General features: G+C 37.2%; 2 protein-coding genes across 3 annotated transcripts; one reads left to right on the top strand and one right to left on the bottom strand.

The window, feature by feature from the left end:
• The first annotated feature begins 41,153 nt into the window (after positions 1 to 41,153).
• On the top strand, positions 41,154 to 43,207 carry LOC133816354 (heavy metal-associated isoprenylated plant protein 8-like). 2 transcript variants are annotated; one of them, XM_062248896.1, is made up of 3 exons: positions 41,154 to 41,482; positions 41,563 to 41,638; positions 41,812 to 43,207. In XM_062248896.1, the coding sequence occupies exons 1-3, from the start codon at positions 41,450 to 41,452 to the stop codon at positions 42,336 to 42,338; spliced, it is 636 nt and encodes a 211-aa protein (XP_062104880.1). In that variant the 5' UTR covers positions 41,154 to 41,449; the 3' UTR covers positions 42,339 to 43,207. The 2 variants fall into 2 exon arrangements, with proteins under 2 accessions (XP_062104880.1, XP_062104879.1); XM_062248895.1 differs by having other exon boundaries at positions 41,154 to 41,638.
• A 709-nt stretch (positions 43,208 to 43,916) lies between these two features.
• On the bottom strand, positions 43,917 to 45,911 carry LOC133818614 (uncharacterized). The gene is made up of 3 exons (XM_062251603.1): positions 45,679 to 45,911; positions 45,525 to 45,574; positions 43,917 to 44,879 (listed from the first exon to the last, which is right to left on the bottom strand). The coding sequence occupies exons 1-3, from the start codon at positions 45,747 to 45,749 to the stop codon at positions 44,086 to 44,088; spliced, it is 915 nt and encodes a 304-aa protein (XP_062107587.1). The 5' UTR covers positions 45,750 to 45,911; the 3' UTR covers positions 43,917 to 44,085.
• Positions 45,912 to 72,089: the final 26,178 nt, after the last annotated feature.

Genomic DNA, 72,089 nt, shown 5'->3' with positions numbered 1-72,089 from the left:
TTTTAACTTATACCCTCTTTGATTTTTTCTTTTCTTCACTCTGAATGCTAACATGTAGAAGTTCTTTAGTTCCATACTATGTCTTGTCTGAAGCTTTTCTTATATTGTTCTTACTGTGTATGTGATTCTATATTTAACTTCATAAATGTATTTTTGTTCAGTTCTTGTTCTTTGCCTTAACTTAAGCGATAGGTTCATGTGCAAGATTCAGTTTGATCGCGTTTCTTGGTTTAGTTGGACTAAAAGATTTATGCAGTTGTGTATCCTTCTTCCCCATATAAGAGTAAAGAGTAGTTATTATCTAATGCTTTAATTATTTTATTACCTAATCATGTTATGTTCTATCTCATTTTTGTATTGGAATACAAAGGGTTCTGTATGTATCATACAGTAGGCTTTAATTAATCTAATTCCTATTACCTTACTGCAAACTTTATAGTATTGTAATTATGAAAAAAATATGTATGTATTTCTTACCTCACGTTTTCATTACTTTGGTATTGTAAAATTGGTTATAGAAAACATTCCAACTATGGTTCATAATCGTCCAGTGTGTTTAAATTTGACATTTATTATGTTTGAACCGTTAACTGCAAGAGTTTTTGGAGCAACCAATTATTTCTCCTTAACAATTGATAGTTTGTTGGGTTTATTATCTTGAGTGGGGCTGTTTGGATGGTGATGATAACTTCCAGAGGTTTGTGATTTTCTACAGAATTTTATAAAAAAAAATGCACCTAGCTTGAACTTTAATTTAAACACGTTAAAATATTATAATTTTAGTAGATGTTTTCCTTGAAAAGATACCCATATTACTCTTACACTGGAAAACCACTCGTAGTGGAGCAGATCAGCAACAGAAAAAACTCAAACGCTAAATGGGTTTTAGTGAGAAATGGACGATACTCTCTTTTATGTAGCCTTTAGTTAGACTTAAAAGTGGACCACATGTAGTTTTAAAATTTTAAGAGTGCAAGTAGCATTGTTGATTGGACTTTTATATCCTTTACATATGCTTTACAGACTACAATGATACACATATCTGATTGGCTTTCAGTAATTTCAATGGCTTCAGTTTTATGATTATGTTGATATATTTAATGGTCATAATTGTTAAATTAATGTACCAAGAAACTTTTGCTCATTTCTGCTTTTTCTATTCTTTGTATTTTGTATGCACAAACTTATGAATGCCTTGGTGTCTAATGTAGTTGGTTAATTGTGTGCTTTTGTTTGATCAATTAGAACTTTTGCATGATATTCACTCGAGTACTTTACAAATTTTAGTATTTTCCTTTTATTTTTTTAGTATCTATTCAGTTCTTCAAAAAATGTGTGCTTTAACCTTTGAGTTGTACCAAAGTTGATGGTCAGCATGATTTGATGGGGGGACGTACATCTCATTCATTTGCTTTGCATTTTGACAAACGTTTGTAATGTTCCTTGCTTATTCTCTCTTTGGTCTGTATAGTGATCTGTATATCAGTAATTTTTGTGTTTGTTTTTGGCTTTTCAGTATACTGATGAGGAGGTTGAACGTTGTTATGAAGAATTTTATGAGGATGTCCATACGGAGTTCTTGAAATTTGGGGAAATTGTGAATTTCAAGGTTTCAAACTGCTTTTTGTGCCTTTTGATTTATTAAAGTTTTTGCTAGCTTTTTTCATTTTATTTTCTCAATTAGAAAAAAAAATTAAGAGAGGAGAAATCACAGTGAAAAACAAAGGAGTTGCATTCCTCTAAAAGATGAAAGGAGACAAAGTATCTACATCCATGAAACTATGATAATTTTTATCCATCCCATCTGCTTCTGACATGAAGTTTTTCATTACGAGCTCTCTCCTATTTCTGACTAGATGTTTGATTCTGACATTATAGTAAGAGATAGAAAGATAATCTTGCTTTTAAGAAGTACAAACTGCACATGCAAATGAAAGGTTTGAAATGGATTTTTGTTACCTTTGAGGGGTTAAAAGATTTTCCATATGCATTGGTTTTCTAATTATCTTGAACAAGTGCAAGTTTTCTTATCTTTTCAATCTTTAAAACCAAATAAAGGGTACATGCAAGAGAGTGACAATGCAGACTGCCTGGATGCTGTCTGATGCTTTGTTTTACTGTTTCTCTTCAAGCATTGTTGTAACAAAAGTAACACCTGTGCCAGGTATGTAGAAATAGGTCATCTCATCTGTGAGGAAATGTGTATGTACACTTCAAATCATTGGATTCTGCTGTTCTGGCACATCATTTTGTTAATGGTCGCTACTTTGCTAGAAAACAGGTATCAGCATCGCACTAGAAACCAAATTCCTGTTTCATTAATTTTAACATGTCATCATGTTAACGTTTTTTTTCATTCTCATATTTTTACTTTTTTGATGTAGTGTTTATTTGATATATGGATGTCTTAGTTATTAATAATTGTAATCTTTACTTTGAAAAAGGATGTCTTGTCTGTATATTAACTTGTTAACTATGCTCATATTATGTTGTGACCTTTATCTTAAAGAACTTATCTTCATATTCATGTTTTCTTATTCCTTTTTTTTCCTTTATGTTTTTGCTCGTCTAACAAAAAGCTTGTCTCTTTGATTAGTATTTTGGATAATTGGTTCTTTTAATTTGTCGATGACTTAAAAATTTTCCATCAATTTGTGTGTGAACCATTAAATTTCATTTAGAAGTTGGTTGCTCCTTCTATGGTTAAGGTTTAAGTTGGATTGGGGCTCTAAACAAGTTAGTGTGGTATGTGTAAAGAAAGATAGCACATGTTTATTTATGGTGATTTTATACTGTCTATTTTTTTAATTGTTGGAAAAATTTAGGTAGGCATGGTCGCTGCCAAGAAATTCCTTTTATTTTGTGGCTCAAACTTTTATTGGGATCATGATACAATATCGTTAATTTTTTTTGGAATTGTGAGAGTGCTAGTTGTTTTGTGGGCTGTTTGGTTGGCTAGCATGATTTAACTTTCAATAATAGAGTTTTAGATTCGTTGTGTGAAAAGATGAAGTTTTGGGTTGTTGCGTGGGTTAGGAATAAGAAAGTATTCAGCCATTTTGTTTCTTTGATCTGTTGGTAGTTGTTTTTTGTTTTCAAAATAATAAATTAAGCTAGGTTTTGGGTGATATTTTGGGGTGAGAGTTATGACTTTATCTCCTTTTGGTGTGTATTTTAAGACTTCTTTATCACACATACCCTTATATATAGCCTGTTATATTAAAATGGAGCATGACTTTATAACAAATAAGTAAATGAGATGAATGTAGAATGCTGATACCCCATTGTGATTGCCTTTTCAGTTTCCCCATCATTCACTTATAATTTCAAACCACCTTCCGGTTGTTGGTTTATTGATTTAGTGATACTTCCTGCAGGTGGGATGTGAATTTGTTAACCTAACCAGATGGAAGGTTGCAATATGTGGGGAGTATATGAAGTCAAGGTTTAAGGTACAGCCTTCAGTTTGGCGTTGGTTGTTTTGATCATCATTCCTGTGCCATAGCTACACTTTTAACTTTGTATTGAGTAGTTAAAAAAGTTATTATTTGATATGCTCTTGCATTCGTTAGAAGGGAATAGAAGAATCTTTTAAGATATGGAAGGGGGACTTAGATTCAATTTGGCACAGGGTTATAGATTGGGTTTTTTTTATTATTGGATAATTCTGAAGACTTTATGGGTAGTTTGTTTTAAGACTTAGAAATTCCTTTTTCTTCTTGTAATTTCAGATTATCTCTTTTCATCTTTTTGTGTTTTTATATTAATAAAACAGCTTATGTTATATATATATATATATATGTAATTTATGCATATATTTATAGGTGTAAATAAATTGATTTTAGGTATGAGAAATTTCTATAAGTTATGGGTTTATCAATATTCTTGCAATTTTCACTCTTTAGTAGAATCATTCATTTTGTGTAAAACTTTAGGTGCTTTTTGATTGAGGCGTAGTGCCCTAGGTATTTATCCTAATGTTTTTTGTGTGAAGGAAATCAAATTTAGTTATCTAAGAGATATATTGCATAATTTATTTAAGAATGTATTTCTTTACCATGTTTTGGGTTAATGAGATCAAATTGTTGGAAGAATATTTAAAATTCAATGAGGATATTACTCTTAAATATGTTATGGGATATTATGTGAATCTACACAGATATTCTATGTGTAGAGTTCTAGCTTACTTTATGTTATTCTTTTCTCTCTCACTGATCTAAGAGAAATTAATTAAGGAGAGATTTAATCTGTCTACACTACTAATTAATATCTCTTATTAGCTAGTTGTGGCCTATATATGGTTATAGAAGTGGAAAACTTACGAGAGTAGTATAGAGTCAACTATGGTTAGGTATTAGTTTATTTTTGGAGCTTGTTTTTCTTGGTCAAAAATAAGATTTTATTTTAGCAAGAATGAAAAAGATAAAATATATTGTAGTTGTTGCATCACTTTATGTCTTAATCAATTGTTAGTAATTTGATCTTGGAGATTGGCAGTTTAGTTTGTTGGGCAGAATTTCATTGCATTAGAAAGCTTTAAGGAGTTTAATTGATACAAGAGGAATTGTACTTGCGAAGGCTTATTGGTTTTGGAGTAATTGCTCCATTAGAGTGGACTTACTCATTATTAATTTTCAGTTGCTAAGTCTTCACTAATGCAAGTTTCAACAGGTTAATGCTTCTGAAGTCTTGCTGCAATTTTGGACCAGGATTTTAGAGAGTTCAGTTTCTCTAATTTTTTTCCCAGCTCCATACTATACTTGCTTGAGTAGAAAGTATTCAAGAATTTTTTTTATTTTAAACATGCTTTAGTAAAACTCTTTGAAGAGGAAGATATATATATTCATATGATATTTACTCTGCTTTTTTTTGCTCAATTTGCATAGACTAATCTATGTTATCAATAAGGTATCAAGTTTGAGAAAATGACTCAACAAGTGTGAGCAAGGAGCATTGCAAAGTTAATTAACTTGATTATTAATTGCAAGAGGTACGGAAACATGTTCTCTTAACTCTTTTATTAATGTCATACAAATGTTAGAGGAGTTTGAATATCTTAAATATTCATTCGTAGAGAAGTAGGTTCTGAGATTAAAATTGTGTGCGGCGGTGATAACGGAAGGTTGAAAACTTGTGTGTCTTAGAGAAGTAGGTTCTGGAAAATTTGTTTGTGTGTTGTGGTGATATAAGGAAGAAAACTTATTGTGTGTTGTTTGAATTTTTTTTACTTGGTATTGATAGATGGTTAGGTAAGCTTTTATATGGGAAATGATGTCAGATTTTATCTAGAATTATGTATTATCTTCTTACAAATAAATTGTGTTTGCTTGAATTGGTTTGATTATATTGATAGATATTTTGCCTGAGGTGTGAATAAGGGTAGTTTTCACATCCCCAACCTTAGGGTTTGAATAATAAAACATTATACATATGAGTTGTAATTGGAAAAATGCATTATCTGATAATGCCTCCATGAGTTCTAAGTCAAATATAATTACCCAAAACAATAGCTTGGTTTCCCTCCCCTGTCATTTGAGTAAGCATATGCAACACATGAACAATTGTTCCTGCACAACAGCTCACAGCCATTTAGACCAATAGCAGTAGCCCTTCGAGTGGTTATTGAAGTCTACATTAGTCATTTTATCTCATAGAAATCATCACCATTTTCACAAACTAATGGAATGATCAAACAACCACTAGAATTCCTCTCTGCTATGCCATCACAAAGCGAATAGTTGACCATTGAAATCTTAACCATAGAGTTGTACAAATATATTGAATCAACAACAAGGCATTTTTGTTTGTACATTCCTTCCATATCTTAGGTGTAGGTGGTTAAAGGCTAAAAACCAGTCATTAGTGTTAAATGAATGAACCCAAGGTCATGCCAACCAAAATCCTTAGCTGGGCTTACTAGAATATATGATTCTAGTTTGATTTCACATAGAAAACCACACATAACATATCATTAACTAACAGAAAACTACAGAACCAAAAAAAAAAACATATCATAAAAGTGGTAACTCACTACACATATCATTCTGAGTAAAAGTGGTAACTTGTGAAGTTTGTACTTGCTGAGGTTTACTATCCCCACTAACCCAGGTCACTCTCATCTGTAAAGCAACCATATATATATACATCATTAGTTGATTCAATATCATTTAGCAGAACAGCAGCAGAACAACAACTTAGTTATAGATAATGAACATTTTATTATGCTTATTCTGAATGGAAACCATACCAAATCACATGTTATATTTAGTTCATATAGTGTTGTTCTCCAAACTATTTGGTAGCCCTAACATTAATTCTGAATAAAACAAAGTAGCAGAAGTGGAAATATACCACTGGTTGCATACGATTCTTTCCAATGGGATAGTTATAGTGATTTGGGTTTTCATGGAATAGGCAGTGAACCACAGTATAAAGCCAGACAAGAGATCCAATAGGGAATCCAAAGTTGAGGCAATCACAGCTAGTGATTTGCTCTCAATTGAAGCATAAACTTTCGCTGCAAAAAGAACTAAGTTAGCTATGTTTGATGCATTCACTGCCAACCTCTCACTCTTTGCTAACTGCTTCACTTCATCCTGAAACCAAGCATAAACAAATAAATAAAAGTGTTCAGTAACAATAACAGTTGTTAAAATAGGTTCACATTGTCACATTTAACACAATTTGAGGCTTAGGGTTATTATAATATTGGATTTTTAACATATATAAAAATATATGTTATTTTTAACATATATAATTTGTGGTAATCCAAAATCTGGACGCTTAATCGGACAAGGAAGGGGGGTAACAAGGTCAAAATTAACTGTAGTTAATATGTGTAAAGACAAGATGACATTGTTGGAGGAAGAGCAGCTAAATATGAAGATTCAAATTGTTGAAATGTTGAATCTACTTAAAGGACACTTGGTAACAATTCTTTCTCGTACTTACATAACTAAAAATTTGTATTTTTGAAATGAAATTTATCTTATTGTTTATATTTAGGGCGGTAGAGCAACAACAAGTGAGGGGCAGTCCCACAATATTCCACAATCCAACAATATTCCTTCTCCTAAGGTAAATCTTCAAATTGTTTTCTTTCTTTTTAAGGAAACAAATACAAAAATTAATATACTGTCTTCAAAATTAATTTTGCAGAGTGTTGGAGTTAAAAAGGGCCATAACTTTACAGAAGCAAGGAATGCTTGCTACTTGCTCGATTGGTCAGATGCAATTATGCTGAAGGCTGTTGGGATTCTAGTGATCCAAACTTAGAGGTGCACGGAATTCCTCTTGGACCAGATTTTATGCGTGTATGGGTTGATGTTGCTGTTGTGCTTGGTGCTTATTTATTTTGTCCTAACTATGCGATGCTTACTATATGAGAAGTTGTTGGTTCAACAGTTGCATGGCCTTCTCAAAAGGTTATTCCAAGAGGTATTTATTTGGTTATTTGATTATATAATGCGTGTTCAACATTAACCGATACGTAATCCAAGATTATGATAGCATTATTGACTATTTTAGATGAATGATATGATATTTCGTGACCTCATTACTTTTTCTTTTATATTTTATTTACCAGATTCAACAAGTCAAGTGCAAAATAAAATTTGATTTGGAAGGCTTTAATGTGCTGACATTTGCAAGATCATGAATTCCTACCATTACTTTTGAATATGCAACTGTTTAAGACTATTTTGTTGACTATTGTGAGAATGTTTTGTTTATGTTAATTAGGCAGTGTTGAATATCTTAAGACTTTTGGATTATTTTTTAGATAATCTTGAATGTATTTTGACACAGATATTTGGTTATATGTGTTATGAACCATATAATTGGTACTCAAAAATATATTTGTACAATGTTAAGGGTATCTTAAGTATATTAAATGAAGCGGGTTTGAATTAAAGAAATAAAAAATAATTATAATGTACAGGTTTATATAATAATAATTCAAGCTTATCCAAATATTAGAATAATACAAAAAATGTGTTATTGTATCTTTTACAATAACACTGGTTTATAAGCATAAAATTATGTTATGCAAACTATTTTCTATAATGCAGAAAGTGTGTTATTATAAAGTGTATCATAACACTACTTTATAAGTACAAAAAAGTGTTATATAATCTACTTATAAATAGCATAATGAAATACTTATCTAACTATTAAAATAACACAACAAAAGTGTTATCGTAGGCTATACCATAACACATGTCTATAACTATGGAAAAGTGTTGTGCAAAGTGCTCCGACCTACTATAACACCGCTTTCCTTAACACATCAAAAAAAATTATGGTATATATTTGATAATACTTTTTCGGTCTTATTGAAAGTATTTTTTCTTGTAGTGCTTACTTCTTTTTCTATTCTTTTTATCTAGGGTTTAATGTAGTCACTTGAATTTCTATTTAATGTTATTATGATGTTGTATTGATTCTTCTTTATTCTAATATATATAGTGTTTGCTTAATGCAAGTAAATACCTGATCAATATTTGCTTGATTTATGATTTTGATTCAAAATTCGAAAGATGAGAATTTAATATGCTATCGTTATATAGACATAGGTTACATATTAGACTAAAGTACTTGTATGGCTTGTGTAGTAATTAGGTTTCTATGCTTAATGCATGCTATATGTTTAAGTTTATCACAGAGATGTAGAAAACCTGCATATAGGTTGAGATCTTATATCTTGAAAAATAATAGGAATCGATTTATGTTAACCTGATATTAGAATAAAAAGAAAGAAATTTAGAACTAATTAATAAAATTAGTAGAACGAAAAGTTTATGAAGTTAATACCCTAGGTCTTTTTATTATTGATTTTCATCTTAATTAGTTTTTTTGTTCACAGTTATTTAAAATTTTATAATTTGATTTATTCATCTAAATTTTGTTTGCCAAATAGAAATTAAAGAACAATTATTGGTAATTGGTTAATAATATTTGTGGGAACGATACTCTATTTTCTATCTATATTACTTGAATCGATTGCGTGCACTTGCGTATCAAATTTTCATGATAAATTTGTAACCGGTCAATTGACCTTTGTTATCAGGGTAGTTTGGGGTCCAATTTCGATTGTTTTTTATGGGTAACCTTAGGGGATCTTAAGCTAAGGTTCCTAGGACATAATTGGACATGGTTAAGGTTTATTTAGGGCCTAGTAAGGTTTATGGAAAAGTAATAGTAGGTTTTGGTTTAGGGGAAAACTAAACCTACGCTTTATTGATTGTGACTTAGGGCTATTTAAGGACACTTGAAGGAGATCGCACTTGGGTCAAATAAATTGCTGGAATTAAAGTAACAAGAGTGGACAAGCTGTATGCAGAGGGTATACTTGGTATTCATTCTTGTATATGAACTATGCTAGGTCTATTATGATGTGATTCATACTATGATATGTATAAGTAATGATATGCTCTGGTTTTGGTATTGATACATGTTTGGATATATATATATATGTATGGATTTTAATGAGCATGATGGTGTTTATGTCTTTCTAATGTGATGATATATGTATGTATGGAATACATAAACATGCTTGTGGATGCATGTTGATTAACTTGAGTGTACGGACTCAAGGGGATGTCGCAAGGGCAGTATTGTTAAATTTTGATGTTACGCATAGGTTGTATTGCTATACATTAGAAATATGCATTATGATTTTGATGATGTAATCTATGACTATGATGTTGTGCATTTTGAATGTGTTGATATTCATGTGCTTTTTGATTGATTATGCTAAGGCTTTAGGGATGTGTCCTATATAGCTCTTCTTGCTGGGCCTTGGCTCACGGGTGCTCTGCATGCAGGTAAGGATAAAGGCAAGCAATGAGTTGGAGAGCTGCAGTGGCGTTAGTACATGTTAGGGAAAATGTGACTATGGGTCAAGCCACTAGATGTATTATGTTTTGGTTAATCAAGTATTTGGTTGTAAAATAACTTATGAGATTTTGGAGTCTTCATTTTCTTTTGAACAACAATCTTTTGAATAGTACTTTATTGTCTTTTAAATCAAATAAAGGTACCTTTTTGGTCTTTTGGTTTAAACTCAGTACTTTTATGCCACTTATAAAACTCCTCGGTATGTTGGGGTGTTACAAAAAAGGAGGAAAATGGCGAAATCAAGGTTGTCAAGTTCTTTCTCTACCCAAGATATTGAGAAAGTGTTTGAGAAATATAGTGCTAAAAAGTTAAATGTCAACCCACCACTACCCCTTATGCAACACTTCCAAGAACAACAAGTCCTCGATTCTCAACTTTGGAAGCCACTAGTCATGGAGCATACACATATGAAGATCCTTTTTGGCCACCACCTCCTCCACCATCAATAGCATCGTATCTTGGTGTCCACCACACTCATCATCAAAAGCAAGTCGAGTCAAGTACATGAGCCCTTCACCTCCACATCTCACCAAGCTTGAGGGCGTCCACATGAAGACCCATATGTGAGGGCTTATGCCTCTCTCTATAGGCGAAAGCCACTCTTTGATGAGCACTTTTCTACAAAGTCAAGCCAGAAACTTTATTTAAAGCATTTCTTGGGAGCCAACCCAAGTTTCTAAACTTTGTTTTAATTTTGCTTTATTAATCTAGTTAATTACATTTCATTTATTTTATTGGGTATTTTTATGTGTTTGTTGATGCCTTCCAGGTGTTTAAGAAAAAAAAGATGAGAAACACACACTCCTTGGAGGTGCTCAGAGTTTAGTTTAGCAAGCTAGTGTGTTGGTTCAATGCTTCAGAAATTTTTGAAAATTTGTTGCGAAAAAATGATGTAGCAATCTAGGCTAAGTGCACAACATGTTCAGGGCATTTTGGTGGTTTTGGGTAGATAGATATGCGATGTATCGCCACCTACTGGGCGACACATCGCCTGCAATTATACAAAAAAAATTAAAAAAAAATAAAGCAAAAGACTCAAACACCCAGCTCGTTATATTCCTTTTTCTTCTACTCCTATCCACCATAAGTAACTCTAGTCGCCTCCTCACCCTGACCCAACCACCTCACCCCCACTAGCACTGCCCTCACCACCATCCTCGCCATTTTCACCTTCGCCCAAGCATTGAGAGAACCCCAGGCGTGAAAGCCCTGAGCCCAACTCCATCTGAGAGCCCATGCGCCTGACCGAGCACTACCCACGTGCGATCTCCACCAACCACGAGAGCTCTGTCGCACACACTGCCTATCTTCGACCAGCTGCAACCTTGATGATTGCACCCCGTTTTTGGCTACCATCGCAGCCTGAGCCTCCATTTTTTCCCTTGCCCAGAAACCACGAACCTAGTCGCAACCCTCCGACCATCCTAGAAAACTTCATCCCCAACCCTTCTTAAGCTTGAAACTCAGCTCCCTCTGCTCTTCCATTTCCCGATTTGGCCAATTATTTGCACATCGCAGGGGCTCGACCATGTACATGTTTTGGGTGTTCATTCTGGGTCATGCAACTCTAACTTTCTTGCCACTTTGGTCAAATAAAATCATTCCCTTGGCTAAGGATTTGACACAACATCAAATGAGCATTCCCTAACTCAACTCTCTATTTTTATTTGTATTTTTTTTATTCTGAATTACTGCTCTTGTTGTGTTACTATTTATTATTGTTAATGTTGTTTGTGTTAGTGTTAATCTTTGATAGTGTGTTGTGTGTTATGTTTCATACTTGTTGTTTGAGTGATGATCAGGAAATGTATTTTTCTAGTTTGGGAAAATTTTGGGTGTGGTTGTTTTGTGATTGAGTAGGCTTTTGTTTAGTTGAGTGATTTTGTGTTGTGTTAACTATTTGGGTTGTGTTGTTATTGAGAATAGTGAGGATGTTCCCATATTGTAAGTTTGGGGTGTTGGTTTGAATTTCTTTTGTCTTGTGTTGGTTCTATGTTTGTAATTTTAGAGGAATCAACTGTTAGTCTTGGTATATTTTTGTTGTCTCGTATTTGTTTATGTGTTGTATGTCTTGAGAGGAAATTATTTTTCTTTAATTAGGGCTTAGCTTTAGGGCTCGATGATGAACCATATATATATATATAAATTAAATAGAATTCATCGCTTTGCCTATTGTTGTGTGATTGACTAATAGTACTTGATTGTTAATGGAGTTTGAAAAATCATGATGATAGTGTTGATCCCCATATTGTGTGCATAGTTTGACCAAATTTTATTTGAACCCTTATGGCTAGCTAGACTCTTCGGAGAGCCTAAGTTTCTAGAACTGCTAAGTGGTTCCTTTAAGGAAAAATCCTAGACATCACTAAATCGAGGACATGATTTAGGCCATCTTTGGACCGTTTGAGCCTTTCGAGCAAACCATGCTATACTTTTTATCCCTAGTCACCCCTTTGAGCTTAATTGATCTATTTCTTTCTTAGCCACATATTAGCCTAACTATATACACATCATTTCACCATACCCTTGAGCACCTTGGCCTTTCTAAATTATATTTTTATTGCTGCATAATAAGGGAGGGTGAGATGGGTGTAATTCTTGTTGAGTGACATCTTGGTGAGTGTTTACATTATTTTCCTTTCTTGTTTTCAACATTGGGGACAATGTTGATTTTTAAGTTTGGGGGGGGGGGGGGGGGGGGTGTGTCTTAACTTGTGTCTCTTGCCATTTTTATATTTTCATTTATATATTAAAAAAATTGAGAGAAAAAACAAGTGTATGTGCAAAGAAAATAGTGCACTCCCATGGAAAAAAAAAGTTTGACAAAAAAAAGTGTACAATTAAGTTTGCGGGTGTAGCATCTTATCTAAAAAAAAACACACCCATTTTTCTGGAAATTTTGGGGAAAAAAAAACAACAACACAAGTGAAGATGAAGGAGAAGGACTTACCCAATCTTGAAGAGCCCTTGGATTTGCTTGGAGAAAGCTTGAAGAAATGAGAGCTTCCCCTTGATGTTCTTGAATTTTCGGCCAAGAGAAGAAAAGCTTGTGGGTTTCGGCCAAAGAGAGGAAAAAGATAAGATGAGAGAAATTGCTTTTTTGCTCTCTTGTGTTTATGGAAGTGCGGGCATGTATGGGTCTATTTAAAGGAAAAAAGTGAAAATTGCCACTTAGTTTTGGACCCTTGGAATTCCTTGAATATTTTTTTCTCCCCACTACTATGAGCAGTTAATTGCAGTGACCGTGGTCTGCTATGGAGTCGTGGTTTGTTGCATGGGCGGGAAAATGAACAGTTGGATTTTTTTTTAATTATGCCGTCAGTTGTGGAGAAAAAAGTTTATTATGTGAGAGCATCATATAATAAACTTGGGGGGCAAATGTTATCCCCAAAATTTGAAAACAATGACGTGGCAATAGAAATGACAAATGGCAAGGAATGGTTTGGTAATCTGGCTTAGGAGTGACCCGGTAGACCAGTGAAGAATTTTGACTGGCCAGTCAAGTGTCATGGTCGACCAGTCATGACCTTGGCCGACCAATCACAGGATTGTCCGCCCAGGAATGACTTTGGTCGACCTGTCATGACCATGTTCGACCAGTCATGACCTTGGTCGACCAGTCATGACCATGTCCGACCAGTCAAGTGCATGCCTGCCCATTCAGGTGCATGTCGGCTCAGTCAGGTGCATGTCTGCCCAGTCAGTTGCATGTCTGCCCAGTAAGGTGTTTGTTCAAACAGTGAAGGTTTGGCCGACCAGCCTGAATGTGATATGGATCGATTAGACGGAGCAGGGCTATGTAAAAGATCCCAGAAACGGCTTCAACAAGAATCGGTCTTGGCTTGCGCGGGAATCTCTCAGATTATCCCATAAATATAGTGTATCGTTATATTTTGAATATTATTGTAAATTAAATATAGTGAGAATAACAAAATATCCCGATTATGGGGACATCATCTGTACGATCCTAAGCCTATAAATACAAGGTTCATGGCATCATAAAAGGATTCGAATTCTGATTTTCTAGGGAGAGTAACTGTATTTTGAGAGAACTCTTGTATTCTTGTAATCTGCACTGAAGAAACTCAGTTGACTCAGGTTCATCTGATCTTGAGTGTAGATCCATAATCATAACTCTAAGTTGATTAGGCTATTACCAACACATTGGGGCTGAACCACTATAAAAATCGTCTGTGTCATTTATTTCTCTTGAAGGTTTTTGTCGTTTTGACGTCTACGCGTCGTTGGACAAAAACACGGTCAACATTTTGGTGCTTTCATTGAGAGCCTGAAGAGAAAGACAGACGATCCCTGTAGCGTGATGGTGCCTAAGAACACCAATGCAGCCTCCAAGAAGACAGGTTCCTCTAAAGAGCCTGCCAGATCAGAAGGTCCTAGCCCTCAAGACCATGAGACTGAGCCTAGAGTCATGCTCAAGGACATGACTCCAGAGGTTGAACAACTCCAGGAGGCCATGGGGGCTTTCCAGGAGGAAATGGCACAATTCAACGCCAGACAGAAGGCGTTCGCTGAAGAAATGGCTAGGCAGAAGGATGCATTTGAGCAGCAAAGACGGGAGATGGACGCTACGAGTGAGGAGATTCGGCGACAGCAGGAGGAGGCCGATAGGAGACATCGCGAGGCTGCACTTGCTCTGGAGGCAACTACACAGCTGGCCCAGGCCAATGCCCAAGCTGCAGCACGAGGAGCAGCCACCCCAGGAGCAAGGACCACAGAAGCTGGTCGCAAAAACACTAATAGACCGAACTCTCGAGGGCTAAACAAGAGTGGTAGTAACCCACCTGGTAGGGAAGAAGATGGGGTCCGATCGTGCACTGCCTCAACCCAAAGGGGGAACTCCAGAACCCCCTCAAGGAGCCACCGATCAGAGACTTCTAGATCTGGAAGTCATAAATCAGGTAGTAAGAAAACTCCACCTGAGCAGGAGCAAAATAGAGCTCCTCGAGGTAAAGAAACTTCACACTTCAAAGATGGGCATGGTCGTGATGAAGTTGATAGTCATCACACTGACCAGTCGAAGGAGAAGAATGATAACAACCATCGAGGAGGAAAAGATCGCCCAGTGCAGACAGGAAGACCACCACTGCATCCCAACCAGCAGCGCAGTGGCAAGGAGCATGTCACACATGGTAAGCCTTGTGAAAAAACTCGGAGTACGGTGTTCGATCGGTTAGGGAGGCATACTACTCAGAAGGATCTAAGAGATGTCATTGCTGATAGAAGAAGGACCGTCCCGGTCGAAGGGCGAGATCCGAACCGACCTACCAGTCAAGTAGAAATACTTGATGATGGTGTGCCGGATAAGAGCGCCCGACCAGGCGGTCCCGAGAATGAGTCCCAAGCAGTGGCCGCAGGCATCCAAGCCCAGCTTGATGCTCTGACAGCAGCAGTTCAGAGTCTATCAAAACGACCCTTTGTGATCGATCCAGTAGACCACAGGAGTGGCAGCCCATTCTATGCTCGAACTAGAGCAGCCCAGCCACCAGCGAAGTACAAAGCACCGGTACTGCCAGTTTATACAGAAAAGGCAGATCTGATAAGGCATGTAGGGAAATTAGAAGACCATATGGAGCTGCTCGGAGTGAGTGATGACTATCGGTGCAGAGTCTTCCCCACTACATTGTCTGACACTGCCCAGGAGTGGTATTGGAAGTTTGAGCCAAACTCCATCACTTCTTGGGAAAGTTTCAGGAAGGAATTTTGCAGGCAGTTCAGTGCTGCCCGGACCCCTCCAGTTTACGCCAATCACTTGGCAGATATTAAACAAGGGAAGGACGAATCTCTCAAGAACTACATACAAAGGTTCATGAGAGAAGCTAACCGGGCTACTACAGTTGGAGATGAGGGGAAGATGGTGGCAATTTCTTCTGGCATAATCTATCGGAGTCCTTTGTGGGACAGTATTCATCGCAACCCAATTTCAACGTTACAACAATTTCTTGATCGGGTAGACAAGTATATGAAATTGGATGATGCAATTGAGAAGGGAGAGAAGGTCTTGAACAATCCGAGCGGATCGACTGATCCTCCCAAGAATGGTGGAAATGATCAAAGTGGTGGTAAGAAACGTGGGAATAACGGGTCTGACCGCCACAATGAAAAGAAGGCTAAGTCAGGATCAAACGACAAGCCAACTAAGTATGAACCTCAATTCACCAATTACACCACTCTTTCGGCGAGCCAAGTGAAGATATATCTCGCAAGTCATCAGGAGGTCCCCTATCGGAAACCCCCACCAATCAAGAAGAAGATGAGTAAGAGAGATATGAACAAGTTCTGTCGTTTCCATGGGGACTATGGTCACGACACGAATGAATGCAATCATCTCAAGGATGAGATAGAGTTTCTCCTCCGGTCAGGGAAATTGAAAAAGTGTCGAGCAGAAAAGACCCAAGGAGAGGGAAGTAACAATAATCCTGGGTTCAAGTGGCAACGATCCCCACCTTTGCAACCCAAGCCTGTGGATTTCACTCTAGACACCATATGGGAGGTCCACATCTGGCTGGGGATAGCAACAAGGCAAGGGAGAGGTATGTTTGTACCCTTCGTCATGAGTTGGATGCAGCATCAACCTCCGAAGTCATGGCTATAGAGGAGCGGCCTCCGAAGAACCCACGATACGAAAGTGAGTCCCTCACTTTCACTGAAGATGATGCTCGACATGTGAGATATCCTCATAATGACCCTCTCGTCGTGACAGTCCAAATAGCGAATATGAAAGTAAAGAGATGTTTCGTCAACACAGGGAGTTCTATGAACATTATTTATAAATCATCCTTTGAGAGGATGAAGCTATCTATCAATGACTTGAAGCCATGCTCTCAAGTCATTTATGGATTCACTGGAGAAGGATTGTCACCAGCTGGAACGATCAAGTTGCCAGTCACAACGGGGGATGCTCCCAAGCATGAGACAGTGATGACAGAATTTTTGATAGTTGACTGCCCGTCCGCCTATAATGTGGTTATTGGTCGACCACTACTCACAACCTTGCACACGGCAGTCTCTATATGGCACATTTCCATGAAGTTCCTGACCAGTGCAGGCATAGGCTGCGTCCGAGGAGACCAGAGAGAGGCTAGGGAATGTTATAATGCCTCAGTAGCTAAAGCAAGGAAGGGGGACAAGGAAAGCAACATGATTGTATGTGCTGAGAGAGAGGAGGTAGACGAGATGGATGTCGACCAAAGTTTCACAGTGGTAGTCGGTCAGGAAGAAATGTTAGAAGAGTTTGTCCAAGAAAGCACTCTTGGTTTAAGAGAACAAAAAGCCCCATCCGGTGATGAAGTTACCAAATAAGGTGTTGCCCAAAATGAGGGAAGGGACTTTGATCCTCGCTTTGGGGATTATGAAAGTGAGGTGGGACCGTCCGAGGAGGTAGAGGAGGTCCTAATAGATGAGAACGATCCGACCAGAGGAGTCAAGGTTGGAAAAAAGATGAAAGCAGAAGTAAAAGCACAGCTGATAGGATTTTTGCGAAGGAATCAAGATGTCTTCACCTGGTCTCACAAGGATATGGTGGGTATCTCACCAACTGTGATCAGCCACATGCTCAACGTGGATGAAAACTATCCAACAGTGCAGCAGAAGAGAAGATTGCTTAACAAAGATCGAGCAAAGGCTCTCAAGGAGGAGGTTGAGCGACTAAAGGAAAACGGGTTTATAAGGGAGGCATATTACCCTGTCTGGGTTTCAAACCCAGTGTTAGTGCCCAAGTCCAATGGAAAGTGGAGGACTTGTGTGGATTTTACCAACCTGAACAAAGCATGTCCAAAGGACTGTTTTCCTTTGCCAAGAATAGACCAGTTGGTGGAAGCGACCTCTGGTCATGAAACATTGTCCTTCGTGGATGCTTATTCGGGGTATAACCAGATTAGCATGCATCCTCCTGATGAAGAGCATACCAGTTTCCAAACGGACATAGGGTTGTACTGTTATAAGGTCATGCCATTTGGATTGAAGAACGCGGGAGCTACTTACCAGCGTTTGGTAAATGGTATGTTCCGTGACTTAATCAGCAAAAACATGGAGGAATGCTTTGTAGTACTGAGAAAGTACAGCATGAAGTTAAACCCCCTCAAATGCTCATTTGGAGTAAGTTCTGGAATATTTCTTGGGTTTATTGTGAACTCCCGAGGAATAGAGGCAAATCCAGAAAAGATAAGGGCGCTCGCAGAAATGAAGTCTCCGGCCAGAATTGAGGATGTGCAAAGCTTGACTGGGCGGATTGCAGCTTTAAGCAAGTTCATCTCTAAATCGACGGACAAGTGTGTCCCATTTTTTAATCTGCTTAGAGGGAGCAAGAAGTTTGAATGGATGGTCGAATGTGAGCAGGCATTCCAAGCCATAAAGGAACACTTGGCCCAACCTCCTGTTCTTTCGAAGACAGTTTATGGAGAAGACATCTTTATTTACCTAGCAGTCACAGAGCACGCTGTTAGTGATGCCCTAGTACAAGAAGAAGATAAAGTGCAACATCCGGTGTACTACGTTAGCAAGCGATTGATAGGAGCAGAATCCCGGTATCCTATGATCGAGAATTTGGCCTATTGCTTGGTACTTGCATCCCGTAAGTTGCGGCCGTACTTCCAGGCACACCCCATTTAAGTCCTTACCGACCAGCCCCTACGTCAAGTCTTGCCGAAGCCGGAGTCATCTAGTCGGCTACTTAAATGGGCGGTTGAATTGGCCAATTCGAAATCAAGTACCAACCGAGATATGCTATTAAGGGTTAGGCTTTGGCAGATTTCATTGCTGAATGTACTGGGATTGCTGATATTCTCGACCAGCAAGAATGTGTAACCGGGTAGAGAGAGGATCTTCCTACTTGGCAACTTTTTGTTGATGGGTCGTCGAACGAGCATCATTCAGGAGCTGGAGTTATATTGGTCACGCCAGAGAAGCACCGAATTCATTGTGCATTAAGATTCGGATTCAATGCTTCTAATAATGAGGCGGAGTATGAAGCCCTCTTAGCAGGCTTGCGCTTGGCTAGAGATGTTTGTGCCTGGTCGGTTAAAGTGAACAGTGATTCCCAATTGGTGGTCTACCAAATCTTAGGGGAATATCAAGCAAGGGGCCTATGCATGATGGCGTACTTAAATAAGACCAAGGATCTGTAGCACAATTCGAGGAGTATACCATTAAGTTAGTACCACGGGAGCAGAACTCTAACGTAGACGCTCTAGCAAAACTAGCTAGTGGAAAAGATGCTGAAACTCTGAATATAGTACCGATGGAATACTTGGCGGAGCCGAGCATTAATGAGAAAGAATCCATGCCCATCACAATAGTTGACACTTGGATGACACCCATCATTGCTTTCCTTGAGCAAGGAACCCTCCCAGATGATCGTAATGAAGCAAAGAAGATTATGAGGCAAGCTGCTAGGTACATTATGATGGATGGGGTGCTGTATAGAAGAGAGTACTCTCTGCCTCTACTCAGGTGCATAGCACCCGATCAGTCAAAAAACTTATTGGCTGAAGTGCACAAGGGGTTCTGTGGAGATCACGCTGGGGGGCAGAGTCTATCTAAAAAGATTTTGCGGCAAGGATTTTTCTGGCCTACAATGAATGAGGATTCTATGGAGTACGTAAAGAAGTGTGATAAATGCCAGAGATTTTCTAAAGTGCCTAGGGCGCCTCCGAATGTCTTGAAGCAAATGCAGAGCTCATGGCCTTTTGCAGTATGGGGCATTGATCTGATCAGGAAATTACCCAAAGGGAAAGGAGGAGTACAGTTTGCAGTGGTTGATGTGGATTATTTCACCAAGTGGACTGAAGCTGAACCACTAGCCACGATAGTGTTAGACTTTGTGGTTAAGAATATAATATGTCGCTATGGTCTGCCCAAGAAGATAGTATCTGACAATGGCACTTAGTTCGACAGTGACATATTTACCGATTTCTGCACTCGGCATGGCATCACAAAAAGTTTCTCCTCGGTAGCCCATCCACAAGCCAATGGGCAAGTTGAAGCCATAAATAAAACTTTGAAGGATACTTTAAAAAAGCGTCTAGAGCGAGCTAAGGGTGCTTGGGCGGAAGAATTACCAGAATTCCTTTGGTCATACAGGACTACTGCTCGGACAGCAACTGGTCATACCCCCTTTTCCTTGGCATATGGGTATGAGGCCATGTTACATGTGGAAGTAGACCCACCATCTCATCGAAGGACCATGTACGACCAAGAGGAGAATCACCAATTGCTAGATGAATCTTTAGATTTCCTCGAGGAGAGACGAGAAAAAGCAAGCTTGAGAGTTGCTGCTCATCAGCAACAGGTGGCCCGGTATTTTAATTCCAAAGTTAGAGATCGAAAGTTCCAGGTCGGAGATTTGGTCCTCAGAAAGGTGTTCATCATAGACCCGGCGGCTGGAGTACTAGGACCAAACTGGGAGGGAGCGTATCAAATTGAGCAAGTCTTGCCACCCGGCACTTACAAGCTTGCTCGGTTAAATGGAGAGTTGATCAAGAACTATTGGAATGGCGAGCACTTGAGGAAATATTATCAATGAATACTGCTTACAGAGTAGTAGCTTTGTATCAAGTGTTTAACTTGTTATTTAAGTTTGTTTGTGAACTGGCTCTTTGCTAACCAGTCATGTTATTTTGAACAATGTTATTTTGTTTGAGACTCGTAATTAGACACGTTTTGTCCTTTTTTTTATGAGTAATAAAAGAGATCACGCGCAGCGCGATCGAATCTTGCTACAAATTTTGCATATGTGTTGATTATTCTTGCTTTGGCAGTGTTCACCTGGTCGGTATCCATCAGATGAATGACTGACGTTTAAATAGTTGCATGTGTTTTGCAGTGGTTAACTGCTAAAATATCTTTTGTATATTCAATGTGTTTCACGAGTAATAACTGCTCAGACAAATTCGGTCAAGTAGCAAGTGATCAAGGATTTTTCAACCCTCAATCACTTAGGGGGCACATAGGGTATACTAGCATACACTTCAACACAGGCAATAAGAACACGAGCAAAGATATTTTTTTTCAAGCTGACTTGTAAGTTTTAGAAGTCGAAAAGGCCGTTAAGCTAACTTGTTTTACAAAGCTTAATTAACTTGGAATTTTTTCAAAATTTTAAGTTAGAAGCAGATATTCGTGTGACAATAAACATTATGCTCATAAAATGTTAGAGCAATAAGGGTGTGAGAAAGTATACTTAGTATGGACTTATGAAATGTCTATAATTTCTAAGTTAGAAAACTAAGTACTCACATAAAAATATAAGGCATCTATATAATAAAACTTTTAAATGATTAAGTCTATAAAAGTAAAATGTTCATAGCTCGGCCATACGAGCAAGAGTACATAGCAAAATGGAAAATAAAAGTCTACTAGTCAAACTGGTCGGATGGAGGCCTCTCTGGTCGAATGGGAGCTCACTAGTCAGCTATGGCAGGTTGATCAACCCCTTCCTTAGCATCAGCTGCTTCTTCCGGTCGAAATGACAGCGTGGGGGAAAAAGATGTAGTGCCAGCAGGATTAGCTGCTTCCTCGGCAGCCTTTTCCTCACATTTTGCAAGCTCTTCTGCCTTGGCCTCCTCTGTGAGAAAGTCGAGGTTGAGAGGCTTGTTCAGCTTCCACACCTGGTAAAAGCAATTGAAGCAGATTTCCTCGTAGCGAGCAAGATCGGCTTCTTTCTCTCTCCTTAGCTCCTCATTCTCACGAGTCAATTCCTCGTTCTCACGAGTCAGTTTCTCCAGCTGATCGGTCAGTGACTTATTGGTTTGAATTTGTTTTTGATTCTCATCAAACAGACTCCTAAGAGACTCATCCCGCTCAGCCACGGTCCTCTCTGCCTGCTCCAGCTTGGATTTGAGGTCCTTCTCCGAAGCAGTTAAAGTCTCCACTCTAGCTTGAGCATCCACTAGTTGATCATTTAGGATCTTGATCAACTCCTTGTAGTCAACTGCTCGGAGCTGAGCGTGACTGATGGTGACAAGCTACTGCATGGAAAACAGGAGGTTATTACAAGTAAAAATATTAATAACAAACTGTCTTAAGATAGAACACTTACATTCATCAACTGAGCGAGCCCTCTTCGTAGGACGACTTCAACGCTAAGCCGAGGAAAGGATTCAAAGCTTTGGAGCATTGAAGTATCATGGAGATTCTGGTCAAGCAGTTCCTTCCTGAGGCCACCAGCGATGCGAAGGACCTCACTCGAGCCAGTCAAGCGAGTAGGAGTTAGGCTCGCAGAGGGAGGAAGCGAGGAAGGAGTCAGCTGCGGGATTGCGGTTGTCTCCCTTGGCTGGGCGGAGTGGTCCTTGGGACTTTGCTCGGAGGGGTGGAGCCACTTCCTTCCCCGGATTTCCTCTTTGGGGCAAGAGGGGCGTTGAATTGCCTAAACATCTCTGAATCTACAAAAGAGAAAGCACAAGATTTGTTAGTAAAAAAATAAAGCAATATGTGGATAAGTACATTACTACTACTAGACAGCTCTATAAATCCCATATAACCAAGTTATCAAACATCTCACTATGACTACTAGACATGAGTTGAGGATTTGGTCGAGGAAGTCATCCTCGTCATCAGATGATGAGTTTAAGTCTCTCTCAAGCTGGATGGCCTTTCCCTTCCCAGGCTGTGTGGGAATAGCAGGTTTGCGCTGGTCCTCTGGCTGGGGCTCCCTAATGGTGAGATCACCTGGTCTGCGGGAGTGGGGAGACGGTCCAGGAGAGAACTGATCAGTCACTACCTCAGTATCGGCGTTGGACTAATCAGTTACATTAGCTTCCTCGGTAGTGCTCTCCACTGTGATGTTCTGGTTACTTGGTAGCAGGCCCACCATCTGAAGATTATCTACAGTAACCAACTCTTTCACATCCTTCTCCTCGATGCACATATTGGCCAACTCCTCTGCTCAGGCAAACATTTCTTTTGTAGGCAAGGGTTGGTGAAATGGACTCGCATGCGTAAAAGCCAGGTTGTTGGCTTTGATGTCCGAAGTGAGAAAATACTCTGTATAGTATTTCCCAGGATTCGACTTGTGAGCAATGCCATAAAGGTATTTAACCCCTTTATGCCTATGAAAGAGGTGGAAAAAACATGTGTTCTTGTGGCTCGGGTTGGCTCTGAAGTCGAATAGGTAATGTATTTCGTGAGGAGTAGGCGGATCCCAGCCTTGCAGGAAGTAAAGGATGAACAGGGCGGACAATGCCTGAATCCCATTAGGAGCGATTTGGAAGGGAGAGACGTTGAAATAATCCACTACTAACCGGAAGAAGAGGTGTAGCGGGATAGTAGCTCCTGCGTATACATGGTGCCTAGACCAGGCACAGTAAGGTCCTCCAGGCCTGTTAGCTCTCTTATGAGGGCGCGAACATATCACATTAAGCCCTCTCAAGCCCAAGGCTTGGATGTGTTTGTCAAACATTGTAGAGTCCAAGAACTTTACTTAGCTAAGATAGATAATAGTATGATAGTATTTATAGCATTATCTTTGTTACTATGGATTTTTGGTTCAGACCGGGAATTATTTGGACACTCATAGTAGTACTTATAGAATTTCTAAGTTTAACCTATAGTTTAAGAATATTAAGTATAACCTAAGGTTTGATTATATGACTGATATTAAGGATAATATTTGTTATATTATAAGGTTTAGATATCAACCAATAGGATTTTAAGCACATGTTATGAATGGTGATTAAGGATTAAGTATTTTTTAGGATTAAATTTAATATGGAGTAAAGTTTGAATGATATAGGGTCAGTCAGCAGCTTTGAATACGTTGAGGGCTTAGTCAAGGCTGTTTACCCCATTCAAACTTAGCTAAAATTGTGTAATTTCGTGTTTAAATATTCAGCGTATGCCGATATATCGCAGCTATAGGGGGTGATATATCGCAGCACGTAGATACGGAAAACACGAATCAATGCACGGTCGCCTCGGGAACAGTGGTCCAGGCGATATATCGCCTATAGGGGGCGATATATCGCCTCCACCAGCATGTTTTCAAATACTTTTGAATTCTTTTCCTTTCAGCCATTCAAACTCCTCCATAAGTCCAGCATCTTTTGAACGAGTCTTCAGCCTCTGCTGAACGATTATTCAAATGATTTTCATCTAAAAAGCCATTATTTTTATTCAAGTAAAATCAAGATACTTTCATTCCCAAACTCTATAAATAGGACCTAGTACCCAGCCATTATTCACCATTTGCTCTAAGTTCAGAAGCTGCTAGTGTTAAGTGAGTGAGAGAGTGGAAACACTTGGTTTGGGAAAAACTATAAGCTTAAACATCATAAGCTTATCAAACACTTTGGGAAGTGAGTTCTATAGTATTTCGGTGGAGGTTAGATTGATCTTGCAAATCTTTGAGGTAAACCCAAAACTCTATTTCACTTATTTTATGTTATTTCCTTTCTCAAAACCTTCTACTCAGTCCCCTAACCTCATTCTTATTTTGGTTAGGGAATCCAAGTTCTTAAGCATATAAGTCGGTAAGTATGTTTTTATGGTTTAGTCTTTCCATCTCTTCCATTTCATCTCCTTTCTTTAGACTCACTCTTTCTTATGGTTTTAGGAGTGTTCCAAAAGTCCCAACTCAGTCCATTATATTCCGGTAACTTTGGTAAGGAAAATAGGCTAGAATCTATATGTTTATGTTTATGTTATCTTATGTGTTATGTTATGATATGTTATGAATATGTTATGAATATGTATGTATGTATGTTTGTAGGCTTGGGCATATGACCCATATGGCTAACAAGACCCCAAATGGGTTATGGGCATATGACCTACTTAGCTAGTAGGACCCCACTAATTCCATGGGCATATGCTTGTTTAGTCTATGGGACCCCAAGTAATAATGGCCATTATAATAAGTGTATTATGTGTTATGATATGTCTTTATGTTTCTTATGAAATTATGTTTATGACTATGTGTTAGATTTTTCCTTGCTGGGCATTAGGCTCATTCCTTTCTGTTTATGTGCAGGAAATAAGCTTTAGAGGCGGTAAGATTCGTGACGCTTAGAGGATGTGTATCGATGGTGAATGGAGTCAAGGGGCCGAGCGTTATTCGATTCGAGGATGTAGTTACTGTTTTATGTCTTTTTATGGTTTTACATGTATTTTCCGCATTTCTTATGTAATGTCTTTTTATTAAATCATGTTTTGTTTTTAAAGACAATGGGATCCCATATCCTTCTTAGTATTTTATTTTGTAAGTAACTCTTATTTTTACAAGTTACTTAATAAAATTATGGTATTTTCGCAAATGTAAGTTCTATTTAGGATTTTATCTATACCTTGAGCTCGGTCCTCTTTATTTTATACCCCCGGACATCGCTTGTCCGGGGCGGGACCGGCCTTGGGCTCGGTCCTCTTTATATTTATAGCCCCGAACATCGCTCGTCTGGGGCGGGACCGGCCTTGAGCTCGGTCCTCTTTGTTTTATACCCCCAGACATCGCTCGTCCGGGGCGGGACCGACCTTGAGCTCAGTCCTCTTTATTTTATACCCCCGGACATCGCTCGTCTGGGGTGGGACCGGCCTTGGGCTCGGTCCTCTTTATTTTATACCCCCGGACATCGCTCGTTCGGGGTGGGACCGGCCTTGGGCTCGGTCCTCTTTATATTTATATCCCCGGACATCGCTCGTTCGGGGCGGGACCGGCCTTGGGCTCGGTCCTCTTATGAACCGGCGCTAGCTCGAGCTTGCGCCCCACCGGGTAATCGCTTATATCCAGGATACCCCCCACAAGTGAGCGGAGACTGATCTGGGGTAACTTGAGAAAGATTAACATTGTTTTACAATAGTCCTTTATGACGTTTTGTACACGCCATTTTCATTGTTTGAAAAAGGGTCGCCCTGAGGCGTACATTGTTTACAACGAAAATATTAAACTGGGAACCGCTCTCCCGACTACTGATAGTATTTACGGAGATGCTCCGCATTCCAGGCTCGCGGGACTTCCGAGCCATCGAGCCGCTTTAAGCAGTATGTCCCGGGGCACACCTCGTGTTGGACCTCGTACGGCCCCTCCCAATTTGGGCCCAGAACCTTCACTCCTGGATCTTGAGTAGCAGGGAAGACTCTTCGCAAGACCAAGTCGCCGGTTCCAAACTTTCGGCTTTTGACTTTGGAGTTGAAGTGTCGTGCGATCTTGCCTTGGTACATCTTTAGCTGCACCTGCGATTCCTCCCGGATCTCCACGATGAGATCTAGCGATTCTTGGAGTAAGGCGTGGTTCTAGGCGGGGTCATACGTGTCTCGCCAGTGAGACGAGATGGTCGTTTCGATGGGGATGACAGCTTCGCATTCATAGACCATGGAGTAGGGGGTGTGGCCGGTTGATGTCCTCTCGGTCGTCCGGTAAGCCCATAGTACGCGGGGCAGTTCCTCGGGCCATTTACTCTTGCAGGCCTGTAGTTTTTTCTTCAGCGTCCCCTTTAGGATTTTGTTCACGACTTCTGCCTGCCCGTTTGCTTGGGGCCTGGCGACCGTGGAGAAGCTCTTGATGATACCGTGCCTTTTGCAAAAATCTGAGAACTGGGCGCTGTCGAACTGCTTCCCGTTGTCGGACACGATTTTGTAGGGGAGGCCGTGCCGACACACTATGTTATTGATGATGAAATCTAAGGCCTTTTTGGAAGTGATTGTGTTCATGGGCTCCGCCTCAACCCACTCCCTTCCCGGTCGGGAGGGATCCGACCATGATGGCATACTTTACCATGAGGGATCCGGTTGGAAGTAATAGTCCACAACCATGATGGCATACTTTACCCCTCCCTTCCCGGTCGGGAGGGATCCGACGAGATCGATCCCCCACACTGCGAAGGGCCAGGGGATAGTCATCAAGGTTATTTCTGTCGAGGGGCCCGTGGGACCTTCGCTTACCTCTAGCACTGTTCGCACTTGTGGACGTAGTCGATACAGTCTTTCTTCATGGTTGGCCAGAAGTATCCTTGGCGCAGGATCTTCTTGGATAGGCTGGGCCCGGCTGTGTGATCTCTGCAAAAACCTTCGTGCACTTCATGCATGATGGCGCTTAGCTCAGTCCCGGACACACACCTGAGGTAAGGCATGGATAAACCCCGGCGATAGAGTTTTCCGTCTATCATGACATATCGGTCGACTTGGTATTGCAGTTTCCTGGTTGCGGCCCTGTCTGCTGGAACCTCCCCGGCTGTCAGGTAATGGATAAGCGGTCCCATCCAAGACGTGGAGTGATCAACGGTGTGGAATGCAGGGGCCCTGATGCTTGGGACGGGGAGATGGTTGACGGGGATCAGTCCGGCCAGCTCTGCCTCGGCGTCAGTGGCCAGTTTCGCTAGTGTATCCGCGAAGACATTTTGCTCTCGGGGGATCTGGCTGATGGAGTGCTTGGTGAATGCCTGTAGCATTTCTCTCATCTGGGTCACATAGGCTACCATTCTCTCTCCTTTAGTTTGACATTCCACCGAGATTTGTCTGACAACTAACTGGGAATCGATGTAGATTTCCAGATTCGATGCCCCTACCTCTCGGGCCAAACGCAGCCCGGCTAGGATAGTTTCATGCTCCGCTTCGTTATTCGATGCCTTGAACTGGAAACGCAGAGCATTTTGTAACTGGTGTCCCTGTGGTGATACTAAAATGATCCCGGCCCCGTTCTCATTCGAGGCTCCATCCACGAAGACCTTCCATACGGGTGTCGCGGGGGCCCCGGGAACACTGTCTTTCTGAGACACCCCGAAACACTCAACGATGAAATCGGCCAGGGCTTGTCCCTTGATAGACACTCTAGGGATGTAGGATATATCGAACTGGCTTAGCTCCATGGCCCATTTCAGGAGTCTTCCTGATGACTCGAGCTTCTGTAACACTTGCCGCAGGGGATGGTTGGTCAGGACCTTTATGGCGTGGGCCTGGAAATAAGGCCGAAGCTTTCGGGATGCCATCAGCAGGCAGAATGTCAGCTTTTTGATCAATGGGTACCGAGACTCAGCGTCTAGCAATTTCTTGCTTACATAGTATACCAGGAGCTGTGCCCTTTCTTCCTCTCGTACCAACGCTGCGCTGATCGCGTGCTCGGTCACGGCCAGGTATAGATACAGAGGCTCCCCTTCTACCGGTTTCGCCAGATTTTGTAAGTAACTCCTCGATGGTGAATGGAGTCAAGGAGCCGAGCGTTATTCGATTCGAGGATGTAGTCTTGTTTATGTTTTTATGGTTTTAGATGTATTTTTCCGCATTTTCTATGTAACTCTTTTTTTACTTTAAGTTATTTTTGTTTTAAAGACAATGGGTACCCATATCCTACTTATATTTATGAAAGTAACCTTTGTTTCTACAAGTTTATAATAAATTATGGTATTTTCGCAAATGTATGTTTTAGTAAGAATTTGTATGTATAGTTCGATAATGGTCCAAGAGTCTAGAGTAGTGGGTCATTACAAACATCCCAGGGTTAAGTTTCGTAGGTTTGGCGGTAAACCAAGAAGGTGTTTCTTCTCCTTCCTTTCTTGGTTTTTGGACAGCCAAACGCTGGATCTCGGTAGCGAATTTCTGAGTAATTTTTCTTCGAGGCTTATTTGGTTTTTGCGTTTGGCGGGGTGGTCTCGAAGAAGCCGCAGTTCGGGCCTCACTGCGTTCCACCACTTTCTGTACCGCTCTGCGGGCTACTTGAGGATCCTGGTCCTGTGGGAGTCTGTTAGACTTCTTTACCCTCATTTCTGACTGCTCAGCCTGTTGATGGAGGAACTGCTCTTCGTGAAGAAAATATAAAGCTGGACGGGGGAGGATCTTCTTAAAACGGCGAAGGCGGTCCTCAGGAGTGCGACTGTTAGGAGACTTCGACGAGGAGTCGCTGCTTTGAGGAGTGTCGCTCGATTGCGGGATGGACGTGTCAGAGTTTGTGTGGTTGTCACCTCCCCTATAGTCGAAGCGAATCATCTACAAAAAATAAAAATGGGGAGGTGATTAACCATACAAACATAAATCAATAAGTTCAGTTCAGCAGGGCAATGTTTATTTTTCTACTTAGACGAAATTTATCTAAGTAGTAAAAATATAGCATGCATGAGAAAAAAATAATTTTTGTGCCTAAAAGTGCTTAAGGTCCCTAGAATGAGCCTGAATGAAAAATTATGGTGATAGGAAAAAATTTTGGTGCTGTGTGTGCCTATGTTCGAGAGGGTTGCTCAGTGTCCGTGTGTGTGTGCCTAAGAGGCTGTCTGAGGAGCCCAGCATGCGTCCGAGCATCACGCCTGATGTCCGAGGGGCTGTGTCTAGGCAGCTGTCCAAGGAGCCCAGCGTGCGTCCGAGCGTCACGCCTAGTGTCCGAGGGGCTACGTCTGGGTAGCTGTCCGAGGAGCCCGTGTAGTGTCCAAGCGGACACCTGTGTCCGAGGGGCCGCGTCTAGGCAGCTGCTGTCCGAGGAGCCCAGCGTGCCGACCGATCGGATGCGTCATGTGTGTGTCCGAAGAGTGCCGAGGGGCCTTGTCTGAGCAGTGAGGCCCTAGTCCGAGCCCAAGGCTAAGCATTCGATCGGACTAAGGCTTAGCATCCTAGGCATATCTGCGTGTTCAAAAAGTAAAAAGGGGGAACAATGGCCAATCGGCCATACCACAATCCTAGACCCATTCTGAAAAACCCTAAATCCCTAGGATATAAACACAATTTCTCATCCAAAACACATAACCACAAGATCAAAATGGGGAATTTGCAAGGTTTCAAATGTTCTAGAGACCATATATATATCATCCATTGCCCATAAAACCATATATGTGATTTAGGTTGGAAAACTCATTTTTCTTTAAATTTCTATGAAATTGAAGATAAAATTGAGTTACCCATAACCTAAACAATATCAAAACAGCCACAAAACACATTGCATTTCAAAGATTCATACATAAATTCAAGGGGAAATTTTCCAAGAGGGTTTCGGCCAACACACCCATTTTTCTTGAAATTTTGGAAAAAAAAAACAACACAAGTGAAGATGAAAGAGAAGGACTTACCCAATCTTGAAGAGCCCTTGGATTTTCTTGGAGAAAGCTTCAATAAATGAGAGCTTCCCCTTGATGTTCTTGAATTTTCGACCAAGAGAAGAAAATCTTGTGGGTTTCGGCCAAAGAGAGGAAAAAGAGAAGATGAGAGAAATTTTTGCTTTTTTGCTCTCTTGTGTTTATGGAAGTGTGGGCATGTATGGGTCTATTTAAAGGAAAAAAGTGAAAATTTCCACTTAGTTTTGGACCCTTGGAATTCCTTGAATATTTTTTTTCTCCCCACTACTATGAACAGTTAATTGCAGTGATCGTGGTCTGCTATGGAGTCGTGGTTTGTTGCATGGGCGGGAAAATGAACAGTTGGATTTTTTTTAATTATGCCATCAGCTGTGGAGAAAAAAGTTTATTACGTGAGAGCATCATATAATAAACTTGGGGGCAAATGTTATCCCCAAAATTTGAAAACAATGACGTGGCATAAAAATGACAAATGGCAAAGAATGGTTGGGTAATCTGGCTTAGGAGTGACCCGGTAGACCAGTGAAGAATTTTGACTGGCCAGTCAAATGTCATGGCCGACCAGTCACAGGCTTGTCCACCCAGGAATGACTTTGGCCGACCAGTCATGACCATGTCCGACCAGTCATGACCTTGGCCGACCAGTCATGACCATGTCCGACCAGTCAAGTGCATGTCTGCCCAGTCAGGTGCATGTCTGCTCAGTCAGGTGCATTTCTGCCCAGTCAGGTGCGTGTCTGCCCAGTAAGGTGTTTGTCCGACCAGTGAAGGTTTGGCCGACCAGCCTGAATGTGATATGGATCGATTAGACAGAGCAGGGCTACGTAAAAGATCCCAGAAATGGCTTCAACAAGAATCAGTCTTGGCTTGCGCAGGAATCTCTCAGATTATCCCATAAATATAGTGTATTGTTATATTTTGAATATTATTGTAAATTAAATATAGTGAGAATAGCAAAATATCTCGATTATGGGGACATCATCTGTACGATCCTGAGCCTATAAATACAAGGCTCATGGCATCATAAAAGGATTCGGATTCTGATTTTCTAGGGAGAGTAACTGTATTTTGAGAGAACTCTTGTATTCTTGTAATCTGCACTGAAGAAACTTAGTTGACTCAGGTTCATATGATCTTGAGTGTAGATCCATAATCATAACTCTAAGTGGATTAGGCTATTACCAACACATTGGGGTTGAACCACTATAAAAATCATCTGTGTCGTTTATTTCTCTTGAAGGTTTTTGTCGTTTTGACGTCTACGCGTCATTGGCCAAAAACACGGTCAACAATAGCATCATTAACATTTGAGGAATTTGGTTGAAAGAATTTTCAAGAGACATCATCATCATAAATCATCTTTTTAATAAATTTTGGAGACCATTTCCCTTGTTAAGCATAATACTAAGTTAAGCATTGCCTCTCATTTGTGTCTTTTGTGATGTTTAGTCATTTTGTGCATTTGTCTTGTTTTTAGTTGGATTTCTTTTTTTCTTTTCTTTATTTTAGAGTCATCATATAGCTAGCACAAAGTTTGAATAAAATATCTTTGGTGGTTTTCATACATGAGAAAAGGAAATTATTCAAAATGGAATCAATTTTGAGAGGTTGAGTGAAAACTTGACAAATCACTAGATTTTTACAAAAGATTTAGTAAGAACATCTAAAGGGATGGGACTAAACTTCAAAATAGATTCACTATTGATGGTAACTTTTCTTAACACTAGTTTAGGTTCAATAGGTAAGAACAAGTTAATGATAAGCGAATAGTTTCAACATTAAGAATTTGTGAGTCTCATCTGTGAAAATTAGTGATGGTTGTTACTGGTTGGAGGGTTAAGCTAAAAAGCTTTTAATGAAATCCAGTCATGTGTGACATGTGTCTCTAAAGGTAACAAAGATATTGTAAGAACTCCACCTATGTGGACTTGGGGGTGGTGTTGCCCCTCATGAGAATTCAGAGTTTATTCTCAAGAAAATTCATGAAAGGATTTGTGCACGTGGACATTAATGGTGCAAAGCAAGACATGAGGTTCTCAAGTGAACATGGAAAAAGTGTGTATAGTATCACCGATTTGTTATAAAGGAATAGTTGGTTCAATGGCTAGTGCAACCAAAGATTTCAACAAACTTTGTGATAACTGCACTCAAGGTAAAATTCAACTCGAAAGATATTTTACTTTATGCACTAATGCAGTGGTTTTCATAAAGAGTGGAGATATTTAATCAACTTGGGGAATGATATTATTTTATAAATAATATAGTATTTTTATTAGATAAGTGTTACATATTATTTGTGACAGCATGTGACAAATGATTAAGTGTGACAAAATCACATTTTGTCAAATGTAACACACTAAAGGGAACTTACAAATCTGTTATGAATTTGTAACTCCTAAATACTCACTCATAAATGGTAAAATGAGTTACCATGCAATTTGAATTTGATTTGATGATAGCTATATATAGCTATTAAAGACTTGATTTTGTCAGTTATAGAGTAAATAGGTGTTACAAAATCATGTGAGAAAGATTTGGAACGTTTGGAGTGATGAAAACCTAAGTTGGAAAATGGTGGTGGCAACTGTGGATGACATGTCGCTATCTGGCTTGTCCTGGCAACTTCGGCTTTGAGCAACTTTGAAATGTTGTGAACGTTTCCAACAACTCATGTAACATCCAAATCACCCATTTAAATCCACGAACGCCCAATTAAACATTAGTAACAGCTAAGGGCTTTGTGGCATTAATTCAAGTTCAAACACTACCAAAAAAAAATATTATGGATAACTCTGAAAAAGTATTATCAAAAACATTTTATAACACTTTTCCCAATGCTAACATAGTCCATGTTATTAAAAATCTGGACCTTTTATAACAATTTTCAAGTGTTATCAATAGTGTTATAATTGACTATTCCATAACTGTTTTTTTTTTTTGTTACAAAATACATACAATATCTATTTATCGAGCTTATAAATAATTTGTCAAGATTCAAACATTATTCTTATTTCATGACATTATTTAAGTGTTATAAAAAATATTATTATAGATTCTTTTATAACATTTTGTGCTTGTTATATTTTGTCAAGAGTCAACATTATGTTTATTTCATGTCACTATTTAAGTGTTGTAAAAAATGTTATTATAGATTCTTTTATAACATTTTGTGCTTGTTATTATTATATTAATGATAACTTTTGGTTATAGTTGTTATTTTTTATTTGTATTATATTTTAATAAAATTTATTTTTTGTACCTTGATAACAATATAATGATAAAAAAAATATTAGATCTACAAAAATGTCAATATTATCATATTAGGCAACTCGGCCCAAATACATGTTTCACTTAAGAAGTGAACAACTTTCAAAAAGTAAAGTTTAGAGAATCAAAGTCGTCATAATAAACTTCTAGCTAAAATTTGAAAAAACTTCCATGTTTCACTTAAAAAGTTGACAACTAAATCAAAGATATTATGATGCTTTGTTATTTCCACTTGATTTGAAAGATAGTCGAGCCCAAAAAGTGTATCATGACCTCCCATTTGATCCCCTCTATCTGTGTCTTGGTCAAGCCAACAAGATTTTTTCCTTTATAAAGAGTACAAGGAAAAGAAAACATACCTCGAGAGCCTAACTATATGAAGATGTATGGCAGCATAAGCAATTGCATTAGAACACAATATATACACAATTAAATTAATTGACATATATATAAAAAAAACAAATAGTAGAGTACTAATGCAAAGTTTACAAAATATACTAACCTGGTCAGTTCATTCTAACTTTTTCAGTTGGCCATGCAATTATACTACCAACAGCATCTTCCATATGGCAGATGTTAGATGTAGGCCTCCAAAGAAATGCATTGGGTTTCCTTGCAACATGTATTCCCGCTTTCATGGCATTTGGACCAAGAGGAACATGATGGACCTCATCTTCTAGATCACTTGAAATGAATTATCCATCTACAATAATATCTCCAGATCCAGTCCAATCCAATATTTTGCACTCTTGGCCATATATGTTATCCCTTACAATCTTTAAGAATAGGGGTAATAGTTAGAATTCATTAAAAAGAAGTGGAGAAAGTTTAAGACTTAATGATTAGGAAGTTACCACAGGAGATGATGGAACATGGGTGTTTGATTGCTCCCCACTTTGAATCAGCTCATTCTATATTGATGTTATACATCGGCCATTAGTTGCATGGAAAACTATTTAAACATAAGAAACACTAATTATAACCAAATTCATGAAAAAATAACTTACTGGATTTTTTATTAAATATTGAATTAGTTGATCCATGTGTGACACTCTATCCTTCAACTCATTACATTGATCTTTTATTTGAATCACATGATCATATCATTCAGAAATAATTGCCAACTTTGATCGAGTAACTCCTCTTCCAAAATCCCTCAAGTATGTATTATTTTTAGGGCCAAGCACCTTTGTTAGAATGTCATCATTAACACTTGTAGTAGAAGAAATAGTTGGATCTTTTTTATATTCTTCCACTAAATCCTGAAAACATATATGTAAAATCATCAATGGTAATATTTAGATGAAAAGTATGTAATAAAAACAAATAAAATCATAATTAAATAAGGTTATTTCATACAAAAACTTTAGCCACTTCTGAATTTATAGGTTCACCATTTTTCTTCTTATGTGCCTTAGTCCAAACATCAACTCTAGAAGGTGCTTCTTTGCTTCCGCTATTATTAACCTAGCAAAGGATGTCAAATATGTGAATAATTTTTTTAGATAAAATGAATTTCTTATATGTCACATACGAATAGATATAATTTTATCAATTCTTCAGTCAAGTGTGCATATCCTTTATGGCTACAAGTGTGAAGTAATTGCTTTGTCCGTATCTTTCTGAATTTCTCACTATTGGCCTATTAGAATCCATGATTAATGATAGTAGTATTAATCATAAATGAACTTGAATTTGTAATACATTTAGAACAAAAATTGAAATTAAAGTACCTTAAACTCAACACTAGTTTTTTCTCTAACATAATTTTTCCACTCAATTTTTGACTTGATGTTATCAGGTTTCAGATTCATTCTTGCTTCTTCATTGGGTGCCTTCCTAATTTTAGAAGCCAGTCTCGATTTTGAAGCTCTCCAAAGATCTACCATTGATCTAAAGATATAGTACTTTTACCATTCTTTGTCAACCTTATATATTGTCATCTGTAGAAAGTCTAAATCTAAGATTTCGTTCTTCTTTTGAAAAAGAAGGTCATTTCTCATGCACTAACTCCCAAGCAACAGAATCTACTAGGTGACGCATTTTCCCATCGTTTCTCTTATTATTGTGATACCACCTTAAATCCTTAGCCATTGCTTTAGATCTAAACATTCGTTTGAACCTTGGGATTATAGGAAAATATCTCAAAACTTTTGCAAGGACACCTTTCCGAACATTGTTAGTAAGTTTGTCTGACATCCAATGAGAAGTTCCACATGTCGGACAATTTTCAAACTTCTCTTTATCTTTTCTAAATAGACAACAATCATGTATGCATGCATGAATCCTTTCATATCCTAATTCAAATGCTCGAAGAAATTTTCTAACTAAGTACATAGACTTGAGGAGCACATTATCAAATGGAAGCATATCATGGAAAATCCCTAGCATTTCATCAAAACATTTGTCTGACAATCCATTAGAAATCCTAAGCTTATACAAAGAAACAATAGCAGATAACTTAGTGTATTTTGTGCACTGTGGATATAATGAAATTTATGCATCTTCTAATTTTTTGGTGAAATTGTCATTAGAGCCATCTACATGTTCGTCAAAATCACACTCATCAAGATTTGTAGCACTAAACACATAATAGGCATCAAAAGAATTAATCTCCTCAATATCATCAATTCTAGATACTTCTTCCCCATGATGAAACCATATTTTGTAAGTTGGATCAATCCCATTTATGATCAAATGCTCATAAAGAATGTTGGCATCTTGTTGACTTAAGTTTCGACACACTTTGCAGGGACACAATAATTTTTTGGATAATTAGCATATTTCTCTATTGTCTCTACAAAACTCTTAGCACCTTGCTTATACTGAGCTAAGGCTCTACAATTAAATGAAAAATATAAACTCAAAATTATTAGAGAAAGGTATAACCTATATATCTATGAATTTAATAACTTAATATTAACTAAGTCCTCAATTCTTATTACCTGTTGAATTGTACCCAACTTTTATCGAACATGATGTCCAAAGTTGATAATAAGAGCCTATATATCTTCCTTTTTAAACCATTTCATTTGTGAGAAGGGACAAGAAGAAAACTAACATATATAAAACAAGAAATAAAAAATTATTCCACTCTCTTTTAAAGAAATAGCCTCAATAATCAAATAAGTCACGCAAACAAAATTCAATTATAAAACAGTAATACTAGATAAGTCTACATAAAATCAAACACCATTTCCTTTAGACTAGCAACCAATTATTTGCCAATATCAATTCAAATAATTCAAACAACACACATGTTTTCTTCCTTATCTCACCACAACACACAAATTTCTCAGATCCTACTTCACTAAGACACACAAGTTCTTAACCTTCCGTTATCACCCCAGCACACAAATTTCTCAGATCCTACTTCACTATGGATGAATATTTAAGATATTCAAACTCATCTAGCAGTTGCATAATATTAAAACAAAGGTAAGAGGCATACCTCTTGCAAACAAAAGTAAAAATCTTTCGTGAGAGATTGCTTGCACCCCAAGTATCTAGTCTTTTCTCTCGAAGACAACCAACCAAAAAAGCTTTAACTAAATTACAAAGAGAGAAAGAAAAAAATACAGAGATAGATACATATATTAGCAATATGACATCACCAAATTAAACAACAACAATATTAAAGCACTATTAATATTAAAGGACATAAATATTATATTCGTGCATGGTTTATACTACTATATCAAGCCAACGAGTACCAAATTGCATTATTCTTTTGTACCAAATTACAAATGAAAGCTTAACAACCACAATTCCAATCAGTATCGGTATGAATGCATCTACAAAAACAATTTTCTGAAACAAAAACTAAAACAATTAGAAGGTTTTTACTAATATATATAGCATTGCACAAATTATGAGATGAGTGTGAGTGTTTGTAGAGTGAAGTTTGAATGATTGTAGTGCACTAATTCTGCAAACCAAACAAGTTACATATTCTACACATATATAAACAATCAAAATAAGAAGAAAAACACAAGTTGCATTACTATTTACTATGTATAATATCATGTTTTCACACTTATTTATGCTTACATTTGCATGTGAGTGATATTGGTCAAGGCTTACGTGGATCATAATTCACAGCTTGTGGATGCATTTGGCCTAACAGTTCTGTTTTTAATTTGGCCCCAACTTAAATGTTATTCTAAAAAATAAATAACAGAGAGTACAGATTGTTATTTGCAGGATGCAACTACAATAAATCAAAACACAACAACATTAAAATTTGAGGAACCTGCTGAAAAGTTTAATCAGAAATGAAAAGGGCACTATAACCCCCTAATGGAAACTGAGAAAAATTCTCAAGCTAAAGATCAAACGACCAATAGAACTCGTAATAACACGCTCAACCATACACAAAGTTAACAACAAAATGAAATACGGAAGCAAGACAAGCACTCCATGGATCCAAAAGCAGGGAAATACTCCATTTAAGCAGTAGAAACCATACAATGTGAAAAATACTCCTCTACCTAGATATTTACAATCTTGAAACACAAACAAACTCACACTCCCCCAAACAACCTATAATATAGTTGCCATAAAGTTTAAATAGCTATTAGTAATCTTCTCTATCTCATAAATACTCAACACAGTCCAAAGGAACTAAATTGCATCAACTAAACCAAACATACCAAATTCTTAATTAGAAACTTAGATCAAATACATTGATTTTGGCCAAATCCAGCAAACACTTTATAAATATATATATATATATTGATATAGTAATGATACATTGATTATGTGATACTAAATTGAAATCTCCATAAAATAAAACCTCACAGAGATGTTCTTGCCTGGGTTCTTGCTTCCAGCAGAGGAGATACCGCCGTGACTCGTGTGAGGAAGACAGAGCACCATGACTCGCACCGTCGTGACTCGTACCAACGTGCTCCAACGACTCAACGGAATGGAGAGAGTGCTCCACCTGTGTGGTGTGCTCCGATAGCTTGCGTTAAGCAGAGAGAGCCGGGAGCCTAAGTGTGAAAGAGAGTGAGTGAATGAGCGATAGCTTCGAGACTGAGCATGAGGAGAGAGAGGCAAAGAGGCGGCAGTGGTTTAGGGAGCTGGTTTGGGTATATTAGGATTTAGGGATTTAAGGAGAGCTAAGAGGAACCAGAGAAATTTATGTCTTTAATTGTTTTTTTTTCTTTTCTTGTCGGGTTAGATCCAAAATTTTCATTTGGCACCTAGTTCTATTTCATTTGGTGCCTAAACAATTCCATGTCCTAGACTTATTAAATGAAAAGTAATTGTTCTTGTTTTTTTTATTTGCGAATTAATAACGCTTCTGAATATATGTAAGTTCTTAGTGTAATATATAGTTAAAATTGTTGTAGTGAAATGAGTGAGAACTCTATAAATAGAGACTATTTGCTCACTTGAGAAATACTTGTGAAAGACTTCTCTTCCATAGCATTGACTGTGAAGTTAAGCTTGATAAATCCCAATGCTATCTCTAAATACTAGAGAGTCTCATATTGCTTGAGAAATGAGAAAATAAGCTTCTGGGACAAAATTATTAGAAACTTGTTTAAATCTTGGTGATCCCTACTACTTTTCGCTTTGGTGGTGTAAGTGAGAGTTTGTCTGCTTCATCTTTGTTATTTGTTATCTTATGTGTAGTATATTGCTTTGAGTTGTAATTCTCTTCATTTCTTCTTTTATATTTTTCTTATTTACATATATTTTGAGTTTAGAGTTGTAAGATCATATTGTCCCAATAATATTATTGTTTTAGAGTTGTAATATTGGTTTCTATATTTCCATTGAATATATTTTCTCTAACAGATATGAGCTTTACTTCATAGACTTTCTCACGACAATGAGAGGATCATGGTGGTGACAGATGTGTTCGGAGGTTTCTTGACATTGATGATTTAATGAGAGAAAAATTGATAGGAAAAAGGAGACCTCGAGAAGAGAGAGGAAGGGAAATTGGAGTCGATCCAATTAAAAAAAAAAAAAAAGATTTATTGATTTCAATGATGATGAATTTATTGAAGAAGAAAGAGCCAACAAAGTGGAACTGCATTTTCAAATTTTAAATTCTATTTTAGGGAAGTTGGAACAGATAACATTTTTTCCTGTTCAATAAATAGTGCAATTTTTCCTTTTAGGGTACTTCCAAGCAATATTGTTTGAAACTCAAGTGTACTAGCAATCATTGTATTTTCCTATTCTATTTATAGTTTGCTTAAACGGGTGAACTTGATCTTTATTGTTACTTCCAGCTAATATACATTGATGAATGAGAGAGCGTCATTATTGGCTCCTTTCCAAGGCATCTTTAAACGATAGTTCTTTTAGCACTTTTTAGAGTTTTAGTAGAATATTATTCCTAGTCCGCTCATTCATTGCCCTCCATCCTTTTGAGTTTTGTCAAATTGAATTTTATGAAAGAATTCAGATACATACATAATGCGAGTTTATCTCTATATATTCCCGTGGTTTTGCTAGTGGGTAGTAGTATGCAACCATCTTGAACAACTCCTCTCCAGTCCAAAAGGTGTACTTTTGACCTTATTTTTAGCCTCATAAACAATATCTATTTATATATATATATAAATTTATTAATAACATAATTATAAGTTTTCTTTTTTATTATAAAAATATGATATATGTAATCGACTTGTTAAATCCGTGATCACAATGTAATGAAAGACGGATTGTGTTGTAACGCCTTCTGAGAAAGAACAAACTAAAACTCTGAATAATATTAAAAGAAGAATTTAAGCCTCATTTTATATAAATAAAGAAGGAAAAATCTGCTTGATATCAACCTTTAGCTAGTAGCTGGGAATGAAAACCCCGCTATTTTTTAATTATTTTTATAAATATGTGGGAAAAAAGTATAACAAACAAAAAAAATTAGAAATAAAAAAATAGAGAAGCAACAAACCCCTCTAAAAGATTGAAAATTTAAATAAATTTTTCCTATATCGTGACTAATATTGGTACTATTTGGCAACACTTCAAAAAATAATTTTTTTATTTAATTAATTAAAAATTTGACAATTAAATATAAAATTGTGTTTGGTAACTCTATTTTTATTTATTATTTTTAAAAAAATTAATTAAAATTCATTAAATTTTGAAAATAGAATTTTTTTCACTTTCAAAATTTTTTTGAACCATTTTCAAATTTTTCGTTTTTTTTTTCTTCTCTCCTTCAAATCAACACCTCATTTTATATTGTTAAACAAAAAATAAAAATAAAAATTATCAAACACATTTATTATTTTTTGTTTTTAAAAACAAAAAACAAAAATAATTACCAAACATATTTTTATTTTTTAAAAATAAAGAAACAAAAATAAAAATAATATTTCTATTTTTGTGTTTAAAAAATTCAAAAACAAGATCCGTTTGGTAAAATTTTTGTTTTTAAACTTTTTAAACACAAAAATGAAAATAAAATTTTATTTTTATTTCTTTATTTTTAAAAAATAAAAATATGTTTGGTAACTATTTTTGTTTTTTATTTTTAAAAACAAAAAATAATAAACGTGTTTGATAACTTTTATTTTTATTTTTTGTTTAACAATATGAAGTGTTGATTTGAAGAAAAGAAAAAAAAATTGAAAACTGTTTAAAAAAAAATTGAAAGTGAAAAAATTATATTTTCAAATTTTAATAAATTTTAATTAAAATTTAAAAAAATAATAAATAAAAATAAAGTTACCAAACATATTTTTTGTTTAATTGACAAATTTTTAATTAATTAAATAAAAAAACTATTTTTTTTAAGTGTTACCAAACAACACCAAAAATTTTACCAAACACAAATTATTTGATGCAACTAGTCAATAAGAAAGCTCATCACCATTTTATCCTACAATTACACATCATATCAACATGAAGAGAGCTTGCTTTGAACTAAAAATTGACTAGATTAGAGAAAAGTATTGTTAAGGGGAGAGGAGAAGGAAATATTTTGTATTTTATGTAAACACGTGAATAAAAAGAAATGCTTGTATTCGGAATTAGGTTTAAAAATAGTACAGTCATTCCTTTTGAGAAGTCTTGTTCTGGCAATTGCAAATTGCAATGGTCTTGATAAGTCTCTCCCACATGATCAAAACCACGAGAATTTGGTGTATTCCATGTCCAAATTTGTCTCCACATCCACAACTCTTCTTGACTTAGTCAAATCACTACAATCCTCTCTCTCTCTCTCTCTCTCTCTCTCTCTCTCTGATTTGCTCTATAAAGAGAGAGGAAGACAAGTTTTATTTTAAGGAGGACAGCAGAAAGAAAACATAGTTAAGGAGATGACAACTGAGTTTGAATTTTTAAAACTAGAGGTCTTCTCTTACTATTCTAACTTTTAGCCTTAATGGTTGCTTATCTACCTTATAACTTTGATTTCTTAATGTTACTGCAGAGATGTGTTTTAAAAGTGAATATGCACTGCCTGGGATGCGTCCAAAAAGTAAGAAAACTCCTCAGAAAATTAGAAGGTGCTAACTTCTTTTTATCTTTAATTTTTTTAGTGGCTAAATTGTTATTATTTCTTCCCAGCACTTTTGGGGTACTCTTTCTAACTGAATAATGTCTTATAATATTATTTAACCATGAAGTTTTACTTATGTCGTATAATATTAGCATAACGAGCTGTAAGCTTTGAATTCAGGTGTATACACTGTAACCATTGACGCTGAACAACAGCTGGTCCTGATCATAGGCAGTGTGGATTCTGCAACTTTGATCAAGAAGTTGGTAGAATCTGGTAAATATGCAGAGCTTCATTCTCCAAGTCCCAACCAACTAGAATTTGGAATGAACAGATATCAAATGGAAAACAACCAAACACTAAGCCTAAATAACGGCCCCACTGCCTCTAGAGCTCAGCATGATTTCCCCACATCCTTTTGTGGTGAAGAAGAACGTGAATGGGGATCTGAGTTGTTTCAAAGCCAACATACAGGAAGAGAAGCAATAACTGGTCAGTACGATAAGAATTTCATTTCGGCAACAGTGGAAGAAAACATGCTTATGGGCAGTGATGGTATTGGTGGTGGTTTTCTTGGTTTTGGGAGCCATGAATATGGTGCATTTCAAGAACTCAATGCATGGCCGTCAGTGATTAAGGATGATGATTTACCACCACTGATCAATACTAATATGCAGGCATACTATAACAGTGACTCGCTAAATTAGATAATGAATAGATAACTATAATATACAATATATGAGTGCAACATGATTAACTCGATTCAACCCCAGATGATGATGATTAACCCCTCTTCACTGAGTTCTTCATATTCTGACTCGTCTTTTATGTTTGGATCTGCACCACCCCTGACTATTACATGTGGGAATGTAAATAAATGGTCCAAAAGAGAGCACAGATTAAGATAAACTATACATTCTTAGCATAATATGTATATGTTTTGCGGGTTGGTATGAAATATACTAGTCTCACGCTGAACAGATAGGGCTAGCCGCACCAAATGTAAATGCAAGAAAAAACTGCAAACATTTAACTAAGAAAACTTCCATGGTCAATGAGAATTATTTGTAGCCAGACAGTCAAAGTCATATTAAAGGGAAAAAAATTAGATCCGTTTGGCATTGTTTTTTATTTTTTGTTTTTTGTTTTCAGAATAACAGAAAACAGCTTTTGTAGTTTAAAAAAAAAAACATGTGTTTGGTTAATGTTTTCTAAAAATAATTTTTTTATTTTATTTTTTTTAAATCTTAAATAAAATATTAATAAATATATTTACAGAGAGATAAATGTTTTAAAAATTTGCAATAAATAATGAGATAAAGTAATGTGAAATAAAAAATTATGAAAAATAAGAAGAGAGAAAGTAAGGAGAGAAATTTTGAGCAAGAAAAATTGAGAATTCATATTGATGCAAGAAAAAATATTAGAAAGAACGTGATGAGATGGAAAATGGCTAGATAGAAAAAATGATGAGAGAGAAAATCAAGATATAAAAAATGATGAGAGAGAAAATAATAAGATAATAAGTGATAAGGGAGAAAGTGATGTTAGAGAAAGTGAGGAGTGATAAATTAATGAGAGAGAAAGTGATGTGAAATAAAAATAATAATTAAAAATGTTATGTGAGAAAAAAAAATTGACAAAAAATTTGAGAACAACTAAAAACAATTTTTTTTTGTTCTCAAAATTTTTTGTATTTTGTAACTTTGTTTTAAAAAATTGTTTTCTTGAAAACAAGTTTTTAGATTTTAAAAACAAAAAATAATTTTTTAGTTAAGGAGTCAAATACCTTCAAAACTACCCTTTCAAACATTTTTCAGTGTAAACAGAAAAATAAACTACCCTTTTCGATCATGCTAGACAACAAATACAAAAGGAAATTCCCTTTAGTTATATATGACTATGATTAAAGATGTACATTTTCTCAATAGGGATGAGGTCCACACGAATGGGACGGAGATTTCCCATCTAAATAGGGAATGGGGCGGGAACGAAGATAATTTTTAATTTCTGAATGTTAAATGGGACGGGGACAAGAATGCCACTCCCCACCCTAACAAAACCATGTTGAAATTATTATATATTTTTGAAATATTTTATACATTTCTTTATGTGTTATTGTAGTATATTAATAACTTTTTTAATATTTTAAATTTTATTTAGAATAATGTTTAGTATTTTAAATCATAAATATTGTGCAATATTATAATTTGTATATAATTTACAATTTTTATTTTAAAATTTTGGATTTCCCGAAGGGAAATATGCAGGATGGGACATGGATAGATATTAAAATTATAAATGGAGACGGAGAAAGAGAAACACTCCCGCCAATTTCTCACCCAGTCTAAGGAAAAGTACAAATGAATCTGGATCAAGGAAAAGTACAAATGAATCAAAAAGTAAATGTCTTGATCCTAAGAAGAAAAATAATTGGGAAAAAAAACGAATAACTCATCTCTTTTGTGCTTTTCTACGCCTAGATTGTGCCTTCTGCCATTTCCTTCTTGAAACCAATTTGCTTTTTGGTTTCAGTTTTAATTCACGTGAGAACTTGTAATTTGGATCTCTCATACGTGCTTGAATATCCTTGAAAAACTGCAAATTCAATCTCTTAGGCCCTCCCCGTCTAAGCTCTGCATACTCTGGTCCAGAGACTATATTTTCAAATGCACCTATTAGAATGTCTAAATCACTCATGACCTCCCACACATTAGTGTAACGCCCATCTGGCCCTTTCTTCAACCTTTTCAAGGCATTCTCCACTGCAAGTTTTCTGGCTTGCTTTCCAGGTGACAGCTCCTCTGGTTCCTGCTCAGCCTTCAATAGTTCAGATATTGTTCTATACTTTGATGTTTCCTCAAACTCAAACAGTTTATCAACATATTTATCACTTGCTTCATTTGGGTATGCTTCTGTAGGAATATCATCATCATCGTCTCCTTCACTCCCTGTCCAGAGAGTCTTCTCCTCATCACTCCCAGACCAAACACTTCTTAACTCATCGCTATCATCAGCATCAATTAAGTGAGAGTGTTCCTTTGCCTGTTGCCTTACCTTCCTGATCTCTTCTTCTAATTCGTCTTTTTTTCCACATTCCTGATCACTTTCATCTTCACTTCCTGTCCATAGAGAAGTCTCCTCATCCATCTCTTTCTTCCATGTTTTTCTAAAATCCTCATCACCTGGTTTGCTCTTGCCAAAGAGATCATAATGTTTATGGCCACCACGAGCATATGATCGTGATGCTGCAAACAGGTAATGCATACTTTCAGTGTAGAAAAATCTTATGAAAGAAGAAAGAAAAACCTATGCAGCATTGAAAAGAAGATAGAACAATAGCCTCTTTTCATAACTCCACACTTACTAGAGAAGCAACTTAACAGTGATGCCAAGTCATCATGTACTGTTCTAAATCTTACATCTTAGAAAAACTCTGAAACTAGCTGAAAGGAAGACTAGCCAGAAATATTTCACATAGTCATGGGCAACGGGAAACTAGAACTGAGGTGATATTATGTTCACTTAATTTTTGCATCGATTCCTTTTCTTTCATGTTCGTTTGGACCTAATGAACAATTCAATGAACATCCGGTTGTAATGAACAATTCAAACGAAAATGAATCAGTTTCAAGCAATCAACTGTTGTAATGAATAAATTTTACTTATTTTTTTCTTCAAGGTCTTCTTACAAACAGTTAGTGAGCATCAGATATTATTAAAAACACAGCAAACAACATATATTATCCCAGATCAGTTATATAGCACATAAAGGTAACTTTTACACAATCCATAAATTAATAAAAAAGAAACAAAAGAAAAAATTTTAAAAGAAAAGAAAAAAAAAAGTCAATAAGTGATGACACACATTGAGGAAGGAGAAGAAATTTCACCTTGAAAATATAAAGAGAGCTGACTAGTTGAACCAAACATAGTATCTAGCCTGGAAACGATAACACACAAGTTATGTTTCACGGAAGAAAAAGAAGAACTGCAAAGAGAAGTGGGACCCATATTCTGAAGAATATTGTAGATAAAGATTTCGACCTTGAAGAAGGGTTTCTGAGTCTGCCAAAAAATTGTGAGAGGGAAAGGCGGCAACACAGCCTCCGGGCCATATTCAAAGCTACAAAAATTTGGTCGCTTCCACTCCACTCACTGTATATTTGATTTGTTACCAATCAACTCCATCTACGCTCCCTTTGAACTTTGATCAGAAAAGTGGTGGAGTGGAGACCACACAAACGGCGGGAAGCCACACAGGAATCTCTTACTCTTCTTTTATTTTTATTTTCTCCCTCAAATTTAAAAAATGAGATAGTAATGCGGCCCGAGTATCAGGGGGTGAGCATCGGTCGGTTTTGACGGTTTTTTCATAACATAAAATTTAGAATTCGGTTTTCGGTCCGGATTGGTGCAATACAAAAACCGACCGACCAAACCAATTAAAAGAAAAAACCAACAATTTTGGACCGCGATTTGGTCGGTTAATCTGACCAAACCGAATTTCTTATTTATTTTTTAAAAAAAAATTAATTTTTTTTTTGAAAGTTTTAGTTAAAAAACTAAAATTTTTGGATTGTTGGAATCCATTTTTGTGCATTTTTAAAACATAAATATATAGAACATAATTTCATTTTTTTTTATTTAATAATTAATAATTATATAATATTATATTGTTCAGTCAGTTTCGGTTCCGCCGGTCGGTCCGGACAAAATTTTCAAACCGACCGAACAGTGGCAGTTTGCGCCGTTGGCGGTTTTTTCGGTGTTCGGTTTAATCGATTTTGGTTTTTTCGGTGTTTGGAAAGTCGGTGTATACGGTTTTTTCGGTTTTTTGGATTTTATGCTCAGCCCTACCGAGTATTAAGTTCCAAAAATTGTATTTAATTATTTAATGTTTTCCGATAAAAATATTTATAGTGTCAGCATAGATTAACTAAACTCTATAATAAGATAAATTACCAAAAACAATTTTAACCTAATAAAAATACTAAACATATATATATATTCGAATTTCATTTAAAAAAAATTAAAATATATTTGAAAATATTTTTAGAGAAAATAAAATACTAAAAAAAATTGACTTTTAATTTAGACAAAATTATTACCTAAAACTTTGATAAAGAACATTTAAAAATAAATAAATAAATAGAATTTTTTTTCCTCCGAACTATGATCATTATATGATCGTGACATCTGAATTATTCGTGATGTTAAAATTCTCTCTGAACTATACACGTTACTAAAATATGATACTTTTATTAGATTTCTTCTTAAGTGGCTAACAAATTGATGATGTGATATTTTGTCTGTTGATGTGGCAGTGTCATGTGTAAAATAATGAGAATTTTACAATTATATAACTAAAATCTAAGGTATTTATAAAAATACCTTCAACTAAATTATTTACATAAATATCGATGCCACGTCAGCATAGCATACTGGATTTTAATAAAAAATTGGGAAATCTCGCTTCCTGAAATTTGTTATTTTTTCTGGGTTGTAAAAAGTTACATTTTGGTTGCTTGCAATACTGATAAGATATCAATTGGTCACATTTTTTATTAAAATCTTTATTTTAGATCATATTATTTGAGTACATTTTGGTTATCTCCAAAACTCATTTGTAGGCATCTTAATATACCAATTAGTTATTTTTATGTTATATTATGGTATCTTATTATTTAAGATACATTTTGGTCACCTTTAAGCTTATTTCAGAAATTAATGAGTTGTCGTATTGTATAGTAAGTTACCATATAGTTTATTAATAAAAATTAATTTAGTATGCTACACGATATCTTTTAAATGAAAACGTGTACTAGATTTTTTTAGTCACTCATGTAATTCACATCTCTTATTATTTAAGATACTTTTACGTTACCTTCAAGTCTATTTTAAAAACTAATTATCATATAATATGAAAAGTTACTCTTATAATTCCAAGCTAACAATAATATCTTATTATAAAATAATATTATTTAGTATATTGCATAGTTACTTTTAAAAGCTACATTTTCGTTGCTTTTAAAATCATTTAAGATATCAATTGGTTACCTTTTAATATATGACTAAATTTTGTAATATGCCACAAATTTAAAGTGTTTACCCAAAATACGGCTCCTGATGACGTGGCATGATTGACTTACACGTGGTTGGCACGTGGCGGTTTCAAGTGAATGAGACATGTTCGACCATCGACCAAAGAGTTATTAATTTATCAAGCCTCACGCGTAGGTGTGACCAGTCTTGTAACGCCCTGGATAGCCAAGACCGCTACACTGTGTGTTTATAAAGTGCCAGACTTGCTAACCAAGTCATTAAAGTAAAAACGTGTTACTGAAACAGTAGAGGAGCTAGGGTTAAAAGTGTTTTGGTCTCAAAAGTTACATTTTCATTACTAAACATTGTTTCGTTACATGGGATCCCAAAAATGACAGTTTAAAGGTCATTTACAAAATTTACAAGGTTTAAATACATTAACAGCCATACTACGGCAAAATGAGCAGTTAGGTAATCTCTGTCCTGACACACTCCTCGATCATGGTGATCGAACGGCTGGCTATGTACATCACACCTCGGAGCTCTCCACCTCAGGTCTGGTCCAGCTTGCCCTTGCCCTTACCTGCACCACGAAGCACCCGTGAGCCAAGGCCCAGCAAGAAAACACAGCAATAACAGAGCATGAACAACTAGCAATCAAGTCAATTACTCATATAGCATCTCATCAACTCAAGTATATCATCAATCAAGTATTTCATATACTAAGCATCTCAGCTCAAATACATAATGCACAGATGATAACCAGGGCTAGCGCTCACAGGCAGCTCCCTCTGTTATCCTATTGTTTCTGGCTCCCAGCGGCCAATTCGCGCCCCGTGCGCTAAAATCATGAACGGTACTCTTAGACCGCTTATACGTGTCCCTTGGCATAATACCAACGATGACACAATACACCTCCCGGGAGCACTTAGTCCCATTCACAACCATACATTCGGGTGCAGTGTTCTTACCTTTAGTCTGAACGGTTATCGAATTACGAGCAAAGCCCCTCAAGCACGATTCGTTCCCGAGCCCAAGCTTTTATCACCTAACCACAATCAAAGTATAAGGTTTCATAAATATCCAAATATAGGTTTCTAATTTACAAAACTAACTCCCAGGACTCAAAATTCCACCAAGCACGGTGGTGAAACCAAACCCGAGCACCTAAGACCACTCTCCATGCTTAAAACCCTCAAAATCCCAAGTGTGCAACCAAGGGCTGCGGCCCCCAAAGCCTAGCCGCGGCCCTTCCTCAAAACAGAAACCAACCCCACTTTGAACCACACACGCGCCGCGGCCCTTGCCTTGGGCGCCGCGGCGCGCCCCCTTGGCCGAACCTCCTTGCCTTCTTTGCATGCTAGGGCCGCGGCGCTCTAGAACAGAGCCGCGGCCCTCGCCTTCGTACCCAGTTTTTCCACCATTCAAGAGCTCAGAACCTTACCTTAAACCATCCCAAAACTCCCCAACTCCTAACCACTTAATTCCCAACCTCTTAGCATGATCTAAATAGCATAACTCCCAAGAAAACATAGCCTAACCTACTCAATCACTTCCTTTCAATTTCTGCAACCCAAATGCTAAAACACACACAAACCAGCCACCAAATTCAATCTAAGACCTCCAAACCAGAAATTAAAACTCACCTCTGTTGTAGAACCTCTTCACCAAACTATAGCCAAGCCAAGTCTCCAAAATCCCCTCTTTAATTCTGCCTTAAACACCATAACCAAACTTGTTTCAACACTCAACTAAACCCAGCAAAAATTCATAATTCAACCACAGAAAACAGAGTTAAATACTCACCTTAATCCCTGTTCTAAAGCTTGATAAATCTCTGAGCTAGACCTTCAATTCCTCACCCCAAATCACAGGAATCCCAGCTTGTTTCCCCTTTGATTCACTGTATTTTTCTTTTGGTGTTTTCCTTGAACGTGAGCAAGAGAGAGAGAAAGAGCCTAAGTGCTAAGTTAAGGTCGGTTTGTATTTTTTTTTCTAAAGGCTTCCTTAAGACTGACCCACGTGTTAAGCTAATCCCGAGGCTCGGGGTGCCGGAACCGTCCCCGAAGCCAAAATGGTAAAATCCCCCATTATTCCCGCCTAGACATCCTAACCTCAAATATATCTCCATATATTTATTTTCATGTCCCGGTAACCCAATTCACTATCTGCTATCTAATAACATTCCTGACTTCTCCAAAGTTATAACTTAAACCCCATTATGACTTTCCCGCTATCTGACCCTAGAATCGTCTTGAGTCGTGCTCAACGAACCTGTCCACATAATAATGTGGTTCTCCCATTTATCACATATCATATACCACATATTATAATCATATAAACAATATTAAACACATAATTATTCATTAAATCACAATTATTCCAATAATGCCCTCCTGGCACACTAATCAAGGCCCTTAAGCCTTATTAGTGAATTTGGGTCGTTACAAGTCTGGTTGCATGCTTTCATTTATTGCTTTGTGGATACACAATCTTGTAATATTGGCATTTATTATATTTTCTTTTATTAACTTGATACGCAAGTCTTAATTATAATTAAGGCTCGTTGGCCAATGTGACCTTCTTGAGCCTATAAATAAGAATCAAATGGCTCAAGGAAGGGACTTTTGGACTTTTGATGAGAGAACTTTGCTCTTTGTACTCAGAGAGAAGAAAATAGTGTGATTATTCGCCAAAGTTATAATCTTCCTAAGGCTTGTGAAACTTGTGAACCCTAGTTCATTGATTACAGTGTTGGGATTCAACATTAATAAGAACATTAAGTGGACGTAGGTCATTACCATCCAATTGGGGCTGAACCACTATAAATCGTTTGCTTTCCATTTGATTTTTCTTTTTGTTTTCATCTCATTTTCAATCGTTTATCTGACTCCGTGTCGTTGACCAATTTGAGGGTCAATATTTGGGTGCTTTCATTGAGAGATTAATTATAGACTTCAAGAAAATCAAATGGCGAAGACGTCCAAGAAGACGGAGCAGACTTCTGGTGCTGCAACCACCCAGCCTCCTCCACCAAATGTGGGAGAAGATGAGCCACAGTTGGATTTTGAGGAGGAGGAGATGGATTCTGAAACTCTGAGGACAACACTGAGTGTGTTGCAAGAAGAGTTGGCCAATATGAAGGCCATTCAACAGAATGCGGCTGAGACGTTGGCGTTGCAACAGAGGGAAATCGAACGTCAAACGCCAAGAGCTGAATGAGTGGCAGGTAGACATGGATCGCCAGCAGAGAGATGCCACTGCCGCCCTAGAAGCAGCCATTCAGTTGGCTCGGGGGCAAGCTGCACCGGCTTCTCAACCGAATCAGCCACCAAACGCACTACCGCAACGGACCCCAAACCCGAGTCCTCCACTTCAGCCGGTGAGCCCTCAAAGGCCGGAGCAACCACTTGTTGCTCAACAGGATATCTTAATTCAGGATCCTGAGCAACAGCCACCTCCTCGCGCTGGTCGGGATAATCCCCAACGTCAAAGGCAAAATAGGGCCGAGTAGCCTCCCCGAAGCCCTAGAAGCACAATGGCTGATGTGCGAAATCCACCGAGCAGGGGGAAACATCCTTCTGCCAACAGAAGGTACACCGAGTCAGGCTTTGCGGTCAGGGGACCCCCATGGCATGATAATGCCCGGGGACCTACCGACCAACGTAGGCCTCCCCCTAACGCTCGTGAGGTGCCATCTCGAGCAGGGAACAGCGTGACAAGCCGGTTGCACCATAGTCGGTCACAGTTCAGTGACGGCCATGACTATAATGAAGCTGACTCCGGCAGAAGGAACGCTGGTCGAGGGCAAGAAGAAAGAGGTGGAGAAAGGAATCCCCCACCAAGAGACAATAGGCATGCGAGCCAAAACGCTGGGGGCAGGCTAACGTCTTTGATCGGTTGGGCGTTAGTGAGCAACAGCGTAGAGATGATGACTTAAGGGACGTGCTCGACGACAAGCGCGAAAGGCACGATGAGAACGCCCCTCCAGCTCTAGTTGTCCCCGCGATCCCAGACGTCGTGCAGGCCCAAATCGATGCATTAAACCAGGCTGTCCAACAGCTGGTGGGAAGCCGAACATCCCACATCGAGTATGATCGGAGAAGAGGCACTTCGTTCATACAAAGGATAGCTGTGGCGGAAACCCCCAACAAATTCAAGATGCCAGTATTACCAAACTTTGATGGGTACGGAGACCCAGTATCTCATGTCAATAAGTTCGAGATACAAATGGACATCCAGAAGGTGTCGGATGATGCCAGCTGCAAGATCTTTCTAGCCACCCTATTTGACACTGCTTAGTAGTGGTTTTTTGAATTCCTTCCTGCCAGCATAGTATCATGGGAAATGTTCGTGAGAGAATTCTACAGACAATTCTACGCTAGTCGTGTGCACCTGACTGAGGCCAATTAGCTGGTCGAGATACGCCAGAAGGAGGGAGAATCCTTAAAGGAGTATGTCCAGCGCTTCATGCGAGTAGCTGCTGGAGCTAAAACTATTTGAGATGAAGGGAAAATGATGGCCCTTACTGCTAGAGTAAGGCGTCATTCTCCCCTCTGGAACAGCTTAAGAAAGAATGGGGTGAAAAGTACCCAGGAGTTTCTTGATTGAGCAGATCGATACATTAAGCTCGAGGACGCGATCGCTAATGAGGGGAAATCGCCTGCGAAAGACAAGGGACGAAAAGAAGATCCCGCTAAAGCCGCCAATGGAGCAGATAGACAAAATGGAAACGGCAAAGGCAATGGGAACGGTAAAAACGGTGGAAAAAAGGGCAAGCAATGAGCCATCAACTCCGAAAATAAGCGCCCTAAAGGCAATAGACACGAGCCAAGATTCACCAACTACATGGCCCTTGTCGAGAGCAGAGCAGAGGTTTACCAGGCGACCAGCGCAATGTCCCTTACAAGTGACCAGCGCCAATAAGGAAAGATATCTCCAAGAGAGATACAACAAAATTTTGTCGTTTTCACAACGACTATGGTCATGACACTAATGAGTGTAACCAGCTGAAGGACGAGATTGAGTTCCTTATCAAACAAGGGCACCTGATGAGGTACGTACGAGCCATGGGAGGTTCTCAGCGAGAGGCTCAAGGAGGCAACAAGCAGGCACCTGTACGCCAACGCTCGCCACCTTTACTGTAAGGCCCTGGATAGCCAAGACCGTTACACTTTGTGTTTATAAAGGTACAAGACTTGCTAATCAAGTCAATCTATTAGAAACGCGTTACTGAAACTACAGTTGAACTATGGTTAAAAGATTTTGGTCTCAAAAGTTTCATTTCTTATAATCAAACATTTTACATGGGATCCCAAAAGTAGTAGCGTTAAAAGACACTTTACAAAATTTCTGGATAAATTTACAGTTATTAGCCACTCTAAGGGCAAAACAGACAATTAGGCTTTTCTCATCCTGTACCACTCCTCGGCCGTGGCGGCCGATCAGCTGGCTATGTACATTCAGCCCCAAAGCTCTCCATCTCAGGACTGGTCCACTTTGCCCTTGCCTTTACCTGCACCATGTAGCACCCATGAGCCAAGGCCCAGCAAGAAAACACAATAACAGAGCATAATCATCAAGCAAACAACCAGATAACTCATACAGTATAGTCATATACTCAACATTCCAAATATTCACATTAATCAAGTATTCAGCATACCAAGTTCATCATTTCATACTAATAATCAATTCACACATGACAACCAAGGTCAACGCCCTTAGGTCGCACTCTCTATTTATCCCACTGACTCCGGCCCGCTTAAACCGAGCTCAGTGAATATTAAGCTATCCTCAGCTACCAGTGGCCGAGCCGCACCCTGTGCGCAAATATTATTTACGACATTCTTAGGTCGTTTATCATATCTCCGATGGAATAATACCATCTATGACATCATACAGATACAGGGGCTCTTAGTCCCAACACAATCACATAACCGGGTGCAGTTTTCTTACCTTTAGATTCTGATAGCTTTGTTCAGTTCAACCCTCAAGTGCGATCCTGCCTGAGCCCTAGCGTACACCTAGTCACGGTCACAAGTTAGAACCATACCAAACTTCAATTCCAAAACCTAGCCTCGGGACCAATCACGAGCCCTTGGGAAGCCCTAGTTCCACCAAACGGGGTGGTGGAATCAAACCCCGAGCCCCCAGGAAAAAACCCTAAGAAATAACCCCAAAATCCCCTTCTGGGAACAGGGTAGCGCTACAGCGCCCTAAAGTGGGCGCTACAGCACTACAAATAGAGCCAAAAATGCCCCAGACCACAAGGCCTAGCGCTGTAGCGCTACAGCGCTAGTCACAGCATAGCTAACCCTGTTTTTTCTTCCTTCGATTTTCCCCGAGCCAAACCTTTCCAAAACTCTTCCAAACTTCAACCAAACATCAAAACAAGCCTACCAACATCTCCAACTCACCCCAAATGACCTAACCATATAAAATTCAATCACATGCACCCTAAAATACAGAAATCACCATGGCTAAGTTTGAAGCTCAAAAACTCAACAAAACAACAGAAGTCACAGAACTTAAAGCTAGAATTTCTTACCTTTGATAGATGAATTCAACCTAGGTTATCTTCCACACTTCCTTAGCCTTCACTTCCTCAAACCCTTAGGCTTAATCCCCTAGAATCCCCACATAAACTCAGCTTAGAAACCAGTTCAACACCAAAAACCAAGAACTGAATAACAACCTCAAAACCTTACCTCAAATGGATGAATAACCTCTGCCAATTCCCCAAGCCAAATCAAGGATCCTAGTGTTGAGTCTTAGCCTAAGAATTTCTCTGAATTTTAGCTTCAAATTTCCAGAAAAATTGGTGAGGAAAAGCCCAAACCGTACAAGAGAGTAGTGCCCTGCTTTTCCCTTCTTTCTTTTCTCCTTCTTTTCTTTTCCTTTTTCTTTTCTTTTCTTCAGTCTTCTGAAACTTTCTACATAATCCACTAAGGCATAAAGCAGCATGACCCTTATCTCTGATTCTAAACACCAAAAGACCATATTGCCCTCCCAGTTAAAACTAAGCTTTTAAACATCTTAAGGGCATTGTGGTCATTACTCCCAATTCCCGCTATTTCCTCGAGTGTCTCTAATATTTACCACTTACTCCCCGACACCTAACTAATCACCAATTATATTCCTCAATATCAAAATAGACTCCAATATATTTCCTAAATTCCCAAAAATACCACCAGGCTCGCCCCGAGCTGGGTATAAATCCCCGCTGTGACTTTTTCGCTAAACCGCTCACTAGGATCGCCTCGAGTCACAAGTTACAAATATATCCACATAATAATGTGGTCTCAACAATTTATCACAGATATTTACATTTATTCCCTCCCGGCACACTAATCAAGGCCCTTAAGCCTTATTAGTAAATTTGGGTCGTTACAACTATCCCCTCCTAATGAGAATTTCGTCCTCAAAATTTACCTGAATAATTCGGGATACTAATCCCGCATCGCTGACTCAAGCTCCCAGGTCGCCTCCTCGACCCTACTATTCCTCCACAACACCTTAACAAGAGGAATCATCTTATTTCGTAGTACTTTATCCTTCCGATCCAAAATCTGAACCGGTTGCTCCTCATAAGCTAAATATGTCTACAACTCCAAGTCTTCATACCTCAACACATGTGTCGCATCTGAGACGTACTTTCGGAGCATAGAAATATGGAATACGTCATGGACTCCCGACAACGATGGTGGCAAGGCTAACCTGTAAGCCACCTGACCGATCCTTTCTAGGATCTCAAAAGGTCCGATGAACCTAGGGCTTAGCTTGCCCTTCTTTCCAAACCTCCTCACCCCTCACAATGGTGAAACTCGGAGAAATACATGGTCCCCAACCTGGAACTCCACGTCTCTACGCTTGGGATCAGCGTAGCTCTTCTGTCTGCTCTATGAGGCGAGCATCCTAGCTCAGATCTTCTCTATAGCTTCATTTGTCTTCTGAACCATATCCGGCCCCAAATATTTTCTCTCACCCATCTCATCCCAATGAATGGGTGACCTACATCTCCTCCAATACAACATCTCATAGGGAGCCACTCCAATCGTCGATTGGTAACTATTGTTATATGAAAATTCAATCAACAGAAGATACTTACTCCATGATCCCTCAAAGTCGATCATACATGCTCTGAGCATATCCTCCAACACCTGAATCGTCCTCTTAGACTGTCCATCAGTCTGAGGATGAAAGGTTGTGCTGAACTTCAACTGAGTCCCCATAGCCTTCTACAAACTACCCCAAAACTTGGAGGTAAAGATAGGATCCCGGTCTGACACTATAAACTTAGGAACCCCATGAAGATGTACAATCTCCCTCACATACAACTCTACATATTGATCCACAGTATATGTCGACCTCATTAGAAGAAAATGGGCTGACTTGGTGTATCTGTCCACTATCACTCACACTGAGTCATGAAGCCCTGTTGCTCTGGGTAAACCTCCCACAAAATCCATTGTAATATCCTCCCATTTCTACTCGGGAATACCCAAAGGTTGAAGCAACCCTGCTGGTCACTGATGCTCAGCCTTCACCTGCTGACAGGTTAAACATCTGGCTACGTACTCCACCACATCCTTCTTCATCCCGGGCCACCAATACAACGTTCGTAGATCCTGGTACATCTTCGTGGTACTCGGATGAAGTGAGTACGGCGTCGTATGTGACTCATCTAGTATCTCTCATATGATCCCCTCATCAGCTGGAACACAAATCCGTCCCTGATACCAAAGCAAACCAACCTCAGAAATAGAACAGTCCTTAGTTACTCCTGCTAAGACATTCTCTCTAACCTCCTGTAACTGAGCGTCTACCAATTGACCTTCTTTAATCCGCTCTAGCAGGGTCGACTGCAGAGTAATATTGGTTAATCGGCCCACCACCATTTCTATCCCCGCTCTGACCATTTCATCAGCTAACTCCCTCGAGACCTGGGTGGAGCTATATAACTAACCTGGGCCTCTCCAGCTCAATTCATCCGCCACTACATTGGCTTTCCCCAGATGGTAAAGAATATCACAATCATAGTCTTTCACCAACTCTAGCCAACGTCTCTATCTCATGTTCAGGTCCTTCTGGATGAAAAAGTACTTCAAGCTCTTGTGATCAGTGTATATCTCGCACTTCTCCCCATATAGATAATGCCGCCAAACCTTCAGTGCGAATACCACTGCTGCTAACTCCAAATCATGGGTAGGATACCGCTGCTCATACTCCTTCAGCTGTCGTGATGCATAAGCTATGACCTTCTCGTTCTGCATCAACACACAGCCTAAACCCAACCTTTTCAAAAATTAAGAAAATAATACAATACTGAAAGTGTCAAATAATTAAATAAATTTTCAAATATTTAAGAATTAAAAATCCAATTGATAACAAATAACTTTTTTTTTTACTTTTTCTTTTCTTTTACAATATAAAATAAATCCTGAAACAAAGTTTTTTCCCCTTCGTCCTTCTCCTTTTAAATTAATTTTTTTTATTTGTTTAAGCCCTTCGTCCTTCGTCCTCTTCTTTAATTAAAAGTTTTTTCTTTATTTTAGCATTTGTTTTAAATTTTCATTCTAAAATAAATTTATTTTATATTGTAAAATAAAATAAAAAAGTAAAAGTAAAAAAGAGTTATTTGTTATTAATTAGATTTTTTATTTTTTAAGGATTTAATTAATATTTTTAAGAAAAAAAATTCGATTTTTTTAATAAAATGGCACAATTTGGTTGTGGTCAAAGTTCGGGGAACAAAATTGTTAATTATTCTACACGTGACATTGTCACATTAACAGACAAAATATCACATCATCAATACGTTAGCCATCTAGGACAAAATCTAATAGAAGTCTCATATTTTCAGTAACGTGTATAATTTATGGAGAATTTTTAACATCGCGAAATATTCGGGGGACATGATCATATAGTGGTCATAGTTCGGGAGGCAAAAATATTATTTATTAAAAAAAACTTTATTACATTAAATTTTTATATTCATAGGGAAATTTTTAGGTAGGGCATCACTATTTTCCCTATCGATAAGGTCAAATATATTTTTGGCTCATAGAGAAATTATAATCCAAATTTTTATACTTAACTATATACATTGTAGTTATCAATGAAGAAAAAATAAAAAAAATCAACCCCTTTTTCGAAGAAATATAGAAAAATCAGAGTTCCCGATATTTTCAGCCCAGAAAAAAAAATCGACTCATTTATCGGGGATATTTTGGAGAAATTTCGGTGTATTTAGATATTGTATAGAATATCATTTTTATATAGAAGAATGTGTCTTATTATCATAGATATATCCTAAATATATTGGGCTATATCGGTAGAAGAAATTTTTTTGGTGGTAAGACGTTTTTAATTGTACATAAACAAAAATGCAAATCACATTTCCCTTGTCCTCCACATGCCAACAGTGCACCAAACTCAACTATTTTGTTCATTATACATAAAAATAAAAAAGAGTAGATATTTAATAAAAATAAAAGGAAAGTTCATCACGTGAATGCACTTGGGATATCCATGAATTTTCTTGAATTTCCGTTGATATAAAAAATATCTCTCAATTTTCATAAAATTATAATGTCAATATTTCTATCGACATTGATATTTTCTTCCTTGGTAGTTATAGCCTTCCATCAGTTTTCAAGGAATTTCGAATAATTTATAGTGCCGAAAACAGAGTTCAAATAGTCCGTTGCATGCGTGTTTGCTTTTTTTTATACATGTGTAACTGACTATTTGAATTATGTTTTTAGCACTGTAAATTATTTAGAATTTTCTGAAAACTAGTGGGATGTCTACTATAACTACAATGTACATGGTCATATATAAAAAAATGAATTATAATTTTTTTACATACCGACAACAAATTTGTTTCTATTAATCACGACAAAAGTGATGCCCCTACTTAAGAATCTCATATACATATGATGAACACCAACTTAAAGCCTATGAACACCAAAACCGAAAAAGGAAACAAGAAAAAAATTGTATTAATCCATATCTAAGTCTATAATTTCTAGCTCCAATAATTAAGTTATTTATTAAAATCTGAATTTGTTATAAATTAATTTATAACTTATTATAAATCTAAGCTTAATAACTATTCATTTATAGAATTAACATTTAAAAGAACCATCTTTCAACTTATATTACAAAGATTTGGATTTCGTATAGACATATTCCCAGCCACTTGCCTCCATAAGACTTTAAAACAAGTCTTGATAGAGTAGTTTTTATAGTGTTTTAGAGGATACTTTTAGGAAATTTTTGAGCTTATTTAATTCTTTTTGTGCAGAATGACGCTTTTGTTGCCTTTGTTTGTTAATATTTCAGGATTTATGGAAGAATTGTTGAAAATACTGTGTTTGGCCCTGAAAAGAAGTAAATTGACGAAAATCAGACATTAGTGCCGCAGCACTAAGCATTAGAGCCGCGACACTGCGATGAAACAGAGAGCTGAAGGTTCTGGGCAAACAAGAGTCGCAACGCTATTAATTGAGGAATTAAAGCCGCAATGATGGCATATTAGAGTCGCAACGCTGGTTAAGTCAGAGACGAGACAGTTTTGAATCGTGGACACGGGCCGCGGAGCACACTTATGGGGTCACGGCGCCTGAGCGATCAATGTACAAATTAGGGCATTTTAAGCAAGGGCAAAAGTGGAATTTCACATTCAAAGCACAAACTACTCTTTAAGAAACATTATGAGGATTTTTGAAAGGGGCAACCCTTAGAAGAGACGGAAGGAAACACTCTTTGGAGGCAAAAGCTTGGAGACCAACTAGTTCTATCATTCCTTTTCTTTTTCTTATTTTACTTTCTATTGTAGTGATGTTTGTATTTAGTTTGATGGATTTGATTATGTTTAGCATGAACTAATTTTCTTATTTAGGGTGTTAATGGATTCTCTTGAAACCATATGATGATTTAATGAAGTTTTTTATGAATTCCTTATCAATATTGTGAATTGTTTGACTTGTGTTTAATGCTTGTGAATGCTTGATCACCATTTATATGATTTTAACATGAGATGTGAGAAGCGAAGGATAAATATGCTATAGTCAAATAATCACATATTTATATTGGACGAGAATACCTGTATGATTTGTGTAGCTTAGGGATTATGTGTTTAATGCCTGCAATATGTTATTGCTTATTGTAGATAATTATAAGTCATAGTAAGGCTATAATTTACAATTGTAATCCATTATCACAATAGAGATTGGAATTCTTAAATTCACATTAGAGAGACATAGGTGGACATTTGATGAAGTTAATAACCCTAATTCTTATTCCATTGAATTAATATTTAGTATTGAATTTTCTATTGCTCTATTTTATTGTTTTATTTTTTTCCTTTAGTTTTATAAATTCATAATTCATTATTTGTCAATCAATTAGAAGTAAAGATTAATTTTTTGTAGTTAATATACTTGATTTGTCACTTTATTACTTGTTATGATTGTGTATACTTGCATAGTTAAAAAATTTCACGACAAGTTTTTGGCGTCGTTGTCCGGGACTGTATTATTAATATCAATATAGTTTATTTTTATTCTAAATTGGTTTTCATTTTAGTACTCATTCAGTTTGTGGCTAATATTGCGCTTTCAGGAAATATTGGTTTATGCGACGAAGTAGACAAAACGAATTGATACCGAAAGATTAAGAGAATGCGGGACTTTGCCATGGATGAGAATTAAGGGAATGCAGCTAACAATGCTGCTAATGTTAATATTATTCCAAATGTAGCAGAGGTCCTAGTGGAACAAGGAATAAGGACGCTTAGAGACTATGTGCTTCCTACGGTCACGGGAGTTCATTCTTGCATCAGACACCCCACTATTGCTGCGAATAATTTTGAGATCAAGCCGACAATGCTACAAATGGTACAATGTATTGTTCAGCTTGGGGGGTTGCCTACTGAAGCTATGTGAAACTTTTAAGATGAATGGGGTGACTGATCATGCAATCATACTGAGATTATTCCCATTTTTTCTAAGAGACCGAGCAAAAAGTTGGCTAATTTCGTTGCAAGCCAATTCTATCACAAAATGGGAGGATTTAGCCCAAAAGTTCTTAGCAAAGTTTTTCCCTCCAGCAAAAGCTACAAAGTTGAGAGGGGAAATTAATAATTTCTACCAAATGGAAGGGGAATCACTGTATGATACAAAAGAGAGATTCAAATACTTGTTAAGGAAGTGCCCGCATCATGGTATAAAGAAGTGGATTCTAGTCCACAACTTTTATAGTGGGTTGAATGGTACTACTCCTACCATAATAGATGCTACAACAGGAGGTGCGTTTATGAGAAAAAGTGCTAATGAAGCTTATGAACTGTTAGAGGAGATGGCGATGAATAACTACCAGTGGCCAACTGAGAGGGACAACCAAAGAAGGTGGCTGGTATGATTGAATTAGATGTTATTTCTATGCTTACAGCTCAAGTGGCAGCTTTAACTAAACAATGGAAACAAACCAATCTTTGATCCCAAGCCATGCAAGTATAGAATTTATGTGAGACATGTGGTAGTTCTCATCCACTAAATCAGTGTCTTGTCCTAGATATGAATAACATGCCCATGAAGAAGTGCAAGCCATAGGAACTTACCAAAGACAAAACAATAATCCATTTTCCATGTCATACAACCAAGGTTGGAAGAACTACCCAAATTTTTCTTGGTCAAATAATCAAACCACACAACAACCTTATCCTCAACCCCAACCACAATATCAACCTCCACACAATAAACAACCTTTCTCACAACCCTAACAATCTTATCAACAACCTCCATTTGACTTTTATCAACCACAAAATAGACCACCACAACAGCCAATGCCCATGAAACAACCTGAAACACAACCTGATGTAATGAACCAATTCATGATCGAGACAAGGGCATCTATAAGGAGTTTGAAGACTCAAATAGGGCAGTTGGCTACTTTGATGACAAATAGAGCTCAAGGAAATTTGCCGAGCACTATTGAGGTGAATCCTAAAGAATAGTGCCAAGCCATCACCTTAAGAAGTGGAACACAGTATGAAGAGCGAAAGAGAAATCAGTCATAGGAGGTGAGTCGGGAGAAAAAGGCACAAGACACATTAGGAAAGAAGTCTAGTGAAGAGAAGGTTACTGAAGGCCTTCCAGAGAAAAAAGTGGTACCACCGGTGAGCATTGAGAATCATATAAAGATTCCTTGTCCACAAAGACTCTACAAGCAGAATTTAGATAAACAGTTTGTGAAGTTTTTAAAGGTGTTCAAGAAGCTACATATTAACATACCTTTCGCTAAAGCACTGGAACAGATGCCTAGTTATGTCAAGTTTATGAAAGAGATCCTGTCTAACAAGAGGAAGATGGAAGATTATGAAACTGTAGCATTGACTGAAGAGTGTAGTCCATTTTGCAAAGAAATCTCCGAAAAAAGTGAAGAGATCCTGGTAGTTTTACTATACCATACACCATTGGGGGGTTTGAATGCAAGCATGTGTTGTGTGATCTGGGGGCAAGTATAAATTTGATGACATTGTCAGTGTTTAACAGACTTGGATTAGGAGAAGCTAGGCCCACGACAATGACATTATAGCTCGTAAATAGATTAGTCAAGCACCCAAGAGGTATTATAGAAGATATGTTGGTGAAGGAGGATAAGTTTATTTTTCCGTTGAATTTTATTGTTCTTGATATGGAGGAGGATGAGAATGTCCCAATTATTATGGGGAGACTGTTGTTAGCAACTGGTCAAGCTTTAATAGATGTGAAAAAAGGAGAATTACGGTTGAGAGTACTAGGTTATGAAGTAGTGTTCAATGTATTTAAGGCCATGATTTATCCTAGGACCAGTGATAGTTGATATTAAGTTGATGTGATAGACGGAGTTGTGGCAAGTCAGAAGCTAGTTGAAGATCCTCTTGAGCTAGTCTTACAGTCGATGACATAGATGAAGAGGATTGTGAGGAGGCAATGAGTTATTTGAATTGGATACAATCGTATGGACCGTTGAGAGAGAAGAGGTTTGAAGAACTTGGTCAAGGGCCTGAGAGACCACTACCGTCCACTGAGAAACCATCTGTTTTAGAATTGAAGGCTTTGCCAGAGCATTTATGCTATGCATATCTTGGAGAAAAGAAGACCCTTCCAGTTATAGTATCTTCATCTCTTATTGAGGTGGAGGTAGAAAATTTATTAATGGTATTAAGAGTTCACAAGATTGCTATTGGATGGACTCTAGCTGACATAAGAGGAATAATCCCATCAAATGTGATTCATAGAATTTTGATGGAAGATGATGTTAAATCGACAATTGATGCTCAAAGAAGATTAAATCCAACAATGAAGGAAGTGGTAAGAAAAGAAGTTCTTTAGTGGTTTAGATGCTGGAGTGATTTACCCAATATTAGATAGTGCATGGGTGAGTCCAATGCAAGTAGTTCCAAAGAAGGGAGGAATGACGGTGGTTAAGAATAAGAATAATGAATTGATTCCAACTCGTACTGTGATAGGTTGGAGGATATGTGTAGATTACCGTAAACTGAGTAAGGCCACTAAAAAAGATTACTTCCCTTTGCCTTTTGTTGATCAAATGTTGGATAGGTTGGCGAGCCATAACTATTAATGTTTCTTGGTGTTAGGAACGAGTTTCCTAATACGCAGCAGAATGGTGGTGGGTTGGCCCAGTGTACAACAAATTTTTTTGTAACATATTTAAACTACCTTTAAATATGCGGATCCATTAATATGCATACATTAACCATAAGCAAGAAAAGAATAGAAAACAGAAATCTTGATGCCTATCAAGTGTCCTTGCTATCTTTTCATAATTTGAACGAACTTCCTATCCAAGCTACTCCCAGGTACTCGCACCAAGATCTTCCACAACGTTCTCTACACCTCAAGAAGTGTGTGGGCACTTAGAGAATAAAGGATAGTTAATTTCTGATTCTACTTGATGTACTCAACACATGAGATCAAGATGATAGGCCTAAGATTGGTTATTTATCTTTTTCAGGGAGAGAGAGAAAAGTATCGTTCTTTTCTTTAGAGTGAAATAATCGAGTGTGTATTTTTATTTTCTAATAAGTCTAACTTAAATAGAAAATATTTAAAATTAAAAAATAAATATGTAACCAATTTACAATTTATCTTTTTATTAATTAATTATCTTATTAATGAAAATATCCAAAAACTAACTTTTGAATTTTCCAGTAATTAATTAATTAAATAAATAAAATTGAAAAATATATCCCTGAAAAACTATGTAGTACACGCCACACACAGTCCATGGACTGTGTGTGTCGTGTACCACCCTATATTTTAGGGATATTTGATTTTTCCATAATTATTTCATTATTTATTCAAACTACCTTATCAAATAAAAATCCAACAACTAGATAATTAATTCAAATTTGAATTAATTATCTTTTTAACTAATTGTCAAATATAATTAACTATTTGAATAAATATCAATCTTTTAAATTCAAATTCAATATGAACTTATCAGATTATTATCTCCCACTCAAATAAAGATATTTAATTAATTCTACCAATTAATTAAAATCAATTTAAATTTCGAAATTAAATATTTAATTTATTATAATTTCGAAAATAATAATTAATTAATTATTTAATCTAATTTCAAAAATAAATTTAATTATTTAATATAATTTTAAAAATTACATAATAATTAAATATTAATTCATTTTGTTAATTACAACTAATTTGTAATTAATTAATTAATCACTATTATCACATAATTGCATATTTAGCCCGAAGAACAAATTTCTTCTTAAATATGTCTTTCAACCATTTTTCCTTTATATCAACTCTTGTCTTGAATAATGTTGATAGAGCCGTTGTGGGGACCTCTGGACCTATAATTCCATGCTCCAATAAATATGAGATTATTAATCAAACTCTTTAATTAAATAATCTTAATTTATTAATCTCATGATTACTCCACTATAAATATGAGACTACACTCTTGTAATTATATATATTTCATTTACTGAGCACTTTATAAAATAAAGCATCCATTGATATAATAATTACATACAAATTAACTCTCTAATAATGGTTCATAATTAATCGGGAATAAAATTACCGTTTTACCCTTTTAATTATATCTCGTTTCCTTAAGTACCATTGACTTTACTAGTGAAGGTTAATTCATAACTAAATTATGAATTTGAGCTCGATAACATTTTCAGTCCCAAAAATCAACCCTTAAGAGAACCATTATTCAATCTCTTACGAGAAGGTATAGATTCCATAACTGTATACTATGTCCCCAGCCATTTACATTAATGAGTTCCCAAAACAAAAGTTTCTAGCCTGATCATTCTGACAGACCCTAACGAGTGAATCAAAGAACTCATATAACATAAATATGAGTTCATAGTAACTTCAGGATTAAGATCTATTTGTATATGATCATTAGTTGATATATTTAATTAATACTTCGAAACGGTATTTAAATAAGTATTAATAAGCATATCTGGTCCAGTTCTATATATTCTCTAATATATAAAGTGCCTACACTAAAGTGTCCTACTACACTAGTAATCCGGATCTAGATCACATGTATTCATAATACTAGTGGATCGTACTTGCAGTAATTAATCTAAAGATTCTATAACTTTATTTTACTGCGAACTATTCAAGTTCATTTATCTCAAACATAATCCTCCTGTACCAATACATGGTTGAGATCACATATATGAACTTAGGAATTTTTCTGATATTTACTTAATATTATCACAGAATAATATAGTCCATAAAATATATGCATAACAAAGTCAATTTATTTATTTATTTCTTAAAACAATGTCTACTACATATGCTTTCAGGGCACAATTCCCAACAATCTTCCACTTGCCCTAAAGCAAATGAGGCATCTTTCTAATTCCCATGTTTCTTACATGCTCCTTAAAATATTTTATGGATAAAGTCTTTCTGAAAGGATCTGCAAGATTATGCTTTGAAGCTATCTTCATAAATGCAACATCTCCTCGATGAACTATCTCTCTTACCAAGTGATACTTCCTCTCGATGTGTTTTCCCCTCTTGTGACTTTGTGGTTCCTTTGAGTTAGCTACTGCCCCACTGTTATCACAGTATATGACTAGTGGCTTATCCACATCTGACACTATTTCCAGATCGGAATAGAACTTTTTGAGCCACACGGGCTCCTTAGCTGCTTCACAAGCTTCTATATACTCGGCTTCCATGGTGGAGTATGCAATGTTTGTTTGTTTAATACTTCGTCAGACTACTGCTCCTCCTCCAAGAGTAAACACTGATCCAGAAGTCGATTTCTGACTATCTTTGTCTGATTGAAAATCAGAATCCATGTAACCAGTGGGGTTCATGTAACGACCCAAGTTCGCTAATGAGGCTTAAGGGTCTTGATTAGTAAGCCAGGAGGGCAATAATGGATTTAATGTGTAATTATATGATTAATAATGTTTGTATGATAATTGATGATAATATGATATATATATGTGATAAATGTGAGAACCACATTATTATGTGGATAAATCTGCAGCTGGTGACTTGGGGCGATCCTAGGGCTAGATAGCGAGAAAAGTCACAACGGGGCATTATAATTGACTTTGGCCAAGTCAGGGGTATTTTAGGTATCGGGTAATGATTTTGACTATCGGGTTATGAAAATAAATAATTGGAGATATATTTGAGGTTAGGATGTTTAAGCGGGAATACTGGGGAATTTTACTATTTTGCCCTCGGGGACATTTCCGGTACCCCGAGCTTTGGGATTAGTTTAATCACCTAAGGATATACTTGGAAAGACTTAGAAAATATTAGACACAGAAATTAAACCGACCTTTCTCTCCTTCTCTCTCTCTCTTAGGGAAGAAGAACAACTCTGAAATTTCAAGAGAAACCAACAGAATTTCTGGGAATCGAAAGGGATAAGCTAGAGGATTAACTCAAAGATTAGTCAAGGACTGAATTAGAGCCAAGGTAAGCATTGATTTTCGTTCTGTGGTTAGGAACTTTAAGAAAAATGGCTGAGTTTTTAATAGTTGTGATTTTGATATTCAAGGTGGAGTTTGAGGCTTGAAACTTTGAAGATAGGTTAGGGGATTCTTGGAGGAACGATTATGCAGCTGAGGTAAGTTCAATTCAAAGTTTGATGGTTGAATTCTAGAATTTCCATGGCTGGTTTTGAGTTTTAGGTTTGAAATCTCAGAAATTGGAATTGGGGTTTTGGTGAGTGTTAGGCTGGATTTTTGGTTGAATTGTGTTGTTTAAATCATTCTAATGATGTTGTTATTAATTGGTTTTGAGTTAGGAGCTTTGGGATGGCCTAAAGTGAGGTTTAGAGGTTGAAAATGGTGGGTTTTTTCTGGGTTCGAAGGGTCGGGCCGCGGCATAGTTCTTGGTGAGCCGCGGCCCTTGGAAGCTGAGTTGTGCTAAGGAAGGGGGGCGGGCCGCGGCCCTTACCTGTTTTTGTGCCTTATGAGGGCTCTGTTTAGGTCCATGCCGTGGCATGGATGGCCTATGCCGGGGCCCTTAAGGGATTTTGAGATTTTGAGATTTTAGGCTTGGGAATTTAACCTAGGGTGCTCGGGATTGAATCTTTTACCATATTTGGTAAAGTTCAATGTTTCGGGGACTAGATCTTTGTCTAGAAGCTCATTTAAGATTGTTAATGGTATCCTTTATCTTGGTTGTGACTACGTACTAAGCTAGGGCTCAGGGATCGGATCGCGCTCAAGGAGCATCGCTTGTAACTAGTTCACTTGGAAACCAAAGGTAAGAAAACTACACCCGGTTGAATATTTGAACGGGACTAAGGGCTCCCTGATATATATGATTTAAAGAATGGTATTATGCCATATCAATTGTAAACCAACAGCCTAAGTGTGCCACAGTTAACTTGTGCAATTGGCATGGCTCGGACACTGGTATCCGAGGACAGCTTATTATGCACTGAGCTCGGTTTAAGCGGGCCGGAGTCAGTGGGTTAAACAGAGGGTGCGACCTAAGGTGTCGGCCCTAGTATTTGTGTTAGTTGATTATTATATTTGGCTATGAATGTGATTAATGAGATTGTTGAATAATCTAAGTATAGATGAGGTTATTTGTACCTTGAAGTATGCTTATATGCTATGGATTGAATATTTGAACATGCTTATTAGAATATTTGTTTGATAATATTGTATATGCTGTGTATGTTGTTTTCTTGCTGGGCCTTGGCTCACGGGTGCTGCGTTGTGCAGGTAAAGGCAAGGGTAAGATTGATCAACCCTGATTGGAGAGCTCTGCAGGGTGAATGTACATGTCAGGCCGCTCAGCCGCCACGGTTGAGGAGTTTACAGGGACGAGAGGACCAGATCCTTGTATTTTGCCTTAGTATGGCTAATGTTTACTCTTAACTGTTGAATTTTGTAAACCAACTTTTAAACATTGTACTTTTGGGGATCCCTTCTGTAAATTGTTTATAATCTATAAAATGTTTCTTTTGCGGCCAAAATGTCTTTTAGCCCTAGAATACTTTAGCTAATGACACGCTTTGGATAAACGACTTGATTAGCAAGTCTCACACCTTTATAAACACACAGTGTAGCGGTCTTGGCTATCCAGGGCGTTACAGTTCAGGTCTCCACCTGAATATACAAGCATATAATCTCTAGTATTTCTAAGATACTTGAGAATATTCTTCACTGCAATCCAATGACTCAATCCAAGATTGGATTGATAACGGCTGACTATCCCTACTGCATAACAAATGTCAGGTCTTGTGCACAACATGGCGTACATTAGACTGCCTACCGTTGAGGCATAGGGATACTGTCTCATATATTCCTCTTCCTGAGGTGTTTTGGGACACTGCTCCTTGGAAAGGAATACTCCAGAATGGGATGGCATATCACCCTTTTAGGAGTTTTGCATATTAAAGGGTTCTAGCACCTTATCAATATAAGTTGCTTGAGACAGTGCCAAAGTTTTGTTTTTTCTATCTCTAAGCATTTTAATGCCCAGAACATACTTGGCTTCTCCCAAATCTTTCATTTGGAATTGTTCAGCTAACTAGCTCTTTACCTTTGATAATGATGTTACGTCATTGCCAATCAGTAATATATCATCAACATAAAGAACGAGGAATACTACTACACCATCTTTGATTTGTTTATAGACACAAGGTTCGTCAACATTTTGTTCAAAACAAAACGTTTTAATTGTGTCATCAAATTTAAGATTCCAAGATCTAGAAGTTTATTTGAGTCCATAAATGGACCTAAGAAGCTTGAAAACTTTTTGCTCTTGACCTTTTACTTCGAACCCTTCTGGTTGAGACATGTAAGTGGTTTCGTCAAGATAGCCATTCAGAAAAGTTGTTTTGACATCCATTTGCCAAGTCTCATAATCCATGCACGCAGCAATGGACAAGAGTATACGAATGGATTTTAGCATGGCTACAAGAGAAAATGTTTCTTCATAAACTACCACTTCTTTCTGTGTATAGCCTTTGGCTACAAGCCTTGGTTTGGAAGTCTCTACTTTCCCATCCGCTCCTATTTTCTTCTTGAATATCCACTTGCAACCAATGGGTTTGATATTTTCAGGTGGATCTTCAAGAACCCAGACAGAATTGGAATACATCGATTCCATTTCTTGGTTCATGGCGTATCATTCATTGCATCTTGAAATGTCAATGGATCGTCTTTGTTTGTGTCAGACACAAGCATTTGAACTTCGTGTTCATAGTGTGTGGGTTTCTTACTAACCCTCCCACTACGACGAGACTCTTTACTATTTTGACTGGAACTAGTAGTTTCCTTTTGCCATTTTTCATTGGTTGTTGCTGGTGACTTTGCAACTTCATTCGAGACCATCTCCTTCAGTACAATCTTACTGCGAGGTTTGTGGTTATTTAGTCATGTTCAAGAAAAGTTGCATTTGTCGATACAAATGTTTTATTTTCTTTTGGACTATAGAAAATTCCACCTCTAGTCTCTTTGGAATATCCCACAAACATGCACACTTCAGAGCGTGATTCCAACTTCCCGGTCTTTCCTTTAAGCACGTGTGCAGAACACCCCCAAATTCGAAAATGGTGTAAACTAGGTTTATAACCATTCCATAATTCCATGGGTGTCTTCTAGATAGACTTAGATTGAACAACATTCAATATGTATAGAGCACATTGAATCGCATGGCCCTAAAATGACAGTGGTAAAGATGAGAAACTCATCATTGATCTAACCATATCTAATAATGTTCTGTTCCGTCTTTCTGAAACACCATTTTCCTGTGGCGTTCCAGGTGTTGTGAGTTGGGATTGAATACCATGCTCACGTAGATGGTCCTCAAATTCAAAATCCAAGTACTCTCGTCCTCGATCAGATCGAAGAGCTTTTAGTGATTTACCTAATTGCTTTTCAACCTCTGCTTGAAATTCTTTGAACTTTCCAAAAGTTTCAAATTTTCTTTGCATTAAGTATAGGTAACAATACCTTGAATAATCATCAATGAAAGTGATGAAGTATTCATAACCTCCTCTTGCTTGTACAATAAGTGGACCGAAAACATCCGTATGTACCAGCTGAAGTGGTTCTGTAGCTCTTGAACCTTTAGCAGAGAAAGGTCTCTTGGTCATCTTGCCTTCTAAACATGATTTACAAACAGGAAGAGATCCAATAGATAGTTCTCTTAAAGGACCATCCTTTACAAGCCTATCAATTCTGTCTAGACCAATATGACCCAATCTCAAGTGCCACAGATATGTTTCACTATCGAAATTAGTCTTTTGTCGTTTAATAGATCTAGGATTAGCTATTTTAAATAATTCAGAATTAAGTAAAGTTTGTCATTCATTATAAGTATGTAAATTTTGCTTATCCCAAAGCATTTTCATAACAAGTAAATAGATAATTTCTTTAAATAATAACTGCTTTATTAATAAAAGAAATAAATGTCATGCAAAAACATAAATAAGTTTCCAAACATTAATAATCAAAATTACTAATAATAAACTAAATTTCTAGACTATAGTTTTCTTTGTTCAAAGAAATCTAGAATTTCTAAAACAAAATAAAATTTTAAATTGTTAGACTAACAATAAAATTTCTAAATAAAACTACTCTCCAACTCCTCCAGCTTTACTTGCTATCAAAATCCTCATTAGTCTCTTCCTCCTTTTCAGGGTTCTGATTCTGCAAAAGGAAAAACAAAGAAAAATAGATTAGTGGCATACATTTTTTAATCTACTATCCAAAAATTTGAATATGCTATTCATAGTATTTGAATCTACCATTCAAAGTTGAAAAAATATATATGTAAATCTCATTTACCTTTTTCGTTTGATACAAACGACAACACCCAGCAAAGACTTCCTTTGTCATTGCTTGCCACATCTCATGTGCTGAATCATAGTGTATATATTTTTCCTTTGTTTCATCAGGCATGGTTGAAAGCATGCAATAACGTGCCAACCGATCGGATTTCATCCAATTTGCATATTTTTCATCTGCTTCATAGCTAGTAACCAAAGGTGGTTCTGTTGGAGATTTGTTACAGACGATTGACATCAATTTCTTATAACAAAAAATGGTCAAAATGCCTCGAAACCAGTGTCGCATGTTTTTTAGGTTCAAAAACCAAAGATTTGAGAAAGGCATCGGTGTGTAATTCACCAATAGACATTTTTGCTAGGAATAAATAAATAAAAAAAAATGAATTTACGCATATAATAAATATCAGTAATTTTCAGAATAGTAAACGTGATGCATGAATGCAACAATTAAAGAACACATAAAAAATAATTACTAATTCCACGATTAATTAATTTGAACATTAATGGACCAGCCTTAGAGTAGGTCTGACTAATTTCAAATTAATTTTGAGACAAGTTCTCAAATTTATAAGTGAAAACTTAAATCAACATTTCTCTTTAACTTATAAACAATCGCTTGTTTGGTCAAGAATACACTAGTCTGCTCGAAAGCCTAATGTACCTTGTGAGTGTAACCCATTATTTTAGATCAATGACTTAACTCAAGAGTGTGCCTTAGGGCTAGTCAAACTTGAAATACATCATTAAATCCTATTCTTGAAAAAAGAAGTTTGCCTTGAGAACAACGCAGTCGGAAGCCTTTCTTAGGGGGACACAAGCAATGGTGTTATGAGGCCCTCTCCATGCTACCTCGGTGCCAACTAATAATGGAGACCATGAGACTTATTGTCATAACTCCCTCTCCCACTCACTATTTTTAAGATATGTGTTTTCACAAAACATCCTATGCTTTTTAATTGGTATGTAAAAATAAAGTGATCTATTTTTACCAAATGATATTCTAATAATTACTAATCAAATTAAGCAAAATTAAAATTATAGAACTATGCCCTTAATTGATTCAGTTTTAATTTGCT

This window comes from Humulus lupulus, chromosome 2, assembly GCF_963169125.1.
Source record: "Humulus lupulus chromosome 2, drHumLupu1.1, whole genome shotgun sequence".
In the NCBI taxonomy this organism is placed as follows: Eukaryota; Viridiplantae; Streptophyta; class Magnoliopsida; order Rosales; family Cannabaceae; genus Humulus; species Humulus lupulus.
This window is presented reverse-complemented; position numbering and strand designations above follow the sequence as displayed.

What these genes read in the sequence shown, in the direction of transcription:
- LOC133816354 (XM_062248895.1), top strand. Translation starts at nt 41,515, where the DNA reads ATGGTTGCTTATCTACCTTATAACTTTGATTTCTTAATGTTACTGCAG. An exon ending in ACTCCTCAGAAAATTAGAAG is followed by an intron (nt 41,639 to 41,811) that starts GTGCTAACTTCT and finishes CTTTGAATTCAG; the next exon opens with GTGTATACACTGTAACCATT.
- LOC133818614 (XM_062251603.1), bottom strand. Translation starts at nt 45,749, where the DNA reads ATGGCCCGGAGGCTGTGTTGCCGCCTTTCCCTCTCACAATTTTTTGGC. An exon ending in CTCAGAAACCCTTCTTCAAG is followed by an intron (nt 45,575 to 45,678) that starts GTCGAAATCTTT and finishes TATCGTTTCCAG; the next exon opens with GCTAGATACTATGTTTGGTT. An exon ending in GCTCTCTTTATATTTTCAAG is followed by an intron (nt 44,880 to 45,524) that starts GTGAAATTTCTT and finishes ACCTGTTTGCAG; the next exon opens with CATCACGATCATATGCTCGT.